We start from the raw sequence: 71,821 nt of genomic DNA on the forward strand, positions 1-71,821 counted from the left end.
CTACAGCTGCTAGTCATGGGGAGAGATTTCCTGCAGGAGGTGCTACCAACACCAAGGACTCCAGAATACCAAGGGCCCGGGGCAGGCCCTCAGACCAAGCCTTCAGGGGTCACTGAGCCCCTGGCCTCAGCTACCTTATCTGTAAAATGGGCATAGCCACCCTTCCCTGACTGAAGGGAGTGGGCAGGGTGGCATCACTGCTAGGCTGCAGCTCAGGGTGTGCACTGTGGAAATGACCAGAAGATGATGGCAGAGAGATCCGAGGCAGTGGGGTGCCCCTCCCTAGAGACTTCGCTTCCTCCCTGGGAAACTCCACATGCCTGGCACAGCCAAAACCCCAGAGCAGCTGTCTTCATGCCTCCTGCTCCAGACAACTTTGTGCCTTGGCCTCAGCATGTTGGTCTTTTTACCTCTTCTGCCCCTCCAGCTATGACAGTACAGGTCAGAAAGTCTGCAATAAGCTTTAGGAGGGAAATTGTCTTGATGTGCCCGTAGGAAGGGGCAGGCCATCTTGGGTTTTACCACAGGCCTTTTCCAACTGTCCGTCTTGGAGGCACATTTTTAACCTTGGCCAGGGTCTTCTGTTTCCTGCTGGGTTTCGGCTCTCTCTTCCTGGATGCATAAAGCTTGAAAAAGAGACCACAGCAGAAAATATAAATGTGCTGGAAGGAACATATACCAAAGCCTAATAGGTGTTCTCCCAACCGGCCAGTATTTGGAATTTTGCTACTCCTTCTGTCCATCAATGTGGAGAATTGGGATTTTACCAATTTTATCTTAGTGCTTGCATTTGAGACCACTTAGGTGTCCTATGCTCATTTCTCATAGTTCACGTACCATAAATTAGAAGTTTGACCAAAGAAGCACTGTCATTTTCTTTGGCTTTTAAAGGCACCTCCTGTCTTTAGAGCTGGAGGACTGGGGGATGTGAGTGGCTTGGCTGTTGTCAGCCAGGACCCAGGCAGGGAAACCAGTGTCACTGGTGAGGGTCCTGCTCCCTCCCCCGACTTTCCTCACAGCTCATCTCTTCTCTCCCCTGCAGGCAGTGGTCCAGATGGAAGGTGACAATAAACTGGTGACAACTTTCAAAGGCATCAAGTCTATGACCGAACTCAATGGCGACATGATCACCAACGTAAGTTGGCACTCTGGGCTGCTGGCTCCCAGTGCTTGAGGGGAAGGGACAGGTCCAGGGTGAGGTGCAGCCCCTCCCCCACCTTTCCTGTGCTCAGCCTCAGCTACCACTTACTGAGGACCCATGATGTACCAGGCAGTTTACACACATTATCTCCATCTTCCCACAGCCCTGACTTTTCTAAGTGGGGAAACTGAGGCAACAAATAGCCAGGGAATGACAGAATGAGGGTTGCTCTGAGCGGGGCCTGTCACACAGGGCTGTCATCCACAGTCGTATATGCACAATCCTACACAGAGCCAGCCAATCCCATTATAGATGGTGTGGACTCGTATACTCAGTACCATCTTGAAGCAGATGTGCTAGTTAACCTCGCCCTCTTCCTTCTCTCCTCATTGCTATCCCCCTTTCTTCACGCATACCCAAATAGGATGGGGTAAGAGAGGTGCTTGGTAGAAGGAGATAGAGCGTCCTGCAGAGCCACCAGCTTGACCCACCTTTCTCAGTCTCCATCGGGATGTAGACATAAGACTTGCTCACAGGCATTTACAAGAAGAATCATATTCATAGCAATTTTATGGCAGCTTTTAAGAGTGGCATACTCCCGTTGTGCAATCATCCTTGGTGCCTGGTAGTCGGCCATGTCCTGTCCTTGATTTGGGGGTGAATAGCACAGTGTTTCTCCTGCAGTTATGTTCCTCTGGATCTTCTTTGTCCCCAGGATGTGCTTTGGGGAGTAATAGAAGGCAGAACAGTACCCAAGGGGTCTGTCACACCCCTCCTCGTTCAAGTGGGAGAATCCCTCAACTAGGTAGAGTGTGAGGGTCAACAAGGAAACATGCTGTCCCCACCCATGCTGGCACATTCACAGAATAGCAGGAAGGTACCAGCAAAGGGAGATGAGCCTTTCCTGGACTCAGTCCTGGCCAAAGTCCTTTGATAGGCTTTTTTCCTGCTTTGATATGCTTTTGGTATCTCCCCTAACCTTCCCCTCAGCTGTGAGGGAGGCAGGATAAGGGATTTAATAGATAGGTTGACCTGTCCAAGGTCATCCAGCTAATGAGCTATGGAACCAGGGTTCAAACCTAGATCTTTTCATTCCATTCCCTTGCTGCTGAAGCTAAGGGGTTCCTTTGGTACATAGCAGGCACTCAATGAAACTTTGAGAAATTGGATTAGACTGGACTCGTTTGGATGGTCTTGCTCTCACAGCCATCGATATAGAAAGGAATTCACTAAAAGGCAGGACAACTCTTCACATGAGGAAGTGAAGTGACAAAGACCTGGCATGGAATTTTAGAAAAGATGGCCCACCCTTTCTCTGATCTTACAAAAAACAGAGAAATCTTTGGGTTGTTTCATATGCTAGCATATTTGGGATGATTTTGTGGCCTTAATTACCTTTTACGATTCAACATCAGATGAACATTTTGTGCTTTTTTGTTTGTTTTTACTTTCAGACCATGACATTGGGTGACATTGTCTTCAAGAGAATCAGCAAGAGAATTTAAACAAGTCTGCACTGCATATTCTTTTACTATGTAAAATTAATGTAATAAAGTGAACTTTGTTTTAAAAAAAAACTTTTCTTCTTGATGGCTTGTCATTGATGGTGCTATTGGTATCAATGGGCCCTAATCATCTATATTTTTGTAAATCTTGATGATCTGCATGTTCTATCTTGCTGGGTCAGGTCTGAAGGGTGATTCTCACCCTGAAAGCAGGCCCCAGGCTGCCCACTCAGGTGATCCTACAAGAAGCATGAGATGTGGCTGGACCTGTGAAGCCACCCTGGAATGACCTTTCCCAGTCAGCCATACAGGCAAGGAGCTGGATGCTCCTTTCTCTCTTATCTACCAATCTCTCCACTAACAGCCATCTTCCTGAAAAACAGCACTGATCATAAAGCTTCCCATGTCATTGCCTACCACGTAAGAGTCAAACTCCTAAACCTTCACGTCTCTCTATCAGGGGTTGGGAAACTTCTTCTGTAAAAAAGCCAGAAAGTAAATATTTTCAGCATTGTGGGCCATTCACTCTGTCACAACTCCACAGTTCTGCTCTTAGAGCACAAAGCAGCCCCAAGCAATACACCAACAAATGGGCATGCCTGTGTTCCAACAAAACTTTATTTATGGACACTGACATTTGAATTTCATATCATTTTCATATGTCATAAAATAGTATTCTTTTTTTTCCAACCATTTAAACATAGAATACCATTCTTAGTTCGCACACCATATAGAAACAGGTGGCAGCTGGATCTGACCCCCACACTGTAGCCTGTCCCACCCTATCTAGCTGCAACCCTTTCCTATAATATGCATTCCAATCAAGCTAAACAACCTCTCATTCCCCCAGCAATTTAACTGCCACCTCCTTCAAGAAGGCTTCCTAAATTGCACCACTGAAAGTGCTCTTTCCCTCTCTCTGGCATTTTATCAGCACCAGTCTTTTGGATGAGATTCTTCCTGCCTTGCACTATACATAGTATTTACCATATGTTTTCCCCTCCTTCTCCTGTGTGCACGGTCTTGGGAAAAAAGGGAGACCATAATTTGGGGAACTAAGGCACTCTTAAGGAAAGAGTTTCAGAGCTTCAGTAAGAACTCAGAGTTGGGAGATACAGGGGAAAAATCCTATAGCACACTACAATATACCATCTACAAAAATAAATTCCAGATGAACTACAGAGCTAAATGAATAAATGTGAAATAGGAAAAATAGATACTGTAGATAAACAAGTATATATTGACGTAGAGAAGACCTTCTTTAAAAAGGTGCAAAAACCTATGAAAGAAAAGATTAATTCATATTACTACCTCAAAAATATGAAGTTTTGCATAAAAAGAGACACTATAAACACAGTTTCAAAAATAAAAGCAATAAAGTGGGAGAAAATATTTGTGACTTACATAATAGAGGTTAAGAGAATATAAAAACCAGTAAGAAGCCCAGCAAGCCAATGGGAACGTGGGGTGAGCACATTAATGAGCAACTCACAGTGTGAAATAGGCTTAGTCTCAAACTAATCAGGGAAGAGGGAGGTAAGATGAGATATCATTTTACAAATCAAACTAGTAAAAAGTAAAAGGATTGATAACATGGAGTGTTGGCAAGAATGTGAGGAATGGCTCTCCCATCAGTGGTACAGATGAAAACTGTTACAGCCTGTGTGGAGCACCATTTAACAATACCCACTAATATTTTCATTGTGAATTCTCTAACACCTAGCAATGCCATTGTTGTATGTCTCCCTAGAGAAGTGTTTAAACACATACCAAAAAAAGAGCATATAAAGGATACAATAGCCAAAAACTGGAAACAAATACCCATGAGTAAGAAAAGGTTAAACTGTGGTACAGCCATACTTGGAAATAACCTGTGGTAGAGTAAACGTCTGAGGCAGATCTATAAGTGCCATCGTAGAACTCTCTCTCAGACAAAGCTTTAAAAAAAAAAAAAAGAAAGTTTCTGAACAGGATCACCTGTACAATATCATGTAAATTTTGTTAAAATATGAAACAAAATTATCTATTTATATAGATATACTTGCATTTATGTGACCATGGATTGTTGGAATGCCAGATAATAGTCATCACCTTTAGTGTGGGAAGTCAAGAGAACTTTTTGCATTATTTATATTGAATTTTCTGCAAGGAACTAATTGTGTGGAACTATTTTTTTAAGTGAGCCATGACTTTTTTTTAGAAGTAATTGATTTAGGGGCACCTGGGTGACTCAATCTGTTAAGTGTCTGCCTTCGGCTCAGGCCATGATCCCAGGGTCCTAGGATCCAGCCCCACACCAAATTCCCTGCTCAGCGGGAAGTCTGCTTCTCCCTCTCCCTTTGCCTCTCCCCCTGCCTCTTGTGTGCTCTTTCTCTCCCTCTGTGTCAAATAAATAAATAAAATCTTTAAAAAGAAAAGTAGATGATTTAGAGTAAAAATATTGGGCTTGAGGGGCACCTGGGTGGCTCAGTTGGTTGAGCATCGGACTCTTGGTTTTGGCTCAGGTTGTGATCTCGGGGTCGTGAGATGGAGCCCCCCCGCAACACCTTGGGTCCCACGCTCAGCGCAGTCTGCTTGAGATTCTCTCTCTCCCTCTCCCTTTGCCCCTCCCCGCCTACCGCTCCCGCACATGTGCTCTCTCTATTAAAAAAAAAAAAAAATGGGCTTGAAGACATGGTTCCAGTTAACTAATCCCTGATTTTGGACCACAGTTCTCTCATCTGTAAACTGGGCAACACAGTACCTCCTCTGTGGCTTTGGTAAAGAGCAGATGAAATGATGCACGTGGGGGCGCCTGGGTGGCTCAGTCGGTTAAGTGTCTGCCTTCAGCTCAGGTCATGATCCAGTGTCCTGGGATCAAGCCCCAGATCAGGCTCCCTGCTCAGCAGGGAGTCTGCTTCTCCCTCTCCCTCTGCCTGCCGCTCCCCCTGCTTGTGTGTGCATGCACGCACACTCTCTCTCTCTCTCTGTCAAATAAATAAAATCTTAAAAAAATGATGCATGTGCCATCCAAACAAGGCATGTCATTATTGCCCCTTGGATTCCTGAGAGAACTGCAGTTGGGTCTGACCTCCAGACCATTAGCAGCAGCTCTGTCATGTCCAGAGAAGCATCTGTGCACAGATGAAAAGGCACAGAGAGGAAAGAGGTTTTCTAGGGCCACACAGCTGATGAGCTACACAGGAGGAGGAATGTAGTAGAAACAAGGTCTCTTCAACCAAGCCTCTTGGGATCTGACACAACTCCGAAAGCCTCCTCCTAACTGAGATCTTCTCCTGGGAACAAGTCTTGCTTTTGGAGGAGATTGTTTGTCTGTTTATGCCTGAAAAAGAAATTTATTTTCTGCTGAATTTGGATTTTGTACAGGTGCCCAGAGAACTTTGGGCCTGAAGTTAGCTTTAAATGAATTGAATTAACAGCTGTTGATGGTATCAGCTATTTTTGCCTTGACCCCTCTCCCCTCCTGCGACTGTCCCCTCCTCTCCCCCTGTCCTGTGGGCACCCCAACAACAGAGCGCCCTCTGTGCCCATGAGTGCTGATTGATTTGTAAAGAGCCAGTTTTGGCATCTATATTCATGCAAATGTAGACTTTTCCAGTAATCTTCTTTTTTAAAAACGGATTCCCACTAGGGTAAAGAAAGTGATTTGGGGGGATGGGGTGTCTAACTTAATCTATATTCAATCTTCAGAGTATATACTTTTTCTATATATACGAGAGGCACATTAACCAGCCCATGATTTTCTAGGATTTCATGGAGTAAACATGGGGTAAACATGGAGATATAAAATTAAATGTATCTTCTCCACACAACCTGGCCTCATTCAGTCAAATCAGGACTGGGCAGTGCTAAGCTCTGACAATGATCCCCAGGAGACTTGCTGTCTAGGGGGGTGGAGATCAACCCACATAATCCATCATGGCGACAGTATGATCCATGCTGTGATCCTGGTGGGTACAAGCTCCAGACATTTCAGCTGACTCTCAAAGCATTCAAGGATATTTGCCTGGCCGGGAGGCATGGTATAAATGGAGACTTGGCAAAAGATGAGGCAGAGGATATAGAGTTTCTGTTGTGAATATTCTTTTACTCTGGTAAGCAGTCTGGACTCGATCCTGGAGACAGTGGGGGATCAATGAAGAGTTTTTAGCTGCAAGAATAACATGATACTAAATGCAACGTAGAGGATTATTCTGGCCATGGTGTCAAGGACCAATGAGAAGGGTCAAGGCTGAATTCAGAGACACCATTAAGAGACTGTGGCAGTGGCCCAGGTGAGAGATGTGGGGGCCTGAACCAAGGCATTGCCTGTGAGATGAGAAGCACATTGGAAAGATATATGTCAGGGATGTATCAGCAGGAAACAAGGCTCACTCAAAAGGGTTCTCCCAATGAGAATTTAATGGAAGCACTATTTACACAGATGTAGTTTGAGTAAAGGGAGCCCACAAGGAAGGCGAGGCACCCAGGGACGAGCAACCACCGAAAGCCATTACCATCCATAGGCCTGAAGGGACAGTGTGGGGAACTGCATTACTTGAATTCACTGAGCACTGGAGCCATTGGAGAGCCACCCAACAGGAGCTGAACCCTGGATAGGCAGAGAGGGGGCAGGAAAGGGGGCTTGCTGTGGGGAATGACATGCCACCTCTTGATCCTTCTGCCTTCCCTTCTTCTACTGGGTCCTCCCATTGGCTGAACAGGAAAGCAGAGATCAGCCTTCTGGGCACAGAGCAAGGGGTGGAGCAGGGATGTAAGATAAATGGAGACAAACTAGCACAATGGGAATTCCTTCAGTCACAAGTGGAAAAAAATACTTACTCTCACTTAGACTAAACTTGAAGGTGGGTGGGGGGAAGAGGCAGTTCATTGACTCAGAACTGGAATGAGCAGGTGGGTCCAAAGTCTTACAACAATGTTACCAATAGTTCTCTCTTCTTATCCAGCCCCTTTTCTCCCTCCATGCTAGCTAGCTATGTTCTCCCAGAACTTTCCAAACAGCAGTGAGTATGACTACTGGCACCTCCAGGGTCACAATCTGAGAGTTGCATTCCTAGAGCAGAGCAGGGACTCTTCCTCCTCCAATTCAGAAGGGTCTTGGCAAGAATCCAATTGTCTAACTTAGGTCACATACAGTGGTGTGCTGGAATCAGCTAGTACCAGCTCCCAACTCAACATACAGCTTGGTAGCTTAGACATTGGCCATGGTGAGGGTATGTATATATACCATAAAAATCAGCAAATGTCACAACTCTGGGCTCTTCTTAACAGTGTTGTTAAATATTTACCAGCACACCATTGTGTGTCAGGGAATGCTGCACCACGATAGGTCCAGGCTGGGTCCTGAGCCGACCTGTCCTGAGCAGCCTCCTATGAACTTCATAGCACAGAGGAGAATCTCTAGAGTGTGAGTTGGTACTGTTTTCAGAACCGGAGAAATGCTGGGCTGAAGAGACTGGCTCAGAAGCCCATTATAGCGGGTGAAGGAGAGGGAGGCACCTAATAGCCCAGATCTTGGGGAACTAGGTGGATGCTGGGTGGTTTGGAGGGAAATGATGAGTTCAGCTATAAACAGTACGAAGGGCCTGAACACCTACCATTGTGAGCAAGACAAAATTTCCCTCCAGAAACACACTCTGACAAGCTGGATGGTGAATAAGGAGAAAGAACCATCCTATGAGGCCAAATGTAAATACCACTGAAGGACACAAACCACACATCTAGAACACTATCTTCTGCTTCAAACTGTAGGTCCCTGCACTGCCCCTGGCTCTTTGCCATACCCAGGAAGGTGCCTGGTCTACAAAGGGATTCCACCACACCACACCTGCCCAGGACAGGCAGGCAGAGGAAGGCGGTGAGACAGGGCTGTGTTTCACTTAGTGAGCACTTAGAACCCCTGTCTTGGTGAATGAGGAAGAGAAAGAAGGCAAATTGCACATGGCTGCCAATGTGATGCAAGGGAAGGAAGATTCATTCTCCTGGATACTGGAGCTCCAGATTCAAGTCCCGGTCTTCTGCTCAGCGGCTTGCAGGTGTGCATAAATGACTTCTCTGAGGGCTTAATAGCAAGCCTGCTGTAGGGGGCAGAATCATGACCCCAGAGATGTCCACACACTGGCCTGCAGACCTGTGAATGTGTCATCTTACATGGCAAAGGGGGTTTGTACATGTGATTAAGGTAAAGACCTTGAGATGGGGAGATTATCCTGGATTACCCCAGTGGGCCCAAGGTATCCTTATAAGTGAAAGAGGAAGACAGGAGGGTCAGAGGAGTGATAAGGTTGCTGACACAGACCAAGGAGTGTGGGTATTCTAGAAGAAGTTTCTAGAAGCTGGAACAGGCCAGAAATAGATTCTTCCCTCAGACTCTCCAGAAGGAACCTAGTTCTACTGACACCTCAATTCTAGCCCTGTGAGACCCCATTTTGGACTTCTGACCCCCAGAACTGTAAGATGATTAACTGTGTTATTTTAAGCCCCTGAGGTTGTAGTAATTTGTTACAGCAACTATAGGCCACAAATACAGCTCCTAAAAGACATTGGGGAAACCTTAGTCCTGTGCCTGGACCAGACTGTTCTCAGACCAAGCTGAGCTGGGGCTGCTGATAATGAGGATGAGTTCATGCCAGAGTTATGGAACACATGTGGTGGCCCTGGTCATGCTGTCTGTTCTTCTTCTCTGAGACTGATGAGGTACTCTTGGGTGCATTGCATACAGATTGGGTGATCTGTATGTAATGCTGGGCCAGGGGCAGGCAAGGGAGCTTCCAGAAGTGCTGTTTCTCCTCACGCACTGGATGTTATCATCTGTTATCATGGGCACACCTTGGACAGGGGGCTTGCACCTCTCTGACTGCCCTCTGATATGTTGCCACTCTCTCTGCTGTGTGCCCCAACTCTACTGATTCTCTCCTGCAGCCGTTAGAGAAGAAAACCCTGAGCAATTGGCCCAAGCCGTGGCGGTATCTGGCCCTAAATACATGTGTCTGCAATACATTGGTGGTGTGGTGAGCAACTGGCTTAGTTGGAAGCGGAGTAATCAGAGGTCTTGGATTTGTTTAGGCATGGCCCTGAGAGGGTACAGGCTTCAGAATGCAGATTTCACCCCAGAGTAAGTAAAGATTTCTTTAATGGTGTCTTTAACTATTTGTTCTGTTACTTCCATGTAGCAAACCCCATTTTTAGAGATCGCCAACACCACAAATTAATGTGTTCTTCTAAAGTTAAGCCGATTGCCCCAGTATATTCTCACCATGGCCAATGTCAAGGTATCAATGTGATGTTGCCGAATGCAGAGTATGGAAGAGATGGGCACAGTCAGCTCTCAAGAGCTGGCCACCCACTGCTGCTCCTGCCAACCCTTCACCTTCACTTTCTCTGTAGGGGCAGGGATCCTCGACAGAAGCATGGCTGGAGTGCCCCTGGAGCGCTTAGAATGCGCCAGGCACCGTTCAAAGGGCTTTCACATTTTAAAAGCTTAATTCTCACAGCACATCCGTGTGGTAGGTAGGTATAGAAACAGGCCTGGGTGTACTCACCAGTCCCAGGTCATACAGCTGACAATAGGAGAGCTGAGATAGGAATGTCACTGGTCTCAGTGTCCATAATCTTAAAAAGTATACTGATGCATTGTCAATACAGGAGCCAGTAGCCACACTGGCTATTTAAACTGAAATTAAATAAAATTTAAAATTCAGTTCCTCACTCACACTAGACACATTTCACAAGCTTGAACAGTCACATGTTGCTAGTGGCTACTATATTCAACAACACAGACACAATATATTTTCATCATCACAGAAAGTTCTATTAGCGCTGCTCTAAACAGACTGTCAGAAAGAAAGAAGTCACACATATTTGCTTGGAAATACAGACGATTTAATGGCCTTTGTTGACTGCTGTAACATAAAAACTCAAAAGATGCAGTTTCAAGTCTCTTCTGCTCTGAGATAAGCAAATTCATTATTCATTCATTCAACACACATTAACTGAGCACCTACTATATTCCAGGACCCAGGCTAGGTTCTGGGGATAGAAAGATAAATAAAGGGACACAGCTCCTGCTCACAATCTGGTGGAGGAGGCAGACAAGTAAAAGGCAATTATAATGTCATGAGGAGAGTGCTCTGGTGGGGGGTTCGAGGGTGATGTGAGAGACTCAGACAGGGAGCCAGCAGAATCTAAGGCATTCGGGAAAGGCTTCACAGAAGGGGTGTTTTCCTCACTGGATGTTTAAAGATGAATGAGTTGACAGGTTTCAGATTTTAGACAGAATGTTTAAAATTCGAGAGGCACAGGAGAACGTGAGTCACTCAGGGACCCATGAGTGAGCGGGTTTGACTGATGTCTAGGATGCAGTGGAAGTGAGTTTACTAGAGCAGAAGTCAAGTGTTCTTGGGTGGTGTGCTGAGGGACAGATGTGGGGGAGGGGACAAGGGAAAGAGAAAGTTTCATTTTGGATGTGCTGAGTGTGATGTGCCTGGAGAACATTCGAGAGAGCATGTGGGGCTGGAGCTCAAGAATAAGGTCTGGGAATATAGAGTTAAGAATATCAGACTCAAGGTGGTGATTAAACAAAGGGCCTGGCTGGGCTCATGCAGGGAGTATGTGCAGAGTGAGATGAGAATGAACCAAGAGTGACCAGAAGGAACAAAGACAACCCCAGGAAACGCCAATGTATCGGGGGCAGGTAGAGAAACAGGGTTAGGGAAGAAGATGGGGAAACCACATACATCAGAGGATCATCACAAGGACATGATATCCAGAAATCAAGGGCTGGGAGTGTCAACTGATGCAGAGAAGCGAAATAACATGCGGACTAAAAGCTACCCACCAGAGTTGACCTTGTATGAGCCATTTTAGTGGAGTTCAGGAAGCCAGCCTGCAGTGTGTTCAGGAAGAAATTGAAGAAAGTGAAGAAAGGCAGATAATAACTATGAGGGACAAGTCCTTTAAAAAAAATACTCAGCTGTGAAGATTATGATCCAAGAATCCTCAGCATGTTTGTTGATGAAGATGGCAGCAGATGGAGGAATGTCAAGGATCCAAGGTGGGGAGGGAATTAGAGGTGAAGCAAGGCCCCAAGGACATCAGAGGGAAAGGGGTCCAGAGCACAGGTGGAGAGTTAGCTTTGTGGGAGGAGAGGGGTTCCCATTCCACTGGTGTGAGAAGGAGGAAAAGGTCAAGCACAGACAAGACGTGCATGAATGTGGGAAGAGGATTGAGGGCGTCCCATCTTCTGACCTCTGTTTCTCTATGAAGCAGGAAATGAGCTTCTGCTGAAAGCCAAAGACTGGAGGACAGGAGTGAAGGCCTGAAATTGCTACTGGGCAAAAGGGAGAGAAAACCAATGAGGGGCACATGAAACACTTCTGGGCTGTGCCCAAAGGCCAGCTGAGGTTGGCAAAGAGTCTGCAGAAGTGCCTGTGTTCAGAGAGGTACTGCTCTCCCAGGCTGTGCTTAGCATCTCCTGGAGCAACACAGGGAAAACAAGACAGCTGCATGAACCCAGGGTTGGGACTCTGCCAGGCAGGAAGGGAGAATAGGCAGATCGGAAGGAGGGCTCATGAACTGGCTTATCTGAAAGGAAGTAAAGACAGGAGGAGGGTGAAACACTAGAGGATACATGATGTCATCTAGTAATCTGGGGTGGAGAAAAAAGACAGAGAGGTGAAAAGGTAGGAAGCAATGCCCAGAAAGTTAGACATGAAAAATGGAGAAATTATGACCAGGAGAGGGTATTAGTGAAGAAACTGGAAAGACATCTGTCATTGAGTAAATTGAGAATCTGTGAAGCAAGAGGATTAGATGATTTTTTAAGTGGACATTGAAGGCACCAAATTTGAGGCAGAGGGGATGGAAAATGAGACCATGAATATGGGAAAATGACGGGCGGAATGGCAGAGGACAGTGACAGAGAAGGGAAGAGGCTTGGGGGGAGGTTTTATAGGAGGGCAGGAGAGTGATCATTTGAATGTGCATTGGGTTCCTGGGAGATTGCTGGTGCCATCTCTAGGCCTATTAGTATGAAGGCTTAGAAGACTGTCAGTCTTCCTGTGAAAGCTTCTAGAGAAGGGGGTATCCTTGAAGAAGAGCTGAATGCCAGGTATGAGTATTCTGCCAAGAGGTAGGACATTCACAGAGCTTTGGGTCAATTTTTGGCACATTTGCAGAGCCATTGGAGATGTTAAGAGGGAGGCCGCAGATGGTTCTGAGGATGAAGGGGGTGGTTGGAGGAGCTAACACTTTAGGCAGAGATGATAAATATGGAGCTTGGTGGGATCACTTCAAGATGGTAGCTAGAGCTCTGTGGTCAACGGTGGCCCCAGATGGTATGGAAGACTTGGTGACACCCCCAAATGGATAGCTTTGCTCCAGGATTCCCCTAAAACATTGGAGAGAATTTTAGAACTGCAGAAGATAACAGGACAACTAGATTGGCTGATTCCAAGATCCTCACTCTTGGGTGGAAACCACAGCAACCTCCCAGGACGTGATGGCAAGTTCGTCGTCACATTCCCAAGGAGATCCTAACCTAGGCGTGTGGAGTCTGGATTAGACATTCCTCCTGGTGAGAAGAGCAGAGGTCCCAGGGCATGGGCAGTGAAAGAAATTAAGCAAAGGAAATCATAATTATTCCTTACTAAGAACAGAAATTTACTGGGGGCCAATGATGACATCTAAGCTGGTAAAGACCATCCAGGCACATGGAACCAAATAAAATTCCCTAAAACCAATTCTGCTGAACCCAGGACCATCAGGTGTGCATGTTTCCAAGTTTCTCCCTCAGCTTCATCCTGCTAAGACTTCAATCCTGGTTGGCCAATGGCCAGGAAAATCTCAGATACCATCCAAGTGGCACCCACATCACAGGGAATCAAGGCTTGGCAGTGAGGGTGGGGGAAGGAGACGCCTCCTGGGTGTTTTAGAAATAGTTTCCGAATAATACTTGGAATCCAGACCTTAAACTGAGGCCTCAAGTGGCTAGGGCAAAGCCCCCCCTCTTTCTGCATATTCACCTCATTGTCATATTTACTAAGAGGTTTTGGTTCTCTGAGTAGAATCTAAATGGTCCAAACCCTTCTTCATAATTCCACGCTAACCTGAGGAAATTGAACATCACCCATCCTCGTCAGATAAGACCGGAGTCTTCTAGACCATGAGTAAGACCAGCAGTCCCAGAGATATGCACAGATAGGTGAGCAGCCATCTGAGACTCCAGGCACTTGCTACCCCCAGCTCAAATGTCATCTCCTCCATGACACACTTCCCAATGCATACACACCACCCCCACATACCAGACATATACCCGTCACTGCACCCCCCTATAGAGTTTACCATTGTATTTATTATACTGTGCTTTAATTGTTTACAGTTTGCCTCCCCAACTACAATTGAAGTTTCTTTATCCCTAGGGCCTTTGACCCAATAAATATTTGTAGGGTAAGTTGGGCTAGGCTGGGCTGGGATAGAGTTCAATTGGGAATTGAACTAAGTTTAAATGAACCAAAATGAACTGAGGAATACAGAACAGTACATTCCCAGAGCAAAAAGAGTGAACATTATTCTGCCTTCCTCATCAAGGGTCTTCCCAGAAACCCACTACCTCCAGAATGTCTCCCCCGTTCCCCAGCCACGATGCCCCTCCCCCACCAGACAGGTCCTCATTGCTTCTTATGGAACAGAGCTGGGGCTGGCTCATTGCTGGGCTCAGCCATGACCTGCATGGGTTGGTTGTTCAGGGCAGCCTCGCGCATCCTGTGGTACATGAACTCGTTCTGGCGGAACATGCGCAGCTCCATCTCCGTCTGCACCCGCATGGCCTTTGGGACACAGACACACCATAAACAGTGATGACAGGCTTAATGTACTAGTCATAAAGTTAGTCTTCTCAGACATTTTATGGCACCAAAGTCTATCCTCTTTACGTGTACCATACTGCCTTTGGACAGTCCTTTGGACACTGTCACCCTCACAAAAACCAGCTCTTCAAAGCACAAAGGAAACCAGCAATTATTAAGAGCACGTCATTTGCTAGGCACTGTTCTGACTGCTTTTCACACGTTAACTCACAGAACCCTTATTACAACCCTATCCCTTTTTTCCATTTTACTGATGAGGAGACTGAGGCCCATACATTCCATGTGTGCGCTCACACAGCTAGAAAGTGGTGAAGCTGGAGTTTAATCACAGCAGTCTGATTCCAGAGCCTGTGCTCCCCAGCTCCATTCTATGCAGCACATTTTCCAATGTATGTGCCTGCATGCACACTGCTGGGTAGGCTTTCTCCATCCACGCTTGGAGCATCTCGGGCTTCAAACCTCAACTTTGCCATCCACTCGCTATGTGACTATGACCAGGCTAAGACCTTCCCGGGCCTCAGTTTGCTCAGATGTAAAACACGGCGAGTTGGACTAAAGCATTTCTGAATTCCCTTCTGGTCCAGTGGGCAATCTATGGACTTTCCAAAAGCAGAGTCCAGAACCCAGCTCCCATCTGTAGAGAGAGCTCAGAACAGAAAAGAAGGCCCGGCCCTGAAATGCTACTTGCCTCTAAGTCCTTGGTGATTGGGTGGGAGGGTCCATGTGTCACCAAGAGAATGGCGTAGGCTTTGCAGATCATCCCGTGCCCCACCTCAATGTTGCCAGCATGCCAGTTGGTCAGCCCTGCCCGCATCACGGCCATGCCCAGTTGGGCATTGTTGGGGTGGTAGAGCTTCCTGTGGGGACACAGAAAATAATTGTCACAGATAATCCCAAACTTCCTTATATCTGCACAGCATTTGACAACTCACCAAGTATTCTCATTGACTTGGTCCATCTGCTCTCCCACCAGTGCTGTGAGGTATCTACAGCCCGTGGAGCAGGGACTGAGCCACAGAGAAGGGGAGGAGTTACCAAACACCCCACATGGTAAGGCTGTGGGAGCTGAGACTGCCCTGGGCCATGAAGCCAACTCCTCATGGGCAAAAGAGTCAGAACTCCACAAGAGAACAGGAAGTGGGGAGCTCTCAGGGACACCCCAGCCCTCTTCCTGGAAAGCAGTTCAGGGGAATAAAAAGAACTTGAATGTCCTTCTTGGGACAGAACTGTAGTCTCACCTCCTTGGCACCCTCCTAACAGAGCTTCCTTTTAGCATATCGTACTAATTTTCCTGGCTTTTGTTTATGAGTAACATTCTCTCAAAAAAATGGAACCTGCTTGTGCCAACTTACTCATTTGGCCAAAGATACAAAGTTACATGCCAACCAGGACATGGAAGGCAAGAGAAGACATTGGCAGAGAGAAGGCAAGGGCTTTGCATTTTATAATTTGTGAGCAAGGATGGCTAACACCTCATTCATTCATTCATTTTTAAATAAAAGAAAAGGTTGCCTGTGCTGACTGCTAGGGGGAGAAACTTCTTGAAGCACTTACAATCAGGCAGGACTTAGCCTTAAGAAAACTAAAAGCAGGAGATGCCGCCCATGTGATAGATGAGCTGGAGGATTTGGGAAAGACCAGGGATGACAGATAGGTTTCATGTCGGGTACCAGCCCTGATGATGTGGTCATTACTACTCGGAGCACCATGGTAAAAAGGCTCAGTGGTAAAGATAAAGAGGACCACGATCGATTACTGATGCCTGCTGCAGGTTACAGGAGGGGGACGTAGCAACGTGTGTGCCGTCTACATGCCAGCCCTGAAACAGACACATTCCAGGGTACTTTCTGAGACCCAGCACTGCTACCTACATATAGCCATCCACCATCCTCCTGGCGTAGTACGAGGCCTCCTCAAAGGCCTGGAGGTAGGAGAGGACCTCGGAAACAGTGCTCAGCATCCGCAGCGTGTAGAGGTTGGTGTCGGCAAACACTGGCTCCTGCTTCTGCAGGCACTCCCGGCATAATTTCACAACCTGGAGGAGACACGGGCCCTGTCCATTACCACTGCACTCACGTAAGGGAGCACCACCACGACACTGGACACTCATTCTTTTAAGGTTGAGGACATTGCTGACGGGGTGGAAAAGCACCGGTTTGTAATCAGAATAGCAAAACGGTCCTATTTGGCTACAGAGTAGGGATGAAGACGGTACCGGTGGGAGACGTGGCTGACATGGCAATGTGCAAAGTGAGGTGTTCTCATAATCAGTAGGTGGCAGAGAGTTATGAAAGGGAGAGACTGATTGATTGACTAATTCTCACAACAATACAATGACATAGGTACTACTAATATTCCCATTTTGCCAGATAAGGAAACTGAAGCACAGAGAGCGTAAGTACTTTGCCAAAGTCACACAGGTAGTAAAACATGGGGCAAGAATTCAAACTAAGCAGTTGTGCTTTATCTTAACCACCATTCCTGTGATTCTCCATTCTGGCTGGGCTCTGGAATTACTTGGAGACCTTTTTAAAAACAGCATTGTCTGGGCCCTGCCCCAGACCAAGTGAAATCAAATATCTGGGGGAGGGACCCTGGCATCTGTACCTGGGTAGTCCTTATGCACAGTGATGTTGGACAATCATTCCCCAAGGGAAGTGTACAAGATGAGCTGGCAGAGAGGGAGGCTCCCAAGAGGCTGGGAGACCCACCAGGAGAATGTCGCATTGGTTCCGGTGAGGAATAAGTCTTGTGTTGGTCACCTCACTAAGGGCTCAAAAATGTGCAATGAATGAGTAAATGAGGAGGATGAAGATAAAGGAAAAGCAGATAGAAATGAACACAAATTAATCTCTCACACTGCCACGCCTTGGTGGCTTCCAAACCTAGCTACATGCCTGAGATGTTTAAAGAGCTTGGATTCAGTCTATTGCAGATTGGATGAATCACATCTGAGGGGGTGAGACAGAGGACTGTGCATTTGCAGCAAGCTGCCCAGGTGAATTCGATGCAAATGCTCTGCAGATCAGTGTTTGGCAGGGGGATCTCAACTTTGGGTGCCTGTTGAGATCACTTGGAAGTTTTAAAAGTCCTGACGTCTGGGCTCCACCCCAAGAGATTTTGGATAAAATTGTCCTGGGTCGGTGTCTGAGCATCAGGATTTTTCAACGATTCTAGTGTACAGCCAGTTGATAATTCCTGCTGCTTTGAGAGCCGGGGCTGAATGCTCAGTAGAGACTGAAAACTGCAGCCAGGACATGCATTCAATTACGAAAAAGCAAGCAATCCATTGCCATCTCCATTCCTCCACCTCTGATGCCAACCTGAGATATCACAGATCCCCCGGGGACATTTGTCAGGCTGCCTGTGCTCTCCCCAGACCCAGCTTCAGTAGGCTGAACAATCACTAAGAACACACCTCTAAGAGGCACTAAAGGCAAGAAGAGTCACAGTCCAAACCAACAGACATCCTCCAGAAAAACAACCTGCTCGATAGCCTCCCCATCTCCACCCCACCCCATCTCCCCGCCTTGCCAGAAAACCATTCTGCTCTCTTCCCCTACCCATCCCTCTAAAAATGAATTCTTACCTCATGGTACAGACCCTCAGAGCGAGCCTTGTCAATTTTTTCCAGTGTATCCTTGGAGAACTGTATCATCTCCTTTACCACCTCCTGAGATGGCTGGGAAAGACAGGGATGATGAGTTAGACACCTCTTCACAAAGCAACCAACTGCATCTCTGAATAGCTGCCATCTTTGACATTCAGTGTTGTGCAAGATTGATGCCGTCCTCATTCTGAATGCTTCACTTCCATACATGCTGCTCCAGATCCCTACAGCTTTTGCAGCTCCCTCCATCAAGCTTCTGACTCAGGTACATTTTCCACTGACCGAGCCCTGGAGCCTTGCTGCCAGCCAGTCATTCCCCACCTTGTGCTCATGCCTGGGTTTTGGGAGCCCAGAGCAGAATCTGACCTTGACCTCTGTGGTATTTTCTTTGGCATTTTGGATTTTCATTCTATCACCCGAAATATTTTCCATTGTTCCTCATTACTTCAAGTCAACCACATATTGCACAGGTATGCCCTTGTGTTTTAGTCTTTGCTCAACTCACTGATTTATTTTTTTTTAAGATTTTATTTATTTATTCATAAGAGACAGAGAGAGGCAGAGGGAGAAGCAGGCTCCCCGTGGAGCAGGGAGCCCGATGCGGGACTCGATCCCAGGATCCTGGGATCATAACCTGAGCTGAAGGCAGAAGCTTAACCATCTGAGCCACCCAGATGCCCACAACTCACTGTTTTAAATCCTGACCAGCACAGGGCTGAGGACAGAAGCTTAAGGCTTGACCAAAAAAATCCTTTTCCAGGGCGCCTGGGTGGCTCAGTTGGTTAAGCGACTGCCTTCGGCTCAGGTCATTATCCTGGAGTCCCGGGATCGAGTCCCACATCGGGCTCCCTGCTCAGCAGGGAGTCTACTTCTCCCTCTGACCGTCTTCCCTCTCGTGCTATCTCTCATTCTCTCTCTCTCAAATAAATAAAATCTTAAAAAAAAAAGTTAAAAAAAACCAAAAATCCTTTTCCAGCTTGCCGTTGGAGTTCATTAAAGAGGGGACTTGTGGCTGTGGGCATTTAAATCCTTTCAAAATATCTTAGCATCCAGTTCCTATTTCTTTGTCTTGACCACGTGATATCATGCGAGAGTTTTGTCAGCTGTCTCTGTGAAATCCGAATTCATTAGGCTTACAGCGTTTGCCTGAGGAGTCTAGTGGTCTTTTCTCTTTTTTAAGATTTAATTATTTATTTGAGGGGGGAGGGGAAGAGGGAGAGTGAGTCATAAACAGATTCTGCACTGAGCATGGAGCCCAATGCAGGGCTTGATCTCATGACCCTGGGATCCTGACCTGAGCCAAAACCAAGAGTCAGACATTTAACCAACTGCACCACCCAGGTACCCCTCTAGTGATCTTATTTTTTTTTTAAGATTATTATTTATTTTTGCGAGAGAGAGAGAGCAGGTGCATGAGCAGGGCGAGGGGCAGAGGGAGAAGCAGACACTCCCTGCTGTTCAAGGAGTCTGATGCAGGACTCGATCCCAGGACCCTGGGATCATAACCTGAGCCGAAGGCAGACGCTTAATGGACTGAGCCACCCAGGTGCCCCTCTAGTGATCTTATTTTTAAAGAATGAGGTTTTGATTATTTCAGGGAAAGAGGTACCTTAATTAAAAAGCCCATAAGGGCATCATAATTTTGAAGAAAAAGTGCCAAACTTCTCAATGTCCAAAGAAAAAGTTTACTTGCTGTGCTCATCCATATCAGAAACTCTTTTCTAGAATTAACTTTTTTTCTTTTTTCTTTTGCTTATGCAAATATGATAAAACTTTCTTCCAAAGTGAAAATAACTTTATTATTTATTTGGACCATAAAACTTACACATGGAAACTAAAAAATTAAAATATACGAAAAAAGCATGGAATAAAAATAGAAATCCCTAGAATCCACCCAAAGATGAACACAGCATTTTGAGGAATATTTTCCAATGCATATATACGGGAATAATATTTAAAATATTTAACAACTGGCACAGGAAAGGCACTGACCAATCAGAACAGACACTGACCATAAACAGCAAGCATGTCGATTACAGCCTTATCAGTATGTACTGGCTGAACTGCATTCCTGTAGGTGTGCACATGCATGTGTGTATATGCCAAGAGCACCAAATATTTCTTCTAACTGGAAGAGGACCAGATCTCTGTCTATGGTCTGTTCTTTCACTCAGTAGGTATGGATAGTTTCCCATACCAATATAAAAATATATCACCACTTTTAATAATTGTAGCATTTTCCACTGTATAAAGCCAGAATAATTTATTTCACCAGGCCTCCAGTTTTCCAAATTTTTCACTATAAGGAATTGAGTTCATGGCTCCATTTAGATTTGCTGCTTACATTGTTTTGTGAGGTCACCTTCACTAAACTACCAAAAAGTAACAGGAGGATGGGCATTTGTTCCCTTAAAAACATACTCCCTTAATAGATGGCGATCGGGATCTTCCCTTAGTCTCCCAGCTGTCCTGAGCCAGTTCTGCAGTGTCCACCTTGCAGTATGAGAGGCCCCCGGCAGGAGAGCTTACTTCTGGGTTAGGATCTCCTAAAGGAACGGGCTTTCTATTTACGCTTCTACTCACCTCACTTACTTTGGCTTCTGTGGAGTTCTTGACTATCCCCACAACTTTAACTATCCTCATTTCCTTCTGTATCTGGCCTCTGCATATCTACCTATACTTGCCCCATGGCCTGACTCCAACCATTGATGCATCCACCACTGCTATGACTTCTGCTCACAGGCCTCACTCCTGACCTCACCTTTGTCTTGATCTTTGATATGGCTGAGATTTCTGGCTTCTGGCTATCTTCTAGCCCCAGAGTACTACTTAGCCTTCTGTTAACTTGGACCTTGTCTTGGTTCCAGACAAGTCATTTAAGTGCATATTCACTTTCCTAAACTCATTTGAATCAAGCACATAAGTAAGAGGGGGTCCATGTCTCACCTGGTTGTACAGAGCTCTATAACTGCTAGTCCAGAGGTGTCCCAGTAGTCTGCCAAACCTAGATTTTTGGTGTCATCCATAGCTTGTTGCCCAAACAGAGGCTCATAAAATCAATCTAGTGTTATGCCCACTAGTCTCTAATCTACTGTAAGTTCCATCATCTTTAAAACTCAAAATTCTTAGTGAATCTTCTGGAGTAATCGATAGCTTGCAGGGTAGAGTTGGAGAATACCAAGTGGTCAGATGTTAATAAAAAGTCTTGTTCAATTTGATGTTGTAAGGAAGAGTGTTACTTCAAGCTTTGAAAGTGAATCAAATTTTTTCAAGGAGGCAACTGCCAAGATTCTCAAAGCAACCTGGCTAGAAGGTTGTTAATTACATGTGCAACATGTGATAAAGCTATTCTGAGAAAGGAAATGGGGCTATTCCACTTGGCTCCACTTTTCAGAGTAAAGGCAGGAGGAAAGCATGATCTGTAGATAGGATTTAAGGAACCCTACAGAGAGAGACTCCCCTCCCTAGAAGCACAAAGTAAATAGACAACCAGGAGGAAAAGAGTGAGGAGCTGGAGCAGGGGGAAATGCCAGTGGAGAAGGAGCCAGAGGAAGGCTAGAGGAGGAAGGGGAGGAGTCAGCACAGGGGGAGGAGTCTGCAGAAGGGGAGGAGCAACTGGAGGAAGAGGAACTGGAAGAGGAAGAGAAGAGCAAAAGAAGGATGCTGGTTCCCCAACCTTGAAAAACTAGTATATTCTTATTGTGAAAACCAGGGATGAGGGCTGGGGAGAGAGAAAAAGAAAAACCTAAGCAACCTAAACAAGGAGGCTCCAAAGCTACAGTTGAGGGGAATGGTCTACATTTTGGTGTTATTTTCTCATTTTTTAAATATTTGGTTTTGCTTTTTCTCCAGGTTACTGTACACATTTAACTTTGAAAGGGAGAAAAGAGTCTGGTTTCTTAACAAAAAATTAAGTAGTGGTGGGAGCAAGTTATGAAACAAATACTCAGGGCCACATATCAGGAAGGAAGACTGGCTGGCTTGCAGATAAAACACACATTATCCCACAGGTTCTAGAAGGTCAGGGTAAGGGTGGACACAGGAGCTAATTCTTTTCTGTAGCTCCTATGGTACTGTGCTTGGTGCCCTGCACATACATGCCAATATACATTTGCCAGAATACAGAACCTTTGACTTTGTGAAAAGAAGGTTGTTCCTACAGAAAAAACCACATTAGGGGTGCCTGGGTGGCTCAGTCGGGTAAGCCTCTGCCTTCAGCTCAGGTCATGATCCCGGGGTCCTGGGATTGAGCCCCCCACACACATCGGGCTCCCTGCTCAGTGGGTAGTCTGCTTCTCTCTCTCCCTCTGCCCCTCCACCCCGCTCATGCACGGGCTCTTGCACTCTCGCTGTCTCAAATAAATAAATAAAATCTTAAAAAAAAAACCATAATAATCCATGGGTCCCAACTCCTTTGTATCCTATCTGGAAAGGGTGAGTCTCAACTTGTCCACACCAAGCATCATTGATCTATTGCTTACAGCCTTCTCCTCCTCCTTCTGTCTGTATCCAGCCTGACTATGCTTACATAGGCATATGTATGCATGAATCTGTGTGTGTGTGTGTGTGTGTGTGTGTGTGTGAGAGAGAGAGAGAGAGAGAGAGAGAGAGGGAGTGGGTGTCCCTTTTATTTTTTATAAATGGCAGCATACACAGTGTTGTGGGTTGAACTGCATCCTCCCAAAATTCATATGTTAAGTCCTAATCCCCAGTACCTCAGGATGCATCTTTTTGGAAAGAGGTCACTGCAGACTTAATTAGTTAAGATGAGGTCATAATGGAGTAGGGTGGGTCCTTAATCCAATATGACTAGTGTCCCTCTAAAAAGAATACCAGGTGAAGAGAAAGAGACACACAATGTGAAGAGACACAGAGAGAAGACAGCTATCTGAGAGCCAAGGAGAGAGGCCGGAGCAGAGCCTCCCCTCACAGGCCCCAGAGGGAACTGACCCTGCCAATATCTTGATTTCAGACTGCCAGGCTCCAGAACTGGGAGAGAGCACATTTCTGTTGTCAGTCACCCACTCTGGGGTACTGTGTTATGGCAGCCCTAGCGAACTAATGCAATGGCAATGTTTGGCCCCTAATTCTTTTCCCTTAAGAAATAGAGCTCATTCCATATTTGTACACAAAAATCTACGTCATTGGTTTTAGTGACTGCAAGGTAATTTAATTTAAATATTTCCCTATTGGTGGTTATTTAGGTTTTATTCAATCTGTGTTCTCAATAATGCTGCAATATATCTCTTTATATGCATACCTTTGTGCACATATGCAAGTAACTCTGCTGGGTAAATTCTTAGAAGTAGAACTGCTTGGGCAAAGAGTAAAAAATATTATATCTTAAGAATAAAAATAAGTTAGTGGCAGGGCACCTGAACGGCTCAGTTGGTTAAGTGTCTGCCTCTGGCTCAGGTCATGATCCCAAGGTCCTGAGATCGAGCCCCATGTTGGGCTCTCTGCTCAGCACAGAGTCTGCTTCTCCCTCTCCCTCTGCCCCTCTCCCCCACTCGTACTGTCTTTCTCCCTCTCTCTCTCAAATAAATAAATAAAATCTTTAAAAAAATAAGTTAGTGGCAAAAAAGAAAAAAAAAAGTCTAGAATAGCCAGAGGATGAACAAGAGAAATGAATCAAGTCGGGAAATAGTGTTATCTGAACATTAGCACTGATAGCATTGAGTAATGAATTAATCGAGAGTGGCCCCACCATCTGCTTATAGTCTTTGCTCTAATCAGAGGCAAACTTCTGCCCACACGCACAATGCAGAAGTTAAGTACATCAAGAAGCATATTTGTGTATCTGTATCTTAAATGTACTAGTGGACTGTGGGTTACAGAGAAGGGCTCAGATAGCCTCCCCACAGGAGTCCAGCTCCTGGCTAAAAACCTATGTGTAATTTTTCAGACCTAACCACAGACAATTACAAAGGCTCTACCTGGCATGCCTGTGGGGGAAAGTACCCTCTCTTCAGAGCCTGTTGGGAGGCCCAGTCAAGGACCCAGGTACCCTCTGCTGCTCATGTTCTTTGCACAGTTTCATTCCTAGCCAGGGGCCTTCATTCCTAGGCCTTACAGGCGAGGAGGAGGGAAACTTGAAGACATTCTCACTCCAACTCAGTACCCAGCACTTTTCCACTCCTAGCCCTTCCCCCACGCCTTCTACCTTACCATAAAAGTGCTGGAGCCCTTTGTTCTGAGCCCCTCAGCAGTGAGAAGACCCCCACACACATCTGTGCTGATCCACCTGACCCTCCACCTGTGTACCTTTCCATGGTGGAAAATGGAACAGGAGGAGTCCAGTTTTAGCCTTTTGTTTATACCATTGCTGGTCACTCTCCCAGCTTAGCTGAACTTCTGACATCCCTTTCCAAAACCCTTCAGTTGCTCAACGGTCTCATCATCAACCAGGCAACAGGCTACTCAGGAGTTAAGCATACGAACCAATCTCCACATTGCCCAATGTCCACATTACCCATTCAAGGGGACTAGGAATATCTTTGTGATAACCAAGCAACTAATCTCTTTGCCCATCTGGTCTCAATAAATGAGATTCTCAGCATTACTTAACCAGCAAAAGGGCAAAGAGTGCCTACCCTATATGCCACTCCCTTTACACGTATTATTTTGTTCATTCCTCTTAACAACCCCTTCTGGTGGGTGCTATCATTCCTATTTTACAGATGAGAAAACTGAGCAACTTCCCAATGCAAACTCCTGGCAAGGGGTGGCTTGCCAGGACGCTAGCTGGGACCTGTCATCAGTGCTCTGTCCACCACCCCATAGCACCTTTCCAACAGTTATAGGCTGGTCCTCCAGGAACTAGCAGCCAGGGTGCGCTGATTGGCGGTGACCTCCAGCCTCACCAGCTCCTGGAGAAGTGGACTGCAAACACCCCAGTAGCAGCCTGCGTGTACCTTTGGGTCATCTTTGACCCCCAGAAACAGGTCATCCTTCAGCTTTTTTTGGCAGTGCTCACACGTGCAGTCAAAGTAGTACTGCTTCTTCAGCTGCTTCTTGCGCTCTTCGCTGACATTAAGGAAGTCGATATAGGACACTGTCAGCTCCTCTCCTTCTGAGATCTTGCCCAGGGCCCGGAGCTCAATTCTGAAGAGGGTAAAGGAAAGAGGAAGTCAAATCCGGGGCCAACAGAGTGGGGTTTCTGCTCTTCAAGGTCTCTAGGAGTTGAGTCTCAAAGACAGCTTCCACTAGCACTCTGAGAAAACTCCCATTCCCCACCCCCCTAAATAAAAGGGAAATGTGACCTAAAGGACAGTTTTCTGGATAATTCTGTTCTACTCATCATAACAATCAAATTGGCTCCATTTAGTTAATTGCTCTGAAATCCAATTAAATAGATTCCAGGTAGAGGGCTGGGCCTGGTCACAAGGCCGTACATAGCTTCCATGCCTGCAATTATCCCTGTACAGTTTGGCTACTGATTGCCTGCAACAAAGGGGATCAACCTCCCCATTTCACAAGGGAGGGCACTGCCACCCAGAGACGGGAAGGAACTTCCCCTGAGGTCCCACAGCACTTTGGCAACAGTCAAGATCAGAAATCAAGTGCCATTCATGCTTCACCTCACCATACGGCTCTAGCCCTGGACTGTCCTCAGTCTGCCTCCTGGGTTTGCCATGTGCAGGAAAGGAGATACACCAAAGCCCTTGATTTTAGAGCTCTGCCAGTATTCTAAATAGTTCTATGTGGCCAATTCCTGGGCCAGTGTTGAGTGTGGATCTCTGGTGTCTGGTCCTGGTGGGGTAAGTCAGCAGGTCTGCCCCCACCAACCCCTTCTCCAGGCACAGCTCCATCGTGGTATTCAACAGTGATTCAGTACCAGCTGAGTTAGGACTTCTAGCAGCTTTGCTTCCCATCATGATTCAGGCAATTCTTGCAAGGTTTCAGAATATCTCAAATTTCATGTTAAGAGAATTTTCAAAACCAAATTGATTTAATGTCACTCAAACACGAAAATATGCATGCCCCTTTTTATCTAACTCAGAACTGGGGATCAGGGGACGAATAGTGACCACCACTTCATTCTCCCTCTTCCATCTCTAACGCCCTGCAATTCTAGAGTTCAGCTAATTGAGCCACACATGGACAATTTATTTAAGCATTCCTTGGAGAGATGAGAAATGCAGCCCAGAGCCACAGAGACTTAGAACCAGGAAGGTCCCTAGAGACGCTCTCATCTTGACCTTTGCTCTATAGATGTGGAACCAAACGCCCAGGGGATGATGGGAATCATCTAAAGTCACATGCAATGCAGGCCGACACAGACTCCAATGCACCAACCACTTCTATCCCTGCCTTCCCAGAGCCCAAACTCCCACGCAGAGCTTTGCTCTTAATCCAAAGAGCCTTTCAAGTACTTTCAAACCAAACCGGAGAGAAAGACCCATCTGGGGCCATTTATTTGTCATTAAGAAAAATCAAAGCAAAATCTAACCTAAACCACTAATTCACAATTGGCCAGAAGCAGTAAACAGAAAAGTGTGAATAAATACTTATCAAAAATATCACAATTATGGGTGCTATTTTCAGAAGCCAGTCTGGGTGGGAAGTTGGGGGTTATAAACAAACACAGTCCTTTAGTAGGTCAATAACATCAGCAGTCCTCATTTTATGATAAGCAAGACTTTGAGAGACAGTGTGGGCTTTGCTAAGGTGGTGTGGACTAGAAGGAATCGTCATGCTTGGGGGAGTGAGAGAAGTAAGGTGTGAAAGATGGGGAAGAGAAGAAGCAAAGGAAAGCAAAGGCACAGCAGGGAGTGGGTGGGTGAGGAACAAAATGATTCATATATATGCATTTAAAATACAGCATTCAGCAAAGATGAGACTCTGGGGATGCAGGAGGACATTACAGCCAGAGAGCAGCCACGGAGTCCCAGGAAGGTGTGGCCCCAGCAAACCGGGCAAGTGAGGAAGATGGGTCAGAGGAGCAGGGATGCTTGCAAAGACTGACCCACCTCATCTGGGTGTGAAACATGGATTTCACTGCCTCATGACTGAAAGACAAAACAGACACCCAAATGGAAATCATTACCATTGGCCAGTCCAGTACAGCTAGCAAGGGGGCACAGCATCCCAGCTGACGCAATCAAAATTTTGGCCATCACAACCACCTTTATATCCCAGCCCCTTCCAGCTGGGCTCACTTGACAAGACGCAGCCTGGTATAGTGGAAACTGCACTGGCTTTGGAAGAGAAGTTCTGGGTTCAAAGGTCCTCAGCCTTTCCTGGGCTCAGTGTTCTCAACTGTAACCTGGTAAATGGGATTGCCATGAGACAGTGCATTTAAAGGTAGGTGCCAAAAAATGTAATGGGATGCTATTGTTATCTCACTCAGAAGCATCTTGGCCAAATAAGTGTTGCCTCTTTGATGTCTATCTTGGGGGCTGTGTGAACTGTGTGTGGAAATTGGTTAGGTCACACAGGTCGTATATAAAATTTGTTGGGGTTAGAATTGGGTTCTTTCCATTATGGCAGGCAGCCAGGCTGTGACTGCAAAGTCACCTTCTCTTGCACAACAGCCAAGAAGCCAGGTAAAATGTGGCTGCTCAAAATTAGTGGGTGCAAAGCCAGAGCAGACACCAGAAATGATCTGAAGAAAGGGCTCCCAGGCTCCTGTGGCTGTCACGTGCAGTGACAAGGGGAGCCCTGGGTCACCACTGCTTGGGGGAGTGGCATCCTGAAAGACCAGCCCCATATGTGGCTAAATTTGATCCTCAGCAACCAGGCTAACCTGGGACAACAGCCCCTCTGAGGAGGATTCCATGAGGTTTAGGAAGGGAACTGTAAATGCTGGGGGAAAATTATCATTTGGATCCAAAATAAACTTCTCTGTCTTGAGTGACTTTCTCACTTGCTCAAGAGCCTGGTGTCATGCAGGCCCTTGCTTCCAGAAATAGGAAGGAAAAGGGGAATCAGAGTCCCTGTAGATTGGGGTTTAGGCTTGATTCCTGACTGAGAACCAGAAACCATTGTCTCTGGTTTTCAGGAAGTTTTGGGGGGGAAACCTGCCCATTGTTGATGGCTCAGAGATGACTCGCATCTGTCATGAAAACTTGTCTCATCTCTAAGAGCAAAATAAGTACTACTGCTTAGGTCTTGTTCCTCCAAATCCCCCCAGCCCTGAGCCATGGACAACAGGGTCTCTTCCTGTTTGCTGACTTCTCCACTTGTGCCCACCCCCAAGACACATTCTTTGTCCTTCTGTCCCCTGATCTGTGCCTTTGAAGTGATAGATGAGGGGTACTGGCTTCTAAAGGGCTTCATCACTCAGGGTCCTTTGCTGTCTGACTTCTGGTTGGAGTTTGGCCAATGGGAGGAGATCAGAAAGTGGGAAGAGAGAGAGGTTGGGGTATTTAGTCTCCTGGCTCCCTCTCTGCCTCACCATGGATCCAGCAGTGGCTGCTTTCTCTACCAGTACAGCCAAGCTATTGGGTGGGGGTGAAGAAAGGAACCTTTCCCATGGCTGCAGCTCTCACCAGCTGCAGGAACAGTACACCTGCCCCTCTAGGTCTAGAGGCAGTAATGGTTTCATACTATTGCTAAACTCCGGACATCTCACCATTCCTTATTAGTTTCTTAAACTTTACCCTTACTTCTGTAGATTGTCCTGTTATTAAATTCTCTTTGGGTAAACTGAGTGTGCCTTCTGATTTCTGCTGGGACCTTGGCTAATATATGCTCCTGCCAAGCACCTTCACAGCTGATGCTGTTCTGCAGTGACCTCTAGATAGATAATCCCAGGCTTCAAGCTTTAAAACAGTAGTCAGAGGTTTACCTAACATACCTAGGCAGCCTCCAGAAACATGCAAAGACTCAGAAATTACCCATGTGGAATTCTTTGCTATCTTCATCATTACCTTTCTCCCATACACAATGATTCTACACTTGATCTTAGCCAAAAGGCTGAGAAGCAATCCACAATGATTCTAAAATGAAATTTCTATTTGCTGCCCAGTAAAAACCCATGCAAGTTCAGGTTCCATAGTTTGGTTTAGGTCAAGTGGAGAAAACACCATAAGGTCTCCCCATCCCCATCATACCATCCCCAGTTAAAGACATACTCACTTGCCATTGTTAAATATGACAGTGCAGTTGGGCCAACAGTCGTGGTTCACCAAGCCCAGGTTGGGGAAGATGCCCACGCCCACTGCCTGCAGGCCTCTCTGGTCACTGAGCGTGAAGCCATTGCAGCTAATCTACCCAGAAGAAAAGATGAAAGAGTCAGTTAACACACATAGATCAAAGACAGAACACCATCCTGGCTGCTGAAAGTTCAAGAAAATGGAAGACTCAGTCTCATCCTGGAGATGCTTAGAGAGTCTCCTATTCTCCAGGTCACTCCAAAGGACCCTCAAGATAAGCACCCTGGGAGAGTACCATACTTGCTAAAATGAAAGCCACCTCGGAAGTTTAGGGTAGCTTTATTCTACAAAGGCCGAAGACAGAAATGTTCGTTCTGAGAAGTCTCCCCCTTTTTCTGTGTGGGTCTCACATGAGTCTTCCCCAGTCTCTATCTTGGTTCCTCTCTCTGCTCTGCTCTGCCTTACTCAGTGTGTCTGTGTGTGTAGGGGTGGGGGTGTTATGTGGCCTGAGCCTGCCAATCCACTAGGCTCCTATCCCCACCTCTTGGACTCTTATGGCTACAAGAGGTCTGGCTTTGCTACACGAAGGCAGCACTCTCCAAAAGTCCTTCCTCTCCTCTCCCTGATGTCCACAGCCCATGGCTACAGGCTCTCCATTATCCTGCCCACCAGATCTGGGAAAAGGAATGGTCTTACTTCCAAAGTGACTGGTGGGCAACAAGGGATGGTGATTGGGTCTTTGCTTTTGATATGGACAGGAGAACAAGTAGAAAGTGCAGATAAACAAGAAGGTAAATTTCTATCCAAATCTACCATTTGGAGATAACAAATTGTGCATGGGATGCCAGCTTCCAAGAGGGAGGGAATGACTTCCTAGTAAGCATGGCCAGAAAAACAGAAAGGCAATGAAAGTTCTTTACTTTAGGCCTCTGTCCCCTCTAGTCCTTCTCTCAGCCTCCCCCCCCACTCCCCCTGGCAGCCTCTGAACATGTCTTGGCTGATGAATCCCAGCTGCCCCCTGCCCCCCCCCCCGCCACATCATGAGGAACCATACCACTCCGAAGATGTGTGAGATGTACTGCATGCTGAACTGCTGGCTCTGGGGAGGCCAGTACTGCAAGAAAGTGTCCACGTCCACCCGCAGCTCCTTTTGCTCCTCCTCCCCAAAGTGCTCCACGTGGTTCTGCAGGTCATCCACAGCGACCAGGCAGCCCTCTGTGAGCCCGGTGCCCTCTCTCTCCACCCGCCACATGATGCGGGCCGCCAGTCTGTGGACAGGGGCAGGGTTAGGGATGCCCTGGCGCATTCATTCATTCAAAGACACTTACTGAGTACGTACTGCATGCCAGGCAGTGTTGAACTATACAGACGGAATTTCTTTTATTATGGAGCTTTTTATAGTAGGGGAGACCTAAGTTAAAAATTTAAACTAATGTTAAGTGTTATGCAGAGGATAAAATAGGGTAACATGATAGAGAGTGGCTGGGAAAGGGAAGCCAAGGTGATCAGGGGAGGTGACACAGAAGAGGAGCACTTGAGCTGAAAATGGAATGAACAGAAGGAGCAGGCTCTGTGCAGATGGGAAAGGAGCAGTGAGTACAAAGACCCTGAAGAAGGAATAAGCTTGGCACAATGGAGAAACAGCAAGAAGGCCAAGGTGGCTGGAGTATAGGGAGTGAGGAAAAGAGAGCAAATAAAGGCAGAGAGGCGGGCAGGAACCAGGTCACATGGGGTCTGTGAGACCATGAAAGGGGTTTAGGGACACTGAAGTGTGGCAGCCTGGGTCTCTCCTGATAGTATGGCTAACTGAGATGGTCACTGGAGAAGGAGTCTAACAACCTGGGTTCAAGTCTGTTTCCAATTACTGTGTGACTCTGGGTAATTCATTTGAACCTCCCTGAACTTAGCCCCAAGAGAGATAATACACATCCCCTGATGTGGTATTTGGAAGACAAAGTAATGTAATGGATGTCCACATGTGTGTGAACTTATTTATAGTCTTAGTGATTAGAGAAAGAGGTGGGAAAGATAATCTAGGTGGGTAAATAGTAGGAGCAAAGGCTCGGAGGCAGCCAGAGCCTGGGCATATGCAGGAAGCAGGGAGGAGCTGGCCTAGCTGGGGCACAGGGCTCTGGAGGAGGAGTGGAGGCAAGGTGGGATGGAGGGAACCCTGGAGAGCACAGGGCATTGAGTGTGAGATAGGGGTGCACTTCATCGTGAGGACAATGAGGGTCCCCTTGTTAATTGTTAGGCAGCCCAGGCCCACAAGATGAAGCCTATGATTGGGGTACATTTTGGGAACTCTCAGTTACTCATTGAATGCATACTGGCCAGGCACCTTCAAGGGGCTTGTGGCCTAAGGCAAATCCAGTCCTTGAGGGACCCCCTTGGCAAAGAACAGGCCCACTTCTCCTCTTGTTTGGGTCACAGAGTCATTTCTGCAAAGATGCCCTGCTGGGGATCCCAGGTGCTTGGGAACTAAGGTATCTCCACATGGAGCTCAGGATAGCACTGGAGAAAATAAGGCTCGGGTAAGGTGTCTGTTACCTCTAAATATTAGGGAAATGGCCACAAAGTTTAGAGGGTAAAGACAAATGTGAAACAGATTTCAACTCAGTATCAGAAGAAACTACGAAGTGGGACTATGCAGATAAAGCTAGTGAGCTCCCCCATCATGGAAGGTAACATTTACTCTGGGCTTTGAAGACTAAGTATGATAGTGAAGAGCTATCTGCGCTCCCATGTTTACTGCAGCATGATTCATAAGAGCCAAGATATGGAAACAACCTAAGTGTCCATCAATGGATGAAAGGATAAAAAAGATGCAGTAAACATACATAATGGAATATTATTCAGCCATGAGAATGAAGAAAATCCTGCCACTTAAGACAGCATGGATGGACCTTGAGGGCATTATGCTAAGTGAAACAAATCAGACACAGACAAAAACTGCATGGTTTCTGCTATATATGGTATCTTAGGAAGAGAGAAAGAGAGAGAGAGAAAGAAAGAAAGAGAGAGAGAAAAAAAGAAAGAAAAGGAAGGAAGGAAGGAGGGAAGGAAGAAAGGAAGGAAGGAAGGAAGGAAGGAAGGAAGGAAGGAAGGAAGGAAGGAAGGAAGGAAGGAAGGAAGAAAAAGAAAGAAAGAAAGAAAGAAAGAAAGAAAGAAAGAAAGAAAGAAAGAAAGAAAGAAAGAGAAAGAAAGAAAGAAAGAAAAGAAAGAAAAGAAAGAAAGAAAGAAAGAAAGAAAGAAAGAAAGAAAGAAAGAAAGAAAGAAAGAAAGAAAGAAAGAAAGAAAGAGAGCGCCTGGGTGGCTCAGTTGGTTGGGTGACTGCCTTCGGCTCGGGTCATGATCCTGGAGTCCCAGGATCGAGTCCCACATTGGGATCCCTGCTCAGCGGAGAGTCTGCTTCTCCCTCTGACCTCCCCCCTCTCATGTGCTCTCTCTCTCTCTCATTCTCTCTCTCAAATAAATAAATAAAATCTTAAAAGAAAGAAAGAAAGAAAGAAAGAAAGAAAGAAAGAAAGAAAGAAAGAAAGAAAGAAAGAAAGAAAGAAAGAAAGAAAGAAAAGAAAGAGAAAGAGAAAGAGAAAGAAAGAAGTCAAACTCAGAGAAACAGAGAAAAGTGGTTGCCAGGGTCTGGGGAGTTGAAGAAACAGGGAGAGGCTAGTAAAAGCACCAACTTTCAGCTATAAGATGAATAAGGTCTGAGGATCTAATATAAAACATGGTGACTATAGTCGATAACACCGTATTGTACCATTGAAATCTGCTGAGAGAATAGAACATAAACGTTCTCCCTTAAAAATAAAAAGGATGAATATGTCAGGTGATAGATGTGTTAATTAACTAGATGGGGGGGCATCCTTTCACAATGTACACATATATCAAGTCACCATGATGTACAGTTTAAATATCTTAAACAATCTTTTATGTCGATTATACCTCAATAAAGCTGAATTTTTAAAAAAATTAAAATAAAATTACAAAAGAACATTTTTTAAAAATATTTTAACAAGCAGGGGGAGCAGCAGTCAGAAGGAGAGGGAGAAGCAGGCTCCCCACCAAGCAGGGAGCCCGATGAGGCACTTGATCCCAGCACCCTGGAATCATGACCTGAGCCGAAGGCAGATGCTTAACCAACTGAGCCACCCAGGCACCCCAAAAAGAACATTTTTTTAAAGAAGCAGGAGTTCAACAGATGGAATTAAGGGGGATGGGGAGGCTGACTGACTGAGCCATTTCATTTTGTAGTTTCTTAAAAATTTCTAGGATATGATGATTCCATTCTGTACTTTAACTTCACACCCTACACACCCAGTGAAATGCTCCCAGCTTGACCTTCCGCATCTCTTCTGCTCTCCACCCTCACTTCCCAAGCACTGACCCACAGTCCTACCTGGTGGTGTTGGCCCTGAGATTTCTGGCCACAGCCACCCGGGGTCGCCACTAACTGTTGCAAATGCCTTTTGCGTGTAATGAGTGCAGAGGGCAGTGTGCACAAGCCCAGGGACCAGTGGTCCGTGGTGCTTGAAAAGCTCTGCATTTTTTCTTGGTTTGCTTCTCTCTTTCTTTTCCCTTTGCTCATTTGTTTGGTTTCTTAAATTCCACATATGAATGAAATCATATGGTATTTGTCTTTCTCCGACTTATTTCACTTAGGATAATACTCTCTGGCTCTATCCATGTCGTTGCAAAAGACAAGATTTCATTCTTTTCTATGGGTGTGTAATATTCTATTGTATATGTGCATATATATATGTGATATATATATATATATATATATCACATCTTCCTTGTCCATTCTTCAGTCAGGGGACACCTGGGCTGCTTCCATAATTTGATGATTGCTGATATGCTGCTATATAACTATAGAGAACACACTGATGGCTACCAGGGGGAGGGAGGGTAATGGGGAAAATGTGTGATAAGGACTGAGGAGGGCACCTGTTGTGATGAGCACTGGTTGATGGATGGAAGTGTTGAATCACTATATTGTACACTTGAAACTAATATTACACTCTATGCTAACTAGCTGTAATTTAAATAAAAACTTTTTTTAAAACAGCTCTTCATTTTTTAAAGGTAGCCGCTACTATTGAGCTCTGGCTCATTTTGCCAAATCTTCAGATTTTTTTTCAATAGAAACCAGAAATCCTAATTTTTTTAATGTGGAATTTCCCAGTTTTTTAAACATTGGCAGATCAATTTTTTTTTTTTAATTAAACACTAGGGAGCCATTGAGAATAGGTCTGTAGCCAGCTCCAGCCAGTCGCTGTGGACTGGAATGGCTGCTGCAGACACCCAGTTCTAGATGGGCTCCCAGACACAGAAGTGCCCCCTCCAGTCTCCTTGAGGCTCTATTCTGACTTGCGCTCAGCCTGGCCTCCTTGGGCCTGGGAATGCTCATCACTAAGGCCTTTCCCCACCTGACATTTGGGAATCCTAAGTACCACCCCAGGGCCCAGCTCTGACCTGATGTTCTCATTGGGCACCTTTCCATATCTCTTGATGGCTGAACACTCATTCTTGTGGTTCAGCCAAGCATCCTTCTGGCAGGTGCGGTCACAGTAGTGGGCAAACTTGCACTGTCCACAGCGATGGAGCTTCTCCTGCCTCTTGAAGCAGGTATGGCACACAAAGTTAACCAGGCTGGAAATGGAGGGAGAAACAAGTGATTGAGGTGGCACAGCAAAAAAGGACTGCACTAGACATTGGGCCCCAACGTGGGAGACACTATTAGACCCTGCTTATAAGCCTTTCAATTTAACTCAGCAAGTGTAGATTTATGACCCATACGTGGTAGGCACTGGGAATACACAAGCCACCAGAGGCAAGTGAACCTGCATGAGGAGGCTTGATAGTGGACCCATGGGGTGTTCCTGGAACACACTGGAACAGACACCTGAGGAGCCGAGGAAGTCTTCCAGGCCAAGGGACTGGGTGAAACTTCCTCATGGTTCCCTCGCCAAAAGCCACAGGTCCCTGGCACCATGGCATAGGAAGGAGTGTTCTGTGTGACATGACCTTCTCATTCTTGAAATGCAATGACCCTTTCCCTGAAGAATAAAACTCATAACTATCTACAATATGAGGGAACATGAAACATGATATATTTTACACAAAATGAGGTCCACGAGTTGTGATATTTGTCACAGTTCTGTGTGGTTTGCAAGAGTAACAATTACAAGGTCACTGATGTCAGCGAGGTCATTCACTGCATTCTCCTGGCTCAGAGAACAAGTGGCAGTGACACAGAAGATCGTGCCTGCCCACTCAGTGGGAGAGGGAGAGAGGTGTAGGAAGATGACATTCCCTACCCTGTGCTTCCAGCCCCCAGTGTTCCCAAGAGAGCTGCGTGTCTCCCAGGTGAGAGCCGTCTTTCAGGCAGAAAAGGGCATAGGTTAACATGAAGGAAACGTACTTCAAGACATAACCTAAAACTCAGAGCGAGTGAAATCTGGTATGATGCGCAGTATCTCAATATCTCTGCAACGTGGGAAAAAGAAATCCTGGCCACTGAAGCAGAGAAATGATGAAAAGAAGCTCAGCAGTATGCACAGAAGCACTGAGCTCCCTGGGAAAAATGGGTATGTAAACTTGGGCTGGAGTTCACAGTCTAAAGAGGGATCACAAAGTATAGGAAAACAGGGGCGTTTAGAATCACAGAATTCTAGAACCTGAAAAAAGAACTTTCAATAGAACATACAAGTACAGAAACCCCTTGTGTCCATCCCTGATCATGCCCTTTTGAAATTCCCATAGTGAAAAAGAGCACACTGCTTCCAAGAACAGTTAGCCCATTGTTGGCCAGTCCTAATTGTGGCAGATTTCCTCCTTGTGATAGGCTCGAATTTGCCTTCCCAAGAAACATACTTGGTCATCTAATTTGGCTCTCTGGATCCTTGTCCTGCGGAACAGACCTGGGCAGGTCAGTGCTTCAAGAATTTGAAGGCCGCTGCTATGACTCCCCTTCATTTCTCCTCTCAACGTTAAACACTCCCAGTCCCTTCAACAGTCCCATTCTGGTCTCAGTGTGCCCACAGTGGGTCCCTGCAGCCAAAGGAAGGTGGGTGCAGCAGGGCAATCAAGCAAGATCCAGCAGCCAATGCCAGGGCATCAGGCTCAAGGATCAGCTCAAAGGCCAGACCCTGTGGTCCCAGGATGGTATCAAGGAATGGAGAGATATGGGGCACCCAGGTGGCTCAGTCGTTAGGCATCTACCTTTGGCTCAGGTCGTGATCCCAGGGTCCTGAGATCGAGCCCTGGGTCGGGTTCCCTGCTCCACGGGGAGCCTGCTTCACCCTCTCCCACTCCCCTTGCTTGTGTTCCCTCTCTCGCTGTCTCTCTGTCAAATAAATGAATAAAATCTTTAAAAAAAAAAAAAAAAGAAATGCAGAGACAGGTAGAGAGGCAAGCTGAAGGCACTGCATGGGCTATTGCTCTCAGCTAGGTCCTGGGCTTCCTGGAGACCAGTTTTCAGTCTCTGGGTGGCCAACTCAACACACTGCTGTGTCCCCATCTGCTGTGAGGTGCATTGCTAATAATTTGTTATTAATCATGAAATACAGGCATGGAAGGTGGGTGGTTATTTACAAGTTTAGAGCAGGTTCAAGACTATTCCCATAATAATGTCTTCTTCATTCACCTGCAATCCCTTAAGTTTTCCCAATGAGAGAGGAAGGGCAGAATTACACTAGCAGCCCATCATAGCTATGCCACAGAGGGTATTCCCTGCTTGAGAAGGTCATTTGCTATGAGCACTCCAGCAGAACACAACACATGGGCAGGAACCCTGACCATTTAGGCGTATCAACAAATCCCTAGAGATGGGAAGCTATGAATTTCTCACATCTGCCTCAAGTCAAGATGGCATTCTCTGGCAGGAATGTGAAGTTCTTCAGCAGAGACTGAACTGCTGAAGAACCCAAGTAATTTGGATCCCAATGAGGGTCCAGTGGGGCACTGGTGGTTCAGTGCTAGAATTCTCGCCTGCCCAGTGAGGCTCCAAATTCTGTCTCCTGGCTACTCAAGGGTGGATTCTGGGTCACAGTGCTTTGTAATTATGGTGCCCAGAACAGAGTATAGCATCCAGGTGTAGTGCTATTCACATTTCCGGGATCTGGACATTGTGATTCCATTAACTTTTTCAGCAAAAAATTCACAGTTATTTAAGATCAAATAACAAATCTAGTCACTAGAAGTTCTCTTAAAGGTGCTGCAGCCAAGTAGAGCTTCCCCCGATGTGTCCATATGATGCTGCATTTTTTTAAATAGCTTTGAGGTATGACTGACATATATAACCAAAATCTTTAACCTGATAGACTCTGACATATGCACATACCTGTGAAACCATCACCATGACCGAGACGGTGAACCTATCCACCACTCCCCAAAATTTCTTCATGATGTTGAATTTTTTTAACCTGAAGTGGGGGCCTTCCCCTTTATCCCTAGCTGATAGTATCCCAAACGGTCCAGATCATTTTGAACTTTCATTCTGCCATCACTTCTATCGGTATGTTGAGCCCTAAGTCATCTACAAGTCTGAGAGCAAGTCTTAGGTTGGGAAGGGGAAGGAGGAGCAGATGCCCACCTCTGGGGTATCAGGACCCAGACTAGGAATACAAATCCAAGGCAGAAAAGAAAGGGAAATGGCCTGGAGAGGGGAGAGTTAGAAGTAAGCATGATCATGCTGGAGCTCCATGCCTATCTGCTCTAGGTGTGCCCATCAGGGAACAAACCCCCACTGCTCTACCATTTTATACCCAAACTGATATTTTTAGAATATTCAAGCATAACATCCTCATATTTTTATTCATACAGATATATTCACATTCATAGACATATTTCATGTGGAAACTGAAATTTGCACCTACCAAATATTACCCTTTGCAGTTCTCACACTATTTCTCTGTTTCACATTTTAAACAAAACCACAAACTCCAGGTAGTCACCTAGAATAACAGAAGTTCTGCTGCTTCATCTTTGTGGGCTCTACTTATTTCTAATATATTCAAACTTCAGGAAGATATAGTCACACAGGGGCTGGAGATGTGAACCATGGCCTGTGCAAGCTAAAGCATGAACCTTAAGAACTTGCTCTTGCAACAAACCCATGGTGGAGGGCATGGGTGTTAGGGGTCGACCAGATGACTGAGAATCCTCCGGATTAACTTCCAGGAAGAATACAATATTTACTGAGGGATATGTGATTTTAAAATGTGCTAATTTGAAGTTTATGCAACAGCAATTGTTTTGAACTAAGACCAATGTAGATTTTTTTTTCCAAGGAAGAGTATTTTATCCTTGACATTGTTTAGAATTGCTGGTGCATGGTGATAATGAAAACACAAATCTTTTAGTCAGGTTTTTAAAAGTCAGTCTTGTTATTGTTTTTAAATTCTCTGCAGACACCTCCTTACTGTCTGCCCTGGAGATGGACCTCTGGAATTGCCCTGTCCTTGGTCCACACTATTTATGAAGCTCAAATTTTCTTAGCCTGGCTCAAAGAGCTCTGTCCTGGAGCCTGCCTCCAGGATCCCATGAACTGACTTAATATACTTCTAATGGGGCCTGATTACAGAATAATCTATCTGCCATGAACAACAGCAATAATATGTACACAAGAAATTCTAGTGGAAAGCCCCTCATGTCTTCCAAGTCACTAACAACCACTGTGACCAGGAGAAGGCTGGAGACAGAGCCTCTGTTCTACAGTGTAAAGACTTCACCCCAAACTGGGTAATGGAGAGACCTCTGCAATCACTATATATATAGTTATCAGTCCTTTAATCAACTCAGCTACCAGTTCAACAACATTTCACCATCATATTGTCTCACAAGAGTCTTTACAAATACTTTGCTATAATGAATTTTTAATTACTTCTCATAAAAAGAAAATGTGATTAATTTGGCATGATTTTTTTTCTTATAGTGAACTCATAGTTGGTTCCAAATGTTAGCCACCAAACTATCCAAACTATTTTCTACAGGCTCACACACTTGTTTTATAATCCATCCTACAATTTTGCTAGGACCTAGAGTCAAGTTTTAAATCCTGGTGAAAAGCATTGTGAGTTGTCTCCTAATTGAGATCTCCTTGAGATGAAGCTGAGCTTTCTATCACCTCACCTGCCATTAAGGCTTAGCCATGAGGCTGGAACTGGGAAGGAGGAGGGGCATGTGTTTGAAGCAGAGCTGAGCTTCTGGAACTTGGGTGTGCATACACATCACCAGAGATCTTGTTAAAACTCAGGTTCCAATTCAGTAGGTCTGGAGTGGGGCCTGAGATTCTGCATTTCTAACAAGTTCCTAGATGATGCTGAGCTGTAACTTTGAATAACAAGAATACAGAGATGAGAGAAAACCTGCTCCTTCTGGTGGGGTATGCACAAAAGTATCAGGCAGGCAGGAAGGGGAAGTTAATTTATTAATTTATTAATTTATTTTTTATTTATTTGGGGGGGCAGCAAAGCAAGGTTTATTGAATGATAGCAAAGTGATAGTACAAAGCTCCCAAGGAGGGAGGGGACCTGAAGGGGTTGCCCTGGAAGGGGGAGTTTAATTAAAAAAAAAAAATCCTGTTCCTCTGCTGTCCATCTCCCTGATTGGTGACAGAATGGGTATTATGGAAGGTCAGACCTGGAGTCAGTCAGAGCTGGGTTCAACTCCTGATTCTAGTAGCTACCAGCTGTGTGACCTCAAGAAAGTACCCTAAACTCTCTGAGCCTTTGTTTCCCTATGTGAAAATGGGAATAACAACACCTAGATCTTGAAATCTTTTAGACAGATGAATATTACTTGTTAATGAAACATGCTTACTATTTTAAGAAATTCAAGCAAGAAGAAAATTACAAAGAAGTTCCAAAATCCCACCACTCTGAGTGATTTTAAAGATTAAATGAAATGTAAAGTAGCCAGCTCAAAGAGCCTTGCACAAGATGAGTGCTCAGGAGCTGTCAGCCTGGTCCACCTGCCCATCTGTCACATGAGGGGATCAGGCCAGGTGATCTCAGAGCTCCTGCTCGCCTCCAGCATCCACTAAGACCTCCCCACTAGAGGAAAATCCCTGCAGGAGGGGCAGGGAATTCTCTGACAGAAATACCTCCCCTCCTACTTACTTCCCCCAGTGAGAGAGAGAGAGAGAGAGAGAGAGTATCCAGAAGACAGGAAATCCTAAAACCACTCTTTGGGTTCCAAGAGAAAGATGCTTCTTCCAGCCAGGCTTAGCCAGGCGACCTCTGGAAAGTCCCATTTTTCCTCTGAGGATATTAACTCCCATTTTCACAACACTGTAATTTTCAAAGGGATGCTGTAAGCAATTCTCCTTTGTTAAACCTTCACAACAACAACAGAATAGTGATCCCTGTTCTCACAGGGGTATTACTCTTATAGGGGTTCCTGCTGCCTGCCACTGTGCCCAGCACAGAGGACAAAGGAAGCTGTCAAAGCCCACCTTTGAACTCTGCCTGCAGCCCTGAGCATGCTTTGCCCTGGCCGGCAGGTCCCCACTCACTCCTTGCTCTGCAGTCCTGTCCTGGGTTATGTCATCTGTCAGAGTCAAGAGGCTGGATGGGCAGCTGCCGCTCAGCTCCTTGTATGGAAACAACCAGTTACTGGACAGATAAATGCAAAGAGAAGGTGCCTGCAATGTGGACAAGCCCTCCAAAAACACAGCCAGAAAGGACTGAACCAACAACTCTGGCTTTCTGGACTGCTAAAAAAACTCTCGGCCTGCCAGGGGCTCTTCCCTCAAAAGCAGAGGGGAAGGGAGCGTGTGTTAAAGAACACCCCATCCTTCGAGTACCCAGAGGATTTTACAATATTTTCAATTCCTTCTCTCCTTCCTTCCTTGTTCCTTCCACTCTACCTTCCTTTTGCAAGAATTTATTGGGCATCTACTATGGGCTGTGCATTGAACTTGGTAATAGAGGGCCTTAAAGATTAACAAGACACAAACCTTGCCTTCAAGCAGTCCCCAGCTGAGGCATAAACACATATAAGCAAGGTAAGGCATGCCATCCAGGAGTGCAGGTAACTTGCCGCAGGGTTCAAGGGAGGGAGACCAAACTGACACTGAGGTGGGGGAGGTGAGGAATCTGGGAAGTCAGTCATCTACGAGGGGAGGAGGCACTGTTCTGACCCTCTAAACACAGGCTGAGTTTGTACTCAATGTCAAGTTCTTCCACGGAGAGGCACTGGCTTGAGTCAAGGTGTCCATGTGGGGGGTGCAGCCATGAATAGGAGACAGGAGTAGCTATCTGACAAGATCATAGGATACACCCCACTGGGAAATAATGCTGGAACAATGACCAGACACGGTGGCGGGGGGGGGGGGGGGGGACCTGGAATGTTACTCTCAGTAGTATGTCCTTGCTCTGCAGGCAAAGCGGAGCCACTGAAGACTTTTGCAGAGAGGAGACACACGCCCAGGGTTGGGAGACTCATTTTCCTTTTCCCCATGGCATCTACTTAATGTTGTTTTTAAATGGTCTATGTCAACCCGTAAGGGCACTGCTGGATTCATGTTTGTACTATACATACCTCAGCGTAAGAAGTTAGGTGATACTGCTTCCTTAGGTCAGATCTAGGTATTGCCTATTTATTTTTAACATCTCTTCTATATTAAAGTGGCAATTCTCAAGATTTTCTCTGCCACAACTCACACGACGAAGTTCACACACCCCACTCAGACCTGTCTGCATTTCCCACACTGGTACTGTGATGGAACCCCATTTCCCATGCTCAAAACACATCTTCAGATGCACATGACTGAAGATGACATCATTGTGGGGACAACCTGGCATTTGATTTAATTTATATTGAAAAAGCAATTATTCTCAAACTTCTGCATTTAAGGATTATTTCATAAAATTTAGCAATACAGCCCGTAACAGGTCATGTGACATTTCACTGTGTCTTACCTCTGCAACTAAAAGTGCCAAACTAAAGACATATTCCTAAGGGTGCCTGGCTGGCTCAGTGGGTAGAGCGTGCGACTCTTGATCTCAGCGTTGTGAGTGTAGAGCTTACTTAAATATAAAACAAAATAAAGACATACTTCTAAATCTGCTATGGTTATCCTCAACATCGCGTGTAAATGTTAAACGACTGTAAGTTGACTAACAAACAGTGATTCATTTATTTTCTGAACATCCAGTGTAAATGTTTAATACTGTTGAATAACAAACAGTGATTCATTCATTTTCTGAACTAACTGTTCAGGAATTTCCCTAATCCCTTTATTAAATGATTTCCATTTATAGCACCAGTTGCCCTCACCACCCACCCACCCCCCAGCCGTTGTCAGTTTCAAGGCCACAGTGTGTTGGGAGGATGCGCCACGCCAATCCTGGTGTTCCCACAGGCCCATATAGAATTACAGCGGCTAAAAGCCCAGCTGTCTCCAGTGGATCTGACGCTCATAACTTCTCCAATTTTCAAAAAAGCCTGGCTGGCATTAATTTCTTTTAAAGTACTCTACTTTTTCTTATGTTCTTACATTTGGTTTTTCCTACACACGTATGCATGATCTCCTGTGCACTTTCAACTCTTTCAACAGAATCAGTGAGGAGCCAGTCCAGTTTCTATCTATAGAAATTTTTTGTAAAAATCCACTATCCTTGATCCTTAACATCTTCTGTGATGAATTGGATTAATATGAAAATTCATCTTATTGGTTGTGATCAGCTGAATGAGAGCCCCCCAAAAATGTCACTGTCCTAATCCCTAGGGCCTGTGAATATTTTATACTACGTGGCCGAAGGGACTTTGCAGATGTAATTACGAATAAGGACCTCGAGAAGGGGAGATAATCCTGAAGCATCCCGGTGGGTCTAATGTAATTACAAGGGTCCTTTTAAGAAGGAGGCAGGGGGTTAGAGGGGGAAAGGATGCAATGCTGCTGGCTTTCAAGATAGAGCCCAGGAATACAGGCAGCCTGTAGAAACTGGAAAAGTCTAGGAAACATAACCCTACAGACCCATTTTAGATCTCTGACCTTCAAAAGTGTAAGGTAATAAATTTGTGTTGTTTAAGCCACTAAAATTTGTGGCAATTTGTCACAACAATGGTAGGAAGAAAATACATTGGTTTGTTATTACAGGCACTTTTCTTCCTGGGTAATCACATGTATATTCCTGTTTTTTTACCTATTAGTTTCTGGATCTAACCCTTCTCAGGTCCCAGAACCAGATTCTGATTGTTTTGAAATTGATGGATGGGTACCGTTTCTTTTATTACGACTAAATATTATTAACGGGACTGACAAGAAAAGAAGAAATTAAGTAGGCAATGTTGGACCCACTTGGGGTCGGGGGGCAATGAAAAGTGATGGCTAGGCAAGATCCCAGGAATCTCAGTCCTGCCCTATGACTCGTCTGCATATCACCTGGGGACTGCCTGTCACCTGACTAAGCCTGTTTCCCAATCTGTAAGAGAGGATTTAATATATTCAATGGGTCTCAACCTTTTTCTGGGTTGAAAGTGATTTTGAAAGTGATGAAAGCTACAGACTTTCTCTCTGGAAGTAAAAAACATGGATGCACATCCAAATAAACTTTGATCCTCCAAATATAGGTCTCTCCCTAGCTAAGGATCCATGAACCCAAAAGCTAGATGTACTCTAAATTCATGATGTCTAGGATTGTGAAAAAAAGGAACCACCAAATAGTATTTTTGGTGCTCACGAGCACCATTTCCATGTCATTTCTTGTGTTTAATGCTAAAATAAAATAATAATCAGAATAAGCTCCATTTCTATTAGCCTAGCACCCCTCTGGTGCTGCACTGGAGTCCTTCACATATACTGAAGAAATCGTACAACCCACAGAATCTCACACAAGAAGGGATCTTCAGGGTCAAATGACCCAATTCCCCTCTATTGCCCCACTCCCCATGGACATCATCTCTGCCAGGTTGTTATCAGGAACTACACAACCCTGGAAATAGCCTTTCCATCTCCAGACAGCCCTGGTCTCCCATTAGGCAATAGAGGCTCAGTGTCAAGGGCCTAAAAGCTTGTAGGTAACCCAGGAAAAGGTTTGGGACTCATAACACCTTTGAATAGTCCCAAAATTTTCTTAAAACCAAAAAAAAATGCAAAATGGAAATCAGTAACAATTGCAATAGCAAAGTTATAAAAATCCATTCAGAAGTGGTAAGTAAAAACTACATTTTATATATTATAAGGTGGTACCTCTAAAGGTAAAGGTTTCCAAGGCCTACTTAGTTCTTAGATGGCTTGAGCTCTAACTAGACTACCCCCTCCACACTTCATTTTGACCAGAAATATGACTCTGTAACTTCTGCTCAAGGTGCTCAGTTCTCACCCTTTTGTCAACTAAAAAAAAAAAAAAAGTTCAGACGTTATTTGTAGATGGCTTTTAGGAGAAGCAGCTCTCCAATATTATTGTAAAACATGCTTTAAATTCCTATCCTGGTCAAATCCGATTCTATGTCAGATTGGCCCTGAATTTATTTGGTTGTGGATTTTGTTTGAAGATAACAATACTGATGGTGATGGTAGTGATACAACTTTATTCATAGTGTGATAAATCGTGCCCCATGGACCTTGGTCTATAGGGTTAAGCGACTGATTTTACGGTTTGGAAAGGATAGAGATTCTACTTCAGAGTACTGGAAGAGTCCTTCCAAGATGAAGCAGCAAAAACGATAAGGATCTAATCTTGCTGAAGGCCTCAGTCACTCTTAAGGCTAAAACCATTTATCTTCTCATTCCCCTTGACATAAAATGAACTAAAAAAGCTATAAAAAGGAAAGTGAAAGAATGTAATGACAATAAGTAACTGAAATAAAAAGAAACTAAAAAAAAAAAGAAACTTAAGCTTGGATATTATCTTAAAAGATATATGCAAGATAGAAAAATGAATAGTTTTTAAAATAAAAGACATGAAAAATTAAACAAAGTCCAAAGTAACTAAGGACAAGGGGTGCCTGGGTGGCTCAGTCAGTTAAGCATCCAACTCTTGATCTTAACTCAGGTCTTGATCTCAGGGTTGTGAATTCAGGCCTCACACTGGGCTCCACACTGGGCATGGAGCCTACTTAATAAATAAATACATGATTAATTAATTAAAATAAAAGTAACTGAGAATTACAAAAGATGTAAAATCAAAAAAGCTAATAAACCAAAATGATGCAGAAGGATTCAAACAATTTAGAAGTTCTGAACATCAAGGAGTAATAAACAAATGAGCTACACATATAGTTTTCAAATGAGGGCATCAATAGAAAATAGACAAATCATAAAAGAAGGAAGGTGATGAACAATAAATATATTTTTTAAAAACCTTTCACCTCTCTAATAATACAAAGATTGAAAACAAAATAATACTAAAATAAGTTTTTATACATGAAGTTGGAAAATATAAAAGTCAAAGTTAGGTCTCTGTGTTGGCCAGTGCTGGGATAAGGAGGCAAATGATATATTGCTCGTGGAGAAAACTGGTATAATCTTCTTTGGTGGGGTGATTTGGAAATCTATATTAAGACTTTTGAATCCAAAATGTACACTTCTAGGAGTTTATCTTTAACAAATAATCAGAGATGTATGGAAAGATCTATTAGGAAAAGTAGGAAACAACCTTGATATCCAAAATATAGCACTTGCTAAACTGATATATAACAGTCAATAAAAGGAATACTATATAGTCATTAAAAATGCTTTAGGAAGATAATAATGGTTTGAAAAGTTGCTCATAACATATTTTAAGATAAAGAAGTTACACAATAACCCACTTTTGTGAAAGGAAGAAATGTGTACATTAATTACATTGAATCTGAGACATTTTCAGTTATTAAATATATCATTTTTTTATCATTAAGAAACAAACAAATGCTCCCAATTAAACCATGAGCCACAGATTGTAGGATACATCATAATTTCAGAGATGTCAAAATGAAATATGTATCTTAGAATTAATAAAATACTATACTGTGTCATATTCCTTTAATTGTAAAATAAACTGCCCCCCATATTTTAATACAATATGTTAATTTTAGGGAAGCAATTTACCATCAAGGTGTACATTTAATGTTGTGTTTCTCCCACCATCACCACCCCACCTACAAATCACTGGGATCAAAAAAATATTTCATATGGATCATATTTGCATAAAACAATTATAAGGAGCCAATTATACTTCAAGTAAAACAAAACAAAACAAACAATCATAAGGATATATGCCAGAATATTAACAGTAGTTTTATCTGAATGTTAAGCTTGCAGAGAATTTTTATTTTCTTACTTTGATTTTTCTGTAATTTCTACGTTTTCTAAAATAAACTAAAAAATCTGAACAAGACAACATCATGAATTCCCAGATTAGTCCAATCTCATGTAGAAATAAGCAGGATCATTCAAGCTAAGATATCATAGGCTCCTATTCTCTGTCCTCCCGAAAACTGGGCACACTCAGAGTAGAGAGCACGAGGGGTCGAGAGAAACTTTTAACAGTTCATCTACCACCCTTGGGGATTCATCCACTTTAAAGGACCATGTCCATTAAAGACAGTTTCTTGGTAAATTGACTTTACCCACCTACTTCACCTTCATCCCTTTCCAGCACCCAACCAAACACCTAAAAGGGATGGCAAATAGCTGTTCTTTTAAATGCCAGTTTTGATTGATTAGTAAGGGCTGCTTGGAGCACCCTGGTAGAAAAAATCCTTATGCTAAGTTGGAGTTCAGAAAGGAGTTGCCCAATTGATTAACTATACCTAGCAGGGATCGTGGAAGCCCAAGTGTTACATATTTGCCAGCCCTAAAAAGATTGTCTTTACTTTATTCTTGCTCCTTTATCTTTAAGGAGACCACCTGTTTCTCCAACCAGCAAAATTCAAGACATCCTAACCAGACTAAGGACTATATTATAAGGGCCTGGGTTGTTGCTGTTAATGCTAAACTAAGTCTATCCTAACAAAGACAATGCAAACTTGCAAGTCAACCTTACACACTATGGCATTATATTTTAAAGCTGAATATCACATGCATTATGATCGGGTATTTCCACTCCTAGGATACACACCTGATGTATCTGTTTACCAAGAAATAAAATGAAAAATGTCCATTGCAACCACCTGCAGAAGAATGGAAAAATAAACTGTGGTACAAACTGACACCTTAGTTATACAAAACCATATGGATGAATAATAAAACTAACACTGAGTCAAAGAAACAAGTAGCATAAAGTCATATGTAATATTATACCATTGTTTCAAAGATCAAAAATAAAACACAAAAACTAAATTATATATTGTTTAGGAATATGTATACATGTGATAAAATTATTACCCAAATGTATGGGAATAATAACATAAAATTCAAGATACTAGTTACCTTTGTGACAAGCTGGGGACTGGATAGGGAAAGATAGAGAAGATGCAATATAATGGCACGCTCTAGTTAAGCAGGATGATGGTTTCATGGGTGTTCAGTTACTGTTATGTTTCCTGGGTATTCATTTATTGTTATGCTTCATAACATTCATATGTACAATATATGCCATGTATTGTTGGAAAGAATTTTCATTTAATATAGCACTCAACTAAAAATAAAATCTTTCCTCGTGTTTGTGTTTGGAGGGTAGGGCAGAAAGCCTGGCTTGCAATAACATGGATTAGAATGTGCCTCTTTTATGAGTGACTCAGTCCTACCTCCCCACTCAGGTTTCTCATCTACAGTGGCTGAGTCTCACCAGGAGGCTAAAATGGGAGGAAACAATGGGCAAAGATTTCCTTTGCTGCCTCTCCAGGCTATCCCAGGTACAGCCAAAGAGCAGCCCCCTCATCTTTGAAGTGACAAATTTGGGGAAAAAAATCACTTTTTAAAAGTATCTCTTTTAGATTTTTCTCAATCATTTTAAAGATCATTTACCTCAATCATCCCAATTTTTATTACTGTAATAATAATATAACATTTTGCTAGCATGTTATCCGAAATGTACACTAAAGTTGTTTTGTAGTTATTACTTCAAATGAATGATGGTTTATTTATGTTAAGAAAAACATGTGAACATCCTAAATGTTCAGTCATAAAGAAGTGGTAGGAGAGCACACAGCCATTAAATACTATGTTTATGAAGAGAACTTAGTAACAAAGAAGTAGCTAAATTATTAAATGTAAAACATCATCATTTCTATCATAAGACCCCAGCTGTGTAGTACAAATGAAACCTATGTTTTAAAATAAGCTGGAAGGAAATACACAACAATGTTTAGGGTTAGTATCTTTGTGTGAAGATATATTTTTTCTTCCTTAGTTTTACTGTTATAATGGAAAGGAAAACCCACTCAACTCCAAACACTCTTAAAAGGGATACTAATTGGCTATATTGGCTTTTAGGGAACTGGAGGCACCAATGGAGGTATTCTATATAAGGCAATGTGGCCATTCAGTGGCAGCACCAAGATCAGGGTTCAGAGTTTCTGTTTTCTAGCTTTTTAATCTTAATTCTGAATTCAACTGACTCCTCAACTACACTCACCTCCAGCCATGACACCATACACAAGTAAATTAACCAAGTAAGACAAACTTCCGTTGAAGAGGTATTACTGTCACCTCAGGCACCTTATGTTCCACAGGTGACAGTCAGCCATATACTCTGTTCACTGCCTTCTCCCTGAAGGTCCTGGTAGACAGGAAGAAAGGAAAATCTAAATACTAATCAAATTATCTCTGAAAAGCAGTGCCCATTCTCAGGATGGTGAGTACAGTGAGCCAACCACAAAGCCTAGATTATCAGAGGCCATCTTGATTCAGACCACATCAATGTCAGGCAGGTCACTCCAACTTTGGGCTTGGAGAATATTGTTACAATTCAATCGCTTGGCTGGGTTTTTTTTTTAAATAAAGATTTAATACTAATTTAAAAGTTTGGTAGTCAAGTATAGACATGGTTGTGAGGAAATGGGGATGTAAATTTAATGCAGCCACTTTGGAGAGCCTATTAAAATAGAAATAGCACACTTTATGGCACAATTCCTCTTCTAGCCACATATCCTGGAGAATAATCACACGTGTACAAGTGGGCATGGTCAAGGATTTTAATTGCAGAAATGTTTGTTTTCATGAAAAACTGGAAACCACCAAATGTCTCTCAACAGGGAAGTGGATGAATAAGTTTTCATGTATTTATAGGGTGGAATATCTACAGCAGTCAAAATTGGCAATCCACATAGCATATGGATCAACATGGAGAGATCTACACGTGGGTAAAAGAAACAAATCTTTGAGGATTTAAAAGAATTATCTATAAACTTATAGTTCCCATAAGAATATATATCAAAAACGTTGTTTAGTGAAGAGAGCAAGTTCTAGAATGACATCTGAAGTATGATACCACGTCTGTTAAAAAAAAAAAACTACAGCTATACATTTGTGATAAATGCAGATATATGTATATAATAGTACGAGAACATTCTAGAAGGAAACACATTAAAATCATAACAGGTATTAACTCTGAGGAAAGACAGAGAAGATTGGGATTAGGGGTGGGAGAGGTAAAAAGGGCTTTTAGCTTCATTGGTGATATTCTAATTTTTCAAATGTAAATGGATTCCAGTGTTACTTGTATATTTACAATTGCTTTTTTTAAAGTCTTGGCAATTACTTTATGCTCTAATATATTGATTATACTCAAGAAGCTAAAAACATGGAGCCTTCTGTAGGAAATTGTTTCCTATAGCACCACACCCACCTTTCCATTCCCCTTCCCGCTGCCCTCCCCACACACAGCACACCCCTCAGCCAAGTTCAACAGTACTGTGAGAAAGTGCCCCAAAGCCTTTGCTCACCTTTACAACCCTCCTAGGGACCAGAGCAAATCACACTAGCAATGACTCTTTCCAGAAAAAGTGATGCCAGAAAGCAGCTGTCAGAAGTGCCATTTTGTTAAAAATGATCACATGGATTCTATCCCTTTCCCTGATGATTTTGAGAGCAAAGGATTTTTAGAGCCACACCACAGAGAAAAGGCGGCAACACCCCACATTCCATACCTGTCAAAAACCACTGCAGAATAAGCCCGCTCGGCGAAGATGACATCCGCAGCCCAGAACTCCTTAGTGGCCTTCAGACCCCTGCCCTTGCCCTCAGAAGTGAAGACCTCCACATTCTCCATTCTCCCTATTGTCATCTCAGAGTCCTTCAGGAAGCTTGGTGGATATTTCACACTGAGCCACGTCCCTTGTCCTTGCTATTTCAGCACCTTCAGCATCCCAAAGAGCAAGCCTATAAATGGACAAGCACCTCCCCTTTCCCTACCCCCTCTCAGCCACTGGGCCCTCACCTCCCCCACTGTCACGTTTCCTGGAGGTGGGAATGGGGCACCCGAGAAGACAGTGATCTGACAAGGGTCTTGTTCATCACCCAGCAAAGCTGACAAGGCAAAAATGACCATGGGCTGGTGTGCCTCTTGAATTGGGCCTGAAAACTTTGAAAAGTTCCTTTGCAAGAATAAGCTCAGTCCTGGATGGCAGTTGTGCTCAGCTTTAGTTAGAATAGGGAGCACTTGGTCAGTAGGGTATTTTTAGCAGCCAGATGCCTCTGTCAATCCAAAGCAGACAGCTGAAATTGTCCAAGAGAAGAGGCGATGCTTGCTGCTCTGGGAACCCTCAGCTGTCAGGCTTATACTTTCTCAAGTGTGATGGGCCCCTCATCCCTCCTCCTTCCTCCCCCAAAGGCGGACTGTTTGCAGAATACAGCAGATGCCAAACTGACCCCCTTGGTATATACATAACAGGATTATTTAGACTGCAAGGGGCATCCGTCTTCTGCAGTACTACCTGGGGTTCCCACAGCACCCCTACCCAGGGCATAGAGGTCTGGGAGCTCCCTGATGATGCAGGTGTGCCGGATGCACGCTGTATTATGGAGAGGAGGCAGGCTTTGAAAATGAAAACCCTCATTTCTATCTTTTTATCAAATCTCCTTTAAACATGTGTCTGCTGCCAGGAAAATACCAACATGTTCTGTCTTTCTTCTTTCCCAGGAATGAGGACATTGGAGGGGCAATTCTAAAATGTCCATTGACCTAAATGTCACTTTTTTTTTTTTAAGTAAACTCTACACCCAATGTGGGGCTGGAATTCACGACCCCGAGATCAAGACATGTTCTACCTACTGAGCCACCAGGTGCCCCTAAATGCCACTCTTCTTAATGCCAGACAGCTGTTATTAAAGTTGAAAAGGCAAATACCATATGATTTTACCTACTGTGGAATCTAAAAAACAAAACAACCAAACAAAGCTGAAACAGAACCACAAATACAGAGAACACACTAGTGGCTGCCAGAGGGGAGAGTGGTCGGGGGATGGGAAAAAGGGGAAGAAGAGACAGAGGATTCCAGTTATGGAATGATTAAGTCAAAGGGATGAAAGATACAGCGCAGGGAATATAGTCAATGGTACTGTAATAGCGCTGTATGGTGACTGATGGTAAGTACACCTGTGAGCACAGCATAACATATAGAGTTGTCAAGTCACTTCATTGTACGCCTGAAACTAATATAACATTGCATGTCAATGCTACTTCAATTTAAAAAAATAAAATAAAAATAAAACAATTTTTAAAAGAATTAATTAAATAAAATAAAGTTGGGTGCCCCAAAGAGTAATACATGCTCCCAATGGAAAAAAAAAAAAAAGAATTTAAAGGAGCTCTTCAATCCAGGTTAGCTTCAAATGAATACCCGGACCCACATTGCCCAGCAACTCAGGGCCTTGCAGCAACCCGTCTTCCCTCAGGAGCCAGTGGCTCACCCAGGGAGGGATTAGGTGGTTCTCTAGACACCATAGCCCTGGAACAGATTCAGCCCCAGCCAAGGTCAAGAAAGAAATCTAGCTGCCCCAAGTCAGAAAGAGAGGGAGCATCAAACCTAATGCTTTAGTTATATCTGTGAGTCTCAATCTTATCAGAACAAGTATATTAAAGTGTGATAGGAATGCCTGGGAGGCTCAGTCGGTTAAGCATCTGCCTTTGGCTCAGGTCATGATCCTAGGGTCCTAGGATCGAGTCTCGCATTGGGCTCCTTGCTTAGCTGGGAGTTTGCTTCCTCTGCCTACAGCTTCCTCTGCTTTGTGCTCACTCTCTCTCTGACAAATAAATAAAATCTTTAAAAAATAAATAAATAAAGTGTGAGAGACAGAATAAAGACCCCCCCAAAGATGTCCAGGTCCTACTCCCTAGACCCAGGAATATGTTACCTTACGTGACAAAAGGAACTTTGCAAATGTGCTTAATGATCTTGAGAGAGGGAGATTATCCTGGATTATCCAGGTGGGCCCAATGGAATCATAAGAATCCTTATAAGAGAGAATGGCAGGGGGTAAGAGTCAGAGAAGGAGATGTAATAATGAAAGCATGAGGGTCAGAGTCAGAGAGACATTTGAAGATACTATACTGCTGGCTTTCAAGATGGAGGGATGGGCCATGAACCAAGAAATGCAGGTGGTCTCTAGAAAGTGGAAAAGGCAAGGGAACAGCTTCTCCCCCTAGAACCTCTAGAAGGAGAACAGTCCTGATGACACCTTGATTTAAACCCAGTGAATCCCATTTCTGACTTTGGACCACAACCTGTAAGATAATAAATTTATGTTATTTTAAGCCACCAAGTAATTTGTTATGGCAACAATAGGAAAGAGACATATAAAATATTATCATTTCACATTCTAGTAAATATTATATAACATCCCTTTTGCTACTCTGAAATGAAATGGCATACATAATATAGTTTACTACCTCTTATACCTAAAAAATATAAATTATTAATCCTGTAGTCTTAATGTTTGTGTATCTCACTCCCCTCCACCCCCATCCCAAATTGCAAAATGTTGGAAGTCCTCACCCACTAAGGTAATGGTCTTAGTAGGTGGGGACTTTAGGAGGTGCTTAAATCATGAACATGGAGCCCTCATGAATAAGAAGCTCCAGAGAGGTCCCTAGGCCTTTCTGTTATGTGAGGACTACAAACGACCTGGAAGAGAGTCTTCACCCAACCGTGCTGGTGCCCTGGCTCAGACTTTCAGCTTCCAGAACTGTAAGAACTAAATTTCTGTTGTTTATAAGCTACCCAGTCTGTGGTATTTTGTTATTGTAGCCTGAATACACTAAAATATTTCCCTAACCTAATAAGGGAGAAATAAAATGAAAGTCTGCTTATAATAAAAAAATATATATTCATGATATTAAATATATCAATGAGCTCACTATGTATACTGGGCACAACTGCAGTAGAAAACATGATAAAGTGGTCAGATGTTTGTGCCTCCATGCAGAATCACTGTGACAGTGACAGTTAAAAAAGTAGATTGATTTTGGAGACACATATACCACACAGGGCACTGTTGTCTGTGACATGATTTTTCTGAAACGGTGAATGACTCTTAGTCAAGTTCTGAACGAAAGCAAGCACAATCCTTCAGTTAACACGAGGCTGCATTTCTGGAAGATTTAGCGTATATAAAAAGACTCTATGGTTATATGGTTACATATAAAACAGAATTCTAGACTCTGATAATTATAAACCAAGTTTCACCTGCCTAAAATGTACATCTATATATTTGAGGTTGTGAGGGGCCAGGCAAAGAATCTTCAATGCATAAGGCTGTTTCTTGCTTCTGAGGATATCCTGCACTTCTGGTCAGGATCAGTGAGCTAGGGGATTGTTGGCTCTAGTTATTAGGCTGGTGACACGGAAGGGGGCACATGGCCCTGTTTCACTGCTCATCAACCCAAATCCTATATAAAAATTTTTGCTCACCTGCCCCGCTCCATTTTTTTTCCCACTGGGATCCAAACCTTTCTTTGTGACCCCAGTCCTGTGCACAATATGCCAGTAGCACTGCACAACCAAAAGTTTCCCCCTACACACACATATTTCTAAAATGCCCCCAAGTGGTGGGGCTGCCTTCATGAGAACTGCTGGTCTTCATCATCAGGAAAAACCCATCTAGAGTTTTGGAAGGATTTCTTATTGCCCTACCAGAGATGCTTAGCAGAAAAGATTCAGAAAGAACATAAGAGTTTTCTTCAACGTCATATATTGAGGTATGGAAAAAACAGATTTGTTTTATGTTGCCCGAGAGATCAAACTCGGAGCCAGAGTAGACATAACCACGTGACAGACTTGAGCTTCACGGACCTTGAAAGTCATGTTTCTGTTGAGCCCTTTTCTGCTCCAAGAAGATGGAAGCTTTTACCATTGTTAACGATTTTCATAGCCATTCAGTCTCTTTCTTTTGTGAGTCTGGATAAAGAAAGGTGGTGATAAAGGGAGAAAAATGAAACAGCTCAAGCCAGAGGACTCCTAGTCCAGGAGAGAGATCTGAGCTGGGAGATTTCAGACAAGAGGATGACAGGAATAACCATTATGGTTCTATTTACCTCTATTTCAGCTGAACTTCCCTTGCACCTCAGGCCACACATACGTGCCAAGAATATCACTATGGCTACCAAGTACTCCCACACCCTAAAAAGGTGTGAGGAAACCTGCAGAAGATGTGGCGCCAGGGTAATGTCAGGTCCTGTCAGGCACTTTAAAGGTAGAAGAAGGTGACATGAAGAGGCCAAAAATGGGGGCTATTTTGGAGTTTTAAGTGTATCAACACTTGGGCTTCACGTATCCTCTGAATATAAGCTCCACTTACGGTAGCGCTGTTCCCAGATTCCAAAATGCAACCCCCAGATCTTTAGCCATAGCCTGTATTCACATTATTTTCCTCCTGAGCCCTTGAGCAAATAATCTCAGAGGCATTGAGAGTGGTTGCGTTCCCTTCAGTTGGATATACTGCAATAGAGGGAATATATACAAGTAAGTGTGAGGGTGGAGAAATAAATGAAACCCAGAGGAATGGTTTTGAAACACTGGGACAGTTTGTATGCCTGCATTAACATGGCAGTGGCTCATTTACCATACTCTACGGAAAAACTCCAATCATCCTTTCTATTGGAAAGACCAGCTCTCTAGGCCACACACCTACAAGGGACCACCATCTAGTGGCAAATCAAGAGAACTGAAAGATTTATTTAGTAAAAGAACAGCACTGGATTCTACCTCCTTTGTACCTAGAGTTAAGGTTCATTTCTGCCAGGGGTCAACAAGTTTTCTTTGAGACCTTGAACTAAGAATGGTGTGTACCTTCTTTAATAGTTGAGGGAAAAAGTCAAAAGAAGAGTATGTAGTGACACATGAAAATTATATCGAAGTTAAATTTCAGTGACCATAAATCAAATTTTATTAAAAAACAGCCATACTAGGGGTGCCTGGCTGGCTCAGTCAGTGGAGCATGGCACTCTTGATCTTGGGGTAGTGAGTTTGAGCTCCACGTTGAACGTGGAGCCTACTTAAAAAGAAAAAAACAGCCATACTCATCTGTTTACATATTTTCTATGGCTGCTTTCACACTATAACAGCGAAGTTGAATACTTGCATTAAAGACCATATGGCCCACAAAGTTGAAAATATTTACTATCTGGCCTTTTATAGACAATGTTTGCCAATGCCTGTTTTAAACTAATAATAACTTAATGCCTAGCAACATTAAATAAGCCAGGAGCTGCTCATTGCTTTCAAGTGAATTCACTGGCTGATTCACTCATTTATTTTGTAATCACTATGAGTGACAGAATCAAAGAAAATGTGCTAGATGTGCACATCTAGCACTCACATTCCAGAATGACAGGGGCAGGTTTTCTCCTTAATAGTCCATTATATCCTGTATAACTACATCACTGGTAAAACTTCAAACTCTCTGGGCTCTGTATTCTTAATAAAAATAACATGCTTGCTTCCATCCCTCTTCCTTTGGCCCCAAGAAATCCTTGGCTGCAAACTTCTTTCTTCCCAAGAATTCCTAAATTTGCTTATTCCACATGCATTTATCAGCACATGTATCAGGCACTGTGCTCAGTGCCCCGAAACAAGATGAATAAAATGTGAGCCCTGTCTTTAAGAAGACATTGATCATTTAGAGATGATTATGGAAGAGCATGTAAAGATGGTGAGAGAGATAGAGGAAGAAAAGGGGAAAAGATATCCAGGGCAGCCTGAGAAGTCAGGGAAGGCTTCAGAAAAGTAGCCGACAAAGATTAAGAAGGCAGGGAGAGAACCAGAGCTGGAGGTGACCATTTTAGCCCTAAGGACATAGCGGCATGAACAGAGATATGGAGGTAAAGAAAGAGCATGATGTGCAGATGCTACAATAGGTTGGGTATCATAGGAGCTACAGAAGCACACATATTCTGTTTACCATTCAAGCACCAGACTATTGCCTTTATGTCCCAGTGTTTCATATACATTTAAAAGTTTTCTAACAATAAATGTTTGAATGTCTGAAATTGTGCTTTATTAACATTACCTCATGGTTTTCATAATACCCTTCAAAGTGGGTATTATTGAGGTTTCTAGTTAAAAAGCAGCAGCATCTCTTAAGTATAAACCCCAGAGAAACTCTCACATGTGTGCACAAGAAGACTACATAAGAACATTAAGGCAGCACTATCTATAAAAGCAAAAATGGGAAACAGGTTCAATGTCTATCAATAGGAGATGGATAGCTCACGGTGTATTCATGCAATGAAATGTTACAGAGCTGTGAAGGTGAATGAATTAGAACCTCACATCTCAGCATATCTGAATATCACAACATAATGATAAGTGAAAAAATAAGTTGCAGGGCAATAAACAGTAAGTATAATAACATTTATGTAAAGTTTTAAATCATGCAAAGTAATACTTCATGTTATTTAGGGATAGATACATAGGTAACAAAAGCATTAAGAAATGAATAGGATTGAGAAATGCTGAATTCAGGATACAACTTACTTCTGGAGGAAGGAGTTCATTAGGAAGTAGGGAGAAGGCATTTCAGAAGAAGGAGCAGCATATACAATAAACTGAGTCATGCAACAGTTTGGTATTTATAGGAATCAGTAAAGGTTTAATGTTGCTAAATCATAAAGTGAAAGCAGGGTGGGGAGGTGACAGCAGTAGGAAGACAATGAGATCAAGATGCACAGAAGCCCAGGAGTACTTGTCTTTGACTTTCTCCAAAAGACTATGGAGAGCCAGGAATAACTTCTGGATAGAACCCTCTCGCAGTAGTAATGAAGAGCAGATTGCACTGGTGAAGTCAGAAGGATAAGTTAGGCATCTGTTGCCATGATTCTACCAAGAGATGATGAGCACCTGAAACTAAGCAATGGCAGTGTGACAGGAAAGGAGAGTCTACTCAAGAGAAATTTTTGCAAAGCATACCAGGAGACTTGCCCATCAACAGGAAAATGGGTGGAATATTGTACAGCAGTGAGACAAATAAATAACACCTATATGCAACAGCTTGGATAATCCTCCAAGTGTTGAGTGAAACGAGTTCCAGAATACTGCATAGAGGAAGATATAAATCTTAGGAAATTCAAAAATAAACTTTTTTTTTGCTACACACGTGTGTGATAGATATATATATGAAAGGAAATAAGGACTACAAGTCAGGATATTGATTTCTTTGGGAGATGGGGAATGAGATGAGGTGAGGTTGTGTATGTGTGTTGGAACATACGCATATACTGAAGGAGGGGAGATAAAAAGTCATTTATGGACCAGTATGACAACGTATCATGACCAAGGCTTCTGCTTCCTCTAACTCTGTACATTAAAGACCCTAACAAAGAAAAGATGAACAGATAAAAGAGATGATGTATTTCTCAGATACTATGGAGGAAGAATCCAGAGGTTTCCAGACTTTTTCTTTCTCAGTCGGTTTTAGATTTACTCACACCGGGCGAGCGGCCGCACGCGTTCTCCCTTCCCTCGAACGACGAGGGGAGAGCACCTGGGAGAAGAACACCTGCACCGAGAGGCGCGAGCCCCGGAAGAGACGCGAGAAAGGGGCGGGGCACGCAGGGGGCGGAGCTAAAGGGCCTCTGTGGAAGCGGGGTGACCCGCGCAAGCGCAGTAGCGCGCTTTGCCGCCATGGCGCCGGCCCTATCCAGTCAGCCTCCGGTGGTGGCGGAGACTTCCCCTCAGGAAGCTGGGTCTCCGCCTCCTCCTCTCACCCCGCCTGCTCGGCGGCGGAGGCGGCGGTGGCGGCAGCGGCTGTCCCTGCCTCTCCGCCACCTCCACCCCGGCCTATTCCCCGGCCGGCGGCGTTGGCGGGGAGGGGGAACAGTAGTTGTAGACGCCCGCCCCTGCCTCAGAGAAGGTGAGTTCCCGCCCCGGCGGCGGGGGCGACCCCGTCTTCAGCCCCTCAACTTCGCGGCCCAGGAACAGGCTGGGCGCGCCCCGAACGTGCGCCATGGCCGACCGGGTCGGGGCGGGAGTCCGTCCGCCCCCGACACCACCCGCCGCCCCTGGAAAGGGGCGCCACGGTCCCCAGGTGGAGCGTGGAGGGGAGAGGGACGCCTCAGCACGCTGAGGAAGCCAAGGATGGAGGGGGCAGAGAGGTGGCCAGGTCGAAGCCGACCTGGGACTGTCAGGGAAAGGGAAGCGGGATTGGTGAGGAAGCTTCGAGATAAGGAAAGGGCCGGTGACGTGCGAGCGAGGAAACCTCTGCTGGGTGCAAATTCAACAGCCGGGAAAGTAGGTACTTAGGCAGAAGCGGAGTTAGGACTTTGCGGAGTGTAGGAAGTAGCCCGGGAACTTAGAACTGCGGGGGCCCTGAGGGAGAGATGAGACGCCCCTTTGGAGGGTTTTTCTAGGTTTTTTTTGAGGGTAACACCCTGTAAAACAGCTTCTAAGATTTACAGGGCTCTCTTGTTAGTGGTCTGAGTTCAGTACGATCTACCGTGTCAAGACAGCAAAGCGGACGTGAGTGAGAGCGGTGCAAATTTTTATTCAGAAACTACCGACAGTAGGGGAAAGAGCTGAGCTCCATTCGGATTTGCTCAGAGCCGACTGGGAGTTTAAAGGGAAAATGAGGGACTGGAGGAGAGGGGGAGTTCAAGACTCAGGGAAGTGAGAAATTACAAAGGGTTGTTCCTTGTGGATGCTGTGAAGCCAGCTGTGTCTGGCTTGCTGGCAAGTAAGGAAGTTAGGATTCTGTCCTCCCACAGCCGCTGGGAGACCTAGGCTTCTCCTTCCTGATGATTACACTTGGAAGGAATGGCTTCCAGGTCTTTGGGAAGCTTTGAGAAGGCTCCGGAGTTGGACACATCCATCTCAGACCGGGAGGATTCACAGTCCAAAGCCCTTTTTAGTTCAACACTCTCAAAAAGAGAGGGCGGGGGCCTGTCATTAGGTATTGGCTCTAAAAACAGTACATCTATTTTGACAGCTCTGAGCTTTTTCTAGCAGAAGCTGCAAAGAGGACTGGGTCATCCCAGGGATTCAGCCTTAAGCTGCTGGAGGCCATGTTACAATTTGGGCAAGTCTTCGTGCAGGAGTTTAGAAGGAGTGTTTCTGCCCAAAGTTCTCACAGTTCTCACCAACACGTTTCCCCTAACACAGAAAGCTATTTCTTGATCATCTCAATTTAACAGATGTTTGAGTTCTTACAACTACTATATGCCTGTGAACAGCCTGCTTGTTCCAAACTAAGGTAAGGCTGTAAGGCAGTTTTGGAATGATTTTAGATGGTGGAGCTTGATCACATTGCAGATCTCAGTAAAACATTCAACCAACCTCAGTTTCATAATTTTTAGTATTTACTGTGTTGCCTTATATTGCTTTTTTGTCTCCAGAGTGAAAGATGGTGGAAGCCAAAATATTGTAGAATAATTTAGGTTCCTTTTTTCTGGAGAGACATTAATAAATATAATAACCTAATGGAAATAACTTCGTTTTCACCCTCTTTCGTGATATTTTCCATTTTTCTGTGCTATTTTACATATTTCACTTTGGAGGAATGGCAAAGTAGTAAAAAAAAAAAGTACACATTTCTTTTTTTTATGGTTTTAGATTTTACATTTATTTTTTATTTTTTTAGTACACATTTCTTAAAACATTTTTGTAAGCACCTTATATAAATTCCATACACTAAAAATGGAATTAGTCAGTGCAAGCAAATGATGTTCTATTAAAGGTCTCTTAGTAAAGGCAACCTTTGGAAGACTAGATTTAGTGTCTTCAGTCACCCTAGGTTATCATTGTTCTGAAAAAAAAATAAAATAAAATCTGGATTTATTTGTTTTCATACCAGACTTACTGCCTCTCACCAATAAGTAAGCCTGAGCAGTTTATAAGTGTCGAGACTACAATTTGGCTCTTATAGCCAGATCACAGGAAGATTTGGAAACAGTTTCTCATGGAAAAACAGTTTTTTGCCAGATGACATTTTTTGTTTGTGTGTGATGACTTTGAATGTGTGCAATTACTTAAGACTTTTTACAGTGTCAGTTCACACAATGCTAGCAGTAACCTTTCTATGCAACTTCAAGATGGTATAATGGGAATACTGGAACAGGAATCTTAACAAGTAATAGATTGTAGTGTTAATTTGTCCACTAGCAGTATGACCTGAGTTAAGTCCCGAACTTCTTTCAAACTCAAAGTCCCAAATTTCTTTTTTGAGTTTTGTCGTCTGTGGGGAGGGAAAATTGGATTAGCCCAGTTGAGTGGTTCTCAACCAAGGATTATTTACACTCCCACCCCAAAGGACATTTGGCAATTTCTGGAGACATTTTTGGTTTCCACCACTGGGCAAGAAAGGGCATGGTGAGCACAGGTGCTACTTGGCATCTATTTGATGTAGGGCAGAGATGCTGGCAAACATCCTAAAATGGACAGGGCCACCCCAACAAAGGATTCTCCTACCCAAGATGTCAGTAGTGTTAAGGTTGAGGACCTCTATACCAACCAAACTCTGAGGTCCTTGACAGCATTAAAATTATGAACTGACTTTACAGTTCCTTACTGATATTCTTTCCATGGATTGGCTGTGTACTAGAACAGCAGTTCCTAAAACATGAAACTTCAACCTATAATGGTTATCTGGTGACGTTCAAAAGAGTGATGAAATACCATTCACTAGGATTTGAAAAGATATAATTCGTTACCTAAAAGATTACCTCTTGTCACTTTATTTTGGGTAAATATCCTTCATTAACTGTTCAGTTAACTGCTACCTAACAAATGGCCAATATTAATATATTATACTATTTAAAACAATGATAGGAGTCAATATGTATTTTTTAAAGATTTTATTTTATTTATTTGACAGAGCACGCACAAGCAGGGGGAGCAGCAGGCAGAGGGAGGGAGAAGCAGGCTCCCCTCTGAGCAGGGAGCCTGACACAGGGCTCCATCCCAGGACTGCAGGATCATGACCTGAGCAGAAGGCAGCCACTTAATGACTGAGCCACCCAGGCACCCTGAGTCAATGTATTTCTAGTTGAGATATTTGTTTTTTTGGGTTTTTTTTTAAGTTTTTATTTATTTGTCAGAGAGTGAGAGAGCACAAGCAGGGGAAGTGGCAGGCAGAGGGAGAAGCAGGCTCCCCGCAAGTCCCCCTATGCGGGACTCAATCCCAGGACTCTGGGATCATGACCTGAGCGGAAGGCAGAGGCTCAACTGACTGAGCCACCCAGGCGCCCCTAGTTGAGATATTTGTAAAAGCCTTAAGTAATTGCCAGTCAAGATAGTTCATAAACAAGAAGTGGGAGGGGAAATGTTGCTTAATTACTTATCCAGTATTTTTTTTTCTAAAAAGACTTAGGAGATTCATGCAAAATGTATGAAAGAATTATCATGCATCCAGTTACTAAAAGTCCAGTCACATTCAAGATCCTGATAGGACCATTAAAACTGCTTTGAAGAACCTCTTCTATCCATTTTCACCTATAGCTGTAACGCTCCTAAGAGGAGGATTAAATATTGGTAAGCAGGGAATATATACAAGGTGTAAGATTACAAGTAGGAAATTGAGAAACTCAGTCACATACACACGCGCACACACCACACACACACACACACCACGTGACCAGACTTACATGAAAAGAAACAGAATTTATGGTGAAGTTGTCATAAGATTTTCCAGGACACTGTGTAATTCATTCAGTGATGTTTCTCAAGTATTTGAGTAAAAACTGTATTTTTGACAGTTAAAAATTTTTTCACCTGGTAATGATATTCCTGAAGAATCAGTAAAACAAAACCACAACAAACAATTCTTGCGTATTTGCCTCTCTTTAAGAAAAAAAATTAAACGGACTCAGTTTTAGAATAAAAGGACATTTTTGACTCCTAATTGAATCATTAACCCATTCACATAGCAATTGCCTAAAAATATTTTCCTCTGTTTTCATGATATTAAGCAGAGATTTTATCATTTGGTCCAAATGACAAAATTTAGCTAATAGCTAACATGTTAACATTTATTCAGAAAATATTTATTGAGCTCCTGCTATGTACCAGTTACTCTGCTCAGTACCAAGGACGTACAAATGAATTAGGCACAGCCCTTTAAAGAGCTTAGTATTAATGTTTGTTAGTGAAATTACAAAAAGAAAAAGTGGAGAAAATGCAGGGGTTTAAGTTTATTTCTCTCAAATTACAGTAAAGGTGAGTGCACCAGAGCTGGCATGGCTGCTTTGCCATTGCTGACACACAACTTCCATCTCTGAGTCTGAAATGGCTGTAGAGGAAATGTGGGCTAGTAGTGCAAGGCAGTCAGATTCTCCATGGGGGGTGGGAAGGAGACAGGTTATTTGACAACCTCTAAAACTGGTAAGAAATAGCAGGATGAGCACATTAGAGAAAATGCAGTTGTAAGTGTAGATCAGCCAGGACTCCTGGAATAATCAGGAGTAGTTCACACACACACACACACACACACATACACACACACGAGAGCACCACATGTTGTAAATCTAATATTGACAGCTGGATAGAATGGTTGGGGAGGAAGATGTCTGGAGAGACATTAATGATTGTGAGTTTCAGATTTGTTGCCTTTATTAGGTGTCAATATGTAAAAATATTGACTAAGCATGTTAAAACAACTAACAAGATTTCCCCTACTATAGTCATCAAATATATGTTAGGACATGAGCATTGGGGTTTTCCCCCCCTTCTTATAGACCCATTCACATTTACTAACCCTTTGGAAGGAATTTGGTGGCATTCTGATGTAGGATGTCTGCCTTGGATCCGAGTAAAATTAACTTCACGAGCATGATTCTCAAGTTAGCTAGCCATAGAGTACTTATGATTATTGATGTTCAAAGACTTAGTTTAGATAAAGACATAAATGTTATATTAAATGTGAAGTACTCCCAATTAATGATTTTGTTAGTTCTTTTGTATTTTATCATTGGAAATATCATTTATCATTTATCATAGTAGTAAACCCTTAGTTATTTTTGTGATTGTTGTATTGGTGTAAAATAGCTAGAGCTTGGCAAACTTCTAGATCAGATACTAATCTCATTTCCTGAAAAGGCAAAGTTAATAACCAACATAGCTAAGAGTGTTTATGATGCTAACAGGTACAGGGCTGCATTTCTTTTTTTTTTTTTTAGATTTTATTTATTTATTTGAGAGAGAAAATGAGCAGGGGGGAGGGGCAGAGGGAGAGGGAGAAGCAGACTCCCCGCTGAGCAGGGAGCCTTGGGGCTTGATCTCAGGACTATCCCAGGATCCGGATATCATGACCTGAGCCAAAGGCAGACGCTTGAGCTTAACCGACTGAGCCACCACCACCACCCAGGCTCCCCATAGGGCTGCATTTCTGTTACAATTAAGATCTCTAAAAAACACTTAAATAGATAAAAAGAAATAAAAACATGCAAAGATAACAAATAGTTACAAAAGATAGCAAAGATAACAGGATCAGTTACCTAGACTAAAACTTAATGTGATGCTCTGCTTAGTCTTTCCTGAGATTATAATAATGTTAAAAGATTGCAAAACTCAAGAGCAGGAAGAAGGGAAAGATATCCATTCTCACCACTTCTATTCAGTATTGTACTGGAGGTCCTAGCCAGTACAGTAAGACAAGAAAAACAAAAGGTGTTCAAATTGGAGAGAAAGAAGTAACACTGTCTCTATTTGCAGATGATATGATCATATATGTAGGAAAGAGCAAGGAATCTAGGAAAAGGCTAAGAATAAGTTTAGCTAGCAAGGGGGTAAAATATAAGGCCCATATACAAAATCAATATTTCTAAATGTTAGAAACAAACGTTTAGTAAGTTTAGATTTTAAAAAATACTATTTACTACTGCATCAAAAAAAATACTTTTAGATAGCTTTAATGGAATACAGAGGATGCTACATCTCTGAGAGAAAGATGCAAATAAAGGAAAAATATAAAACATCTCCTAATGCTTCTCAGTGAATTAGATTTAAAAGTATAAGACTATGCCATTTATTTGGTGTATTTTTTAAAGGGGAAGAATTGAGCTAAAAGTAACCAGATTAACATCCTTACTTTGCCCACTTTTTTCTTCAGAGGTATTTAATAAACATTTTTTTAAGACCATGCTGTATGATTTTTAAATGCCACCCCACAACACAAATGATGTGCTGTGGGGCATAAAATTTTTTATTAGATTTTTCACTTAAGTTGATTTATTCACCAAACCTGAGACTTATTAAAAACATTTTGTACAGTGCAATTTGTAAATGGGTGGTTGGAATGTAATAAATTCTCTGACAATTCTAGAATTAAAGTAGAGTTCTTAGTTTTTTTATTAAGATATGAAGCTCTTTTAGGCAGTTTTGAATTATGAGTAACTTATGAATTATGAGTAATTCATATTTATGAGTATGAATAATGAGTAACTTCATATTTAACACAATAGTTGATATATGTTTTTATTTAACTTTCACAATGGCTTTCCATATTTTTACTGAAATAAAAAAGACCAAGCTTTCTCCAGCTATTGAATAACCTACATAGTTTCATTTCTCCAAAATAAAAGATTCTATATTCTTGCTCTTTTCACTATATCTTTCCTAAAAGTAAATGAAAAAAAAGGGAAAAAAAGTAAATGAACAATGTGGGTGTTCCTTTATAACTAGGCTTGCGGTATAAATAGGAACTCAAGTTTTCAGAATTTTGCTAGATTTGTTCCAAAAATATTAGAAGGTACATCTTAAAAAAATACTCCAGATGAGTTTCAGTCAAGACAAACTATTTCTTGCTTGGGACCTAATACAGCCTATAAATAGTAAAATTAGCTAGTGTCCTGGGTGTCTCTGCTTGATACTCCATACTCTTTTGGGTATTATACATGGCACGCATTAACACAATATGAACTGAAATCTTCAAAGAATTGGTTCAAAATCAGAGCAATCACAAAAGACAATGATCAAGTCTAATCTTCAGCTTTCATTTTTATTATTATTTTTAAAGATTTATTTATTTTAGGGGTGCCTGGGTGGCTCAGTTGGTGAAGCATCTGCCTTCAGCTCAGGTCATGATCCTAGGGTCCTGGGATCAAGTCCCAGACAGCCTCCCTGCTCAATGGAGACTCTGCTTCCTTCTCCCTCTTCCCTTACCCCTGCTTGTGCTCTCTCTCACAGGCTCCCTCTCTCTCTCTCAAATAAATAAAATCTTTTTGAAAAAATAAAAATATCTATTTTAAGAGAGAGGGCAGGGGGAGGAGCAGAGGAAAAGGGGCGCCTGGGTGGCTCAGATGGTTAAGCAACTGCCTTTGGCTCAGGTCATGATCCCGGAGTCCTGGGACTGAGTCCCACATCGGGTTCCCTGCTCAGCAGGGAGTCTGAAAAATAAAAAAAATTTAAAAAAAAAGAGAGAGAAACAATCCCAAGCAGCTGGGAGCCTGACTCAGAGCTCGATCTCATGACCCCAAAATTATGACCTGAGCTGAAATCAAGAGTCAAGACACTTAACCGACCGAGCCACCCAGGTGCCCCCTAAGTTTTCATTTATAAAAAAGTCCCTCTGAAATATGAGTTAGCTTGAAATAAAAAATAGGTACTCTTGCTCTGTTTACACATAATCTTTCCTTTATTTGGCTTTCTGTAGTTACTAGAATTGGTTGGGAGAACATTTCACGATGTCAGTTAAATAGATGAAATCCTGAATAACAATAAAAGTAGCTCATTCATGCAGCACTTAGACCACGTGCCATATACTCTTCTAAGCATTCTACATGTATTCATTTCCTTAAGGCTCACAATAGCTCTTTGAGGTGTAGATCATATCCCTATTTTAGAGATGAGGAACTTAAGGCACAGAGAGGTTGAGAACTTAACCAAGCTTACACAGCTAATTAAGTGCCAGAACTGACTCCAGAGTCCCTACGTCTGGCTCGTAAGAGCAATGAGGTAAGTGACATAATAGGACTGGCAGTAGTTCTGCATAGGTGAATTGGCCTTTGTTAGGTGAATAATTTTTCTGGAAACAAAGCCAACATTTAAAAATCCAGTTTAACAAATTAAGGCAAAATTACTCCTTTTTCCAAAACATCTGTTACAGATCTTTAAGCTCCTCTGGTACACTTTATTGAGATATACTTTACTTAAAATATACACATATTTGAAATGTACAAGGCAATGAGTTTTTGACAGGTGTATACCATTGTAAACAAAATGCCAAATATTTCTGTCAACACCAAAAGTTTTCTCAGGCCTCTTTATAATCCATCCCACCTTCTACCCCTGTCCCCAACAACCACTAATGTGCTTTCTATCACTATAGATCAGTTTATATGTCTAGAACTTTTTACAAATATAGAATCATACAGTAGCTACTCCTGTGTCTTGCACTAAGCATGATTTTGAGATTCATCCATGTTATGTATATATTGCTATTTTGCTTCTTTTTGTTGCTGAATAATTATATTGTATAGCTATACCATGTTTTGTTTATCCATTAGCCTACTGGCAGACATTAAGGTTGTTTCAGTTTGGGGCTATTACAAATAAATCTGCTATGAACATTCATGTACAGGTCTTTGCATGGATGTATGTTTTCATTTCTCTTGGACTAATACAAGTGAAATGGCTGGGTTATGTGGTTAAATGTTTAATGTTTAAAGAAATTATCAAACTGCTTTGTAAAGTACCATTTTTAAAATTTTTTTATTGTTATGTTAATCACCATACATTTCATCATTAGTTCTTGATATAGTGTTCCATGATTCATTGTTTGTGCATAACACCCAGTGCTCCACGCAGAACGTGCCCTCCTTAATACCCATCACCAGGCTAACCCATCCCCCCACCCCCCTCCCCTCTAGAACCCTCAGTTTGTTTTTCAGAGTCCATCGTCTCTCATGGTTCCTCTCCCCCTCCGACTTACTCCCCTTCATTCTTCCCCTCCTGCTATCTTCTTCTTTTTCTTTTTTCTTAACATATCTTGCATTATTTGTTTCTAAAGTTGTACCATTTTAAATTCTAACTAGTAATGATGAGAATTCCAGTTGTTCACCAACCTTACCAACATTTGGTATTTTCAGTCCTATTAATTTTAATGACTTCCAGTGATGATGTAGGGTTTCAAGTCATATTTATATATATAAATTATTTTTTGAGGTTTCTGTTCAAATCTTTTGCCCATTTTAATTTGTATTTGTCTTATTGAGTCATAAGAGTTCTTTATATATTCTAGATATAAGTCCTTGGTCTGATATGTAAGATGGGAATATTTTCTCCTGTTTTATAGCTTGCTCTTCATTTTAACTTTAGAGTCATATGTAATTAAGTTATATACCTTACAACAATTCAGAAATAATTTAGAGAGATATTATATATAATAAATATTTTAAATATTCATCATCCTTTTAAAAATGTTTACAGTTCTTAAACTCATAATATTTTTTTTAAAGATTTTATTTGTTTATTTGAGAGAGAGCACGCGAGCAGTGAGTGGGGAGGGGTAGAGGGAGAGGGAGAAGCAGGCTCCCCTCTGAGCGGGGAGCCTGACACAGGGCTCCATCCCAGGAACCTGGGATCATGGCCTGAGCCAAAGGCAGACACTTAAACGACTGAACCACCCAGGCATCCGAAACTCATAATATTTTTTAAGCAAACCTTTTTAATCTACATATTGGTACTGAAAATTAAGCCTAATTTGAAGATACCCTGCAGAACCTTTAAATCAAATTTTTATGGAGTTTTAAATTACAAAGTAATGCTTTTTGCAGAAATTAAAACAATATAGACATGTGCAGAGAGCAAAATGTTAAATATTGTCTATTACACCTTTCCTAAGCCCATTTCCCAAGACCCGTTAAGTTTAGTGTATATCTTTTCTGATTTTTTCCTATGGATATTGCAATATACAAGATCAGACTGTCAAATCATACTAACACAAATCAGTAATATTACCTAGTATCAAGTTTACTAAGTATTTCAAGGATACAATCGATCATGCAACTCCAAAGAAGCAGAGATATCTAGGACATGAAAGATGGCTCCTCAAACCATGTTTTTCTATGTTGGTCATGCATCTCTGACCCAAAATAATAGATGAGGTTTCTAAGTGAGGGTCACCTCTCTCAGTGGGAGTATTTAAATTATGAACCATCTCCATTTTATACCTCCTAGTTTATGTGACATTCTTCAGAGAGCTATGCCTCATAGATCCTGAATTTATTTACTACAGATAATCCTTAGCCAGGGACATCCTGCTAAAGGCATGTCAAAGATAAGTTCCCTTTCTCCTAGCTAATATCATTGGTCTCTTTAGTCAGAGATCCAGAAGTCACCTACCTTCTTCCCTCTCCCCCGCCCCAGGAAAGGAAGTAAATGGGTTGCAGGCCAGCTCCTTTAACTTCCCCTTACAATAAACATATATGAATATATTTAGGTTTTGGGTTCTGTATGTTAAGTGTTTTTACACTAAAATTGGATTTTAGATTGATCAATAGGTAAATAGGTAGATAGACTTCTACATCATTTCTTCCCCTTAATGTATCATGGACATTTCTCCACAACAGTACATGTAGTTCCAACTCATTCATTTAAATGGCTGCATAGGAAGTACAATTTTGATATTCCATGAGTGGTATCATTTTTATAAACTAGTGAATTTCCATAAAATAAATTTCAACTGTTAGGAACTTTTAGATAGTAGTATAGACCTCAAGCGTAAATGTGGTCATTTTGGTGTAGATTATTTATTCTGGTGAGAAATACTTTGAACAAAAGTTCTGGAAATTAATATGTGAATATGACTATAGTTTTGAGTGGCTTATCTGAGCCTTGTTTAGTGAGCCTTGCTTGTGATCATGTTTGTACCAACTGTGGAGGACTGTTGCCCGCCACAGGTAAAGATGGTTTGTGGTTCCTCTAGGTGATTTCCAGATAACATTAGGGGTATAGCTAGAATGAGAGACTATCTTAAAATAAACTGCATGTTTTGAAATTGTCTGCTATAAAACACAAAAATGCCAAGGCCAGATTTCTTAGCCCAATCTTTCAATAAAATCCAGACTCCTACTGGTGACCCAGTAACTTCTCTTTCAGAATGGTATTTTCTGAACTGAATAAACATATATTACCAAAGTAAAGACTAGAGACTTACTGAATGTTTTCATACTGAAATTTCATTCTAATTAGCAAAAAGCTAGTATATAGCCTTGCAGGCACTCAGGAAATTAAAATATGAGATGGTATATGAAATGATAACTATTTAAAGATTGAAAATATTACCTTAAATGTTTAATATGATCTTCTATCTTACCTCCCTTTATTTTATTCATAGATACCACATTGAATGAACAAATATTGAACTTTTATAGTTACCCTTTGTAAAAGGAGTATGGGGGGTAGGATATAGTTTGAATCGCAAAGGATTTCACATTATGAGGTAGGTTGAAAATAGAGATCTTCTAGATCATAAGATTATTTCTACGAAGCTGACTTTTATTTGAAAGCAAGCAAAACTCTATTCTTAAACTCTTAGTTCAGACTAAATATATTAAAAATCATGAATGCTATCTGCAGATTTAGAGGTGGAAATTTGAGGTTACTTTGTTCTAAAAATACTATTTATTTTTCCGGGGTAAAATATATGCTCAAAGAGTTACCCTAACTTTCAGACTTACAGGAAGTAAAATGATAAGAAATTGGAGATGGATTTGTGAATTTTCAGATGATGAATCTATGTTGATGGTATAATTCTAAACTTTGAACTATTTAATCTTTATAACAAGATTTCACTTGGTTTCAGATGACTGGGAATAGAGTATTAGACAAAATCGATTTGGGGATCTCTGCATCGTGTTTTTTAGCTCCCCGGTTGTTGCGCAGTCTCACCATGTGGGGAAAGCTCATGCTAGAAAACTGAAGAAATTAATGGGTGACTATGATCAGATTTCTTCACCAAGTTCTCAGCCTGAGAAGGTAAGTTTCCATTCACCTCTTTATTGATCTCTGCATGATCTGTGGACTGTGGGGACTGACTTTTCTCACTTAGCATGCCTTCAGGGTTCATCCATGTTGTACCATGTATCAGCACTTCCTTCCTTTTTATTGCTGAGTAATATTCCATTGTATGAATATACTGCACCCTATTTATCCATTCAGCAATTAATGGACATTGAGTTGTTTCTACTTTTTAGCTGTTAATGAATATTGCTGCTGTGAACATTTGTGTTCAAGTTTTTGTGTGAACATAGGTTTTTAGTTCTCTCGGGTGTATACCTAGGAGTGAAATTGCTGGGTCATAAGGTAACACTGTGTTTAATGTTTTGAGGAATTGCCATTACTGTTTTTCTTTTTTCTTTTTAATTAGAAAATGTTTCCAGTGGTTATTCATAAAATTATTAATCAAAACAGCAAAAGTAGATTCACAGAGCCACATATCAATAACAAAACAGGAAGGAAATGAAATATTCAAGAGACACTTTGAGAGGTTTCAAAGGAATACATAACCAGGCTAAAAATCTACAGTTAAGGTTATGGTTGCACAACAGATTATATTCATTCCTGCATTTTTCTCAATAAGTTCTTCCTTATATTTGCCTTTCTCTTTTCCACCTTGTTGAGATTTGGCCTTGCATTCAAGAATTTTTTTCAGATCTTTGTCCAGTTTTAGCCTGGTGATAACCACCTTGTTCGAGTGAATGTCCACATGGACAGTTGTGCCATTAGCCTTCTCACATTGCAGCCGCTTGATGTAGATGACCTATTTCTTTCTAACACCTGGACAACCTTGCTGATTTATTGACATTTATAGTGTCCTCAAACCACCTGGACCTCATCATCCCTGCGGATGGGCATGTAGCAGATGTTGTACTTTTCCCACAGGTCCTTGGAGAATGGGGAAGACATGATCATCCTGTGCACGTGCAAGGGGACACTGAAGTGGCATTTGGGGTTTTTGCTGCCATCTGAGGTCAGGAAGGGATTGAACTTCATGGTGACCATCTACCTGGCTCCGGGTAGGCTCAGAACTGTGGGCACAGGGCTGGAAGTCCAGACTGTTTTTCAAAATAGCTGCACATTTTACATCCCCACAAGCAATGAATGAAGTTACTAGTTTTTCCATATCCTTGTCAACACTTAATATCATCTGCCTTTTTTTATTATAGCCATCTGTGTGGGTATGAAGTATCAAAAATTTTTAAACATAAAAGTAGAGAAAATAGTATAGTGAACCTCATATACCCATCATCCAGTTTCAACAGTTATCAACGTCTTTTTAATCTTGTTAGTGACTTTGTAAAAAC

General features: G+C 43.0%; 3 protein-coding genes and 1 pseudogene across 9 annotated transcripts in view; 2 read left to right on the forward strand and 2 right to left on the reverse strand.

Annotated features, from left to right (window-relative positions):
- Positions 1 to 2,646, forward strand: part of FABP1 (fatty acid binding protein 1) — a 4,762-nt gene extending 2,116 nt beyond the window's left edge. Inside the window, exons 3-4 of the mRNA XM_028122462.2 lie at positions 1,043 to 1,135; positions 2,596 to 2,646. Coding sequence (XP_027978263.1) covers positions 1,043 to 1,135; positions 2,596 to 2,646 — 144 coding nt within the window. The remainder of the gene's footprint in view (positions 1 to 1,042; positions 1,136 to 2,595) is intronic.
- Positions 2,647 to 14,312: 11,666 nt separating this feature from the next.
- SMYD1 (SET and MYND domain containing 1) lies at positions 14,313 to 50,377 on the reverse strand. Of its 2 annotated transcripts, XM_028122483.2 has the most exons (10): positions 50,241 to 50,377; positions 34,695 to 34,871; positions 30,274 to 30,487; positions 29,203 to 29,333; positions 27,093 to 27,131; positions 25,035 to 25,224; positions 18,100 to 18,192; positions 16,382 to 16,545; positions 15,199 to 15,367; positions 14,313 to 14,471 (listed from the first exon to the last, which is right to left on the reverse strand). In XM_028122483.2, the coding sequence occupies exons 1-10, from the start codon at positions 50,375 to 50,377 to the stop codon at positions 14,313 to 14,315; spliced, it is 1,473 nt and encodes a 490-aa protein (XP_027978284.1). The 2 variants fall into 2 exon arrangements, with proteins under 2 accessions (XP_027978284.1, XP_027978285.1); XM_028122484.2 differs by lacking the exon at positions 27,093 to 27,131.
- A 7,930-nt stretch (positions 50,378 to 58,307) lies between these two features.
- KRCC1 (lysine rich coiled-coil 1) overlaps positions 58,308 to 71,821 on the forward strand; it is a 16,889-nt gene continuing 3,375 nt past the window's right edge. The window contains exons 1-3 of one of the 6 annotated variants that reach the window (XM_028122471.2): positions 58,308 to 58,440; positions 70,321 to 70,493; positions 71,400 to 71,533. Coding sequence is in view for 4 of the 6 variants with exons in the window: in XM_028122464.2 (XP_027978265.1) it covers positions 70,456 to 70,493 (38 nt within the window). In the remaining 2 variants the exon portion in view is untranslated. Of the gene's footprint in view, positions 58,441 to 58,675; positions 59,776 to 68,046; positions 69,958 to 70,320; positions 70,494 to 71,399; positions 71,534 to 71,821 lie in introns of those variants that run through there. The other 5 variants (XM_028122472.2, XM_028122464.2, XM_028122463.2 and 2 more) reach the window with 5 other exon arrangements.
- LOC148163525 (ribosomal protein uL24-like pseudogene) lies at positions 71,029 to 71,510 on the reverse strand (annotated as a pseudogene).

This window comes from Eumetopias jubatus, unplaced genomic scaffold (assembly GCF_037043125.1).
Source record: "Eumetopias jubatus isolate StellerSeaLion01/CBP00866 unplaced genomic scaffold, mEumJub1_p1.0 scaffold_9, whole genome shotgun sequence".
Lineage (NCBI taxonomy): Eukaryota > Metazoa > Chordata > Mammalia > Carnivora > Otariidae > Eumetopias > Eumetopias jubatus.

What these genes read in the sequence shown, in the direction of transcription:
- SMYD1 (XM_028122483.2), bottom strand. Translation starts at nt 50,377, where the DNA reads ATGACAATAGGGAGAATGGAGAATGTGGAGGTCTTCACTTCTGAGGGC. An exon ending in GTGCCCAATGAGAACATCAG is followed by an intron (nt 30,488 to 34,694) that starts GTCAGAGCTGGG and finishes CCCTGTCCACAG; the next exon opens with ACTGGCGGCCCGCATCATGT. An exon ending in GGGTCAAAGATGACCCAAAG is followed by an intron (nt 18,193 to 25,034) that starts GTACACGCAGGC and finishes TGTCTTTCCCAG; the next exon opens with CCATCTCAGGAGGTGGTAAA.